This window comes from Orcinus orca, chromosome 16 (genome assembly GCF_937001465.1).
Source record: "Orcinus orca chromosome 16, mOrcOrc1.1, whole genome shotgun sequence".
Taxonomy (NCBI): domain Eukaryota; kingdom Metazoa; phylum Chordata; class Mammalia; order Artiodactyla; family Delphinidae; genus Orcinus; species Orcinus orca.
Genome location: NC_064574.1, coordinates 87891906 through 87960766, shown reverse-complemented (window position 1 = coordinate 87960766; position 68861 = coordinate 87891906). Strand labels below are relative to the sequence as shown.

At 58.4% G+C, this 68861-nt stretch overlaps 2 protein-coding genes across 2 annotated transcripts; both read left to right on the top strand.

The window, feature by feature from the left end:
• The first annotated feature begins 12903 nt into the window (after positions 1-12903).
• Positions 12904-49994, top strand: FAM20C (FAM20C golgi associated secretory pathway kinase). The gene is made up of 10 exons (XM_004268994.4): positions 12904-14719; positions 16473-16648; positions 21805-21883; positions 40959-41051; positions 41461-41576; positions 46828-47008; positions 47547-47656; positions 47815-47896; positions 48492-48551; positions 49117-49994. The coding sequence occupies exons 1-10, from the start codon at positions 14097-14099 to the stop codon at positions 49364-49366; spliced, it is 1770 nt and encodes a 589-aa protein (XP_004269042.1). The 5' UTR covers positions 12904-14096; the 3' UTR covers positions 49367-49994.
• A 7890-nt stretch (positions 49995-57884) lies between these two features.
• Positions 57885-59300, top strand: FOXL3 (forkhead box L3). Its single transcript, XM_004269060.2, has 3 exons — positions 57885-57991; positions 58315-58483; positions 58738-59300. Exons 1-3 carry the CDS (start codon positions 57885-57887, stop codon positions 59146-59148), a joined length of 687 nt encoding a protein of 228 aa, XP_004269108.1. The 3' UTR covers positions 59149-59300.
• Positions 59301-68861: the final 9561 nt, after the last annotated feature.

Here is a 68861-nt window from a genome sequence, read left to right as displayed (position 1 = left end):
TCTTCCTCAGAGATCAGGGAATAAGGACTCTGACCTCTCTCTCTCTCTCTCTCTCTCTCTCTCTCTCTCTCTCTCTCTCTCCCTCTCTCTCTCTCTCTCTCCCTCTCCCTCTAGAAAGACTGCTGCCCTGCTGTGAGCAGCCAATGAAGAGGCAGAGGAGCCCACGTGACATGGACTGGGGGCACCCATGGCACCCCTAACCCACCCCCTGACAGCCCTCAAGGCTGAAGACACAGCCAGGCCACCAGATCCCCTGACCACAGAAAACATGAGAAGCGAAATGCTGTCATATTATGGTGCTGGGTCCTGGGCAATTTGGTAAGTAGCACCGGCTTTGGACCACTTTATGGTGCAGTGCCTTTCCCTTTGTCAGGGGTCCACACAGCCATCTCCCCCGTCAGCCTGCCCTGCATCCACCCCTTGCTCTGCAAGGCCGTGTTGGCCCAGGGCTGTCTGCATACCAACTCCCCAGGGCTCTGGTGTGGGAAGCAGCCTTTGTCCTGCAGGCAGGTCATGAGGCCTTTGGGAAAGCGACCCTGGGGCTCCCCCTCACCCCCAGGGAAGGTGTGCGATGCCGCTGGTCCCTGGCGATGAGCGGGAGCCCCGCCCCTCCTACTCTTCGCCCTGGACGCACCACGCGCGAGGGCTGAGGGCAGAGCCTGGCTCCCTGTGGGCACTTTGGGATGTGTGTTCAGTTAACGAAGGGGTGAGTAGATCAGAAGGTTAAACAAGGCCTCTGTGTAAGGGCAGGTCCCCGGTCAGCCCCAGAGGGTCCTTTCCAAGGAGCCCCAGCCTGCCAACGTGGCTCCGAGTTGGTGGGTCGGGGGCCTTCGGGGGGCTGGCAGGAGGACAGAGCAGACGGCTGTCCTGCTGCTGCTTCTCTGTTCTCTTTCCAGGGCCACCTGTCTGGCTCCAGGCCTGGAGCCAGGTGCTGCATTCTAGATGGAGACAGAAGAGGAGAGGTGGAGTGTGGCCCCGGAGCGTCAACTGAGGGTGACCCTTTCCAGACTCGCAGGGCCCAGCGGACTTGGACCTGCTCTGGTGATTCTAACGTCAGGTACAGCAGGACGCGCTGCCCTGGGTTTACTCACCTCCGCGCAGCTGCTCCCAGATGGGGGCCGATGCCTAGCCTTCTGGGTGGGGAAGAGTGGGGGCTTCCTGGCCTTTGCAGGAATCCCTGCTCCTCCAGGCCTGGAAGGGGGCTGTGCCACGCACACGCATACTAACACGCACGCGAACACACAAACACACATGTACATGCATCGCACACGTGTGTGTCCACACACATCCACACGCGAATACATGTACACATGTGCACGCTCACCCGCGTCTGTGTGCGCACACGTGTATGTCCCTTGTCCCTCAGCTCTTCCCAAAGGGGCACATCCTAATTTCCTTGTGATGGGACTGAACGTCCAGCATCTAAGCTCTCAGGCACCGCTTGGGAAGGCCCTCCCCTATGGGCAGAGCAGAGAGGTTGGGGCCCCACAGGGGCGCAGCCGTGCTCTCGCTGCTCCCCTGCCATCAGGACCCCAGAACCTGGGCCTTCTGGCCGCCTGGGCCAGCGTTTCAGAGGGACCAGTACCCATGGCTCCAGGGCCTTACTCCTGGACTGACCCTGGTGTGTGCCTGCCCTGGGGGACCTCAGTTTACTCACTTGTGCAGCCAGCAGGGGGACCACCAACCCTGGTGGTGGACGACTTGATGCCACTTGCCCAGATCCTGGCCGGTTTTTCCTGCATCCCTGCGGTTTTCTGACAAAGGGGGGCATGTTAGCGCCTGACATGTCCTCACCTCTTGCTATTTTTGCAAGAGGCCTGAGCACAGTTTTTAAAAATAGAAATAATGAGGGAAAGCAGAAGCTCTGACCTTGAGTCCTGAGGCCAGGACAGGATTCCCAGTACCCTCTCTGGCTCAAGATGATAAATGATCATTGTGCTGTGTTTGCCCTCGGCTAATTTATCCTTGGCCTAGAGAGAAAGTTTCTGCCTCTTTTTCTCTTTGTGGGGGGAGGCTGGAAAAGTGCTTCAGGCCTAACCTCTGTGTCCGGTCTTTTGTGGCGGTTCTCTGCCTGGAAACGTTGTGCAGAGCCCGCCCCAGGGGATCGGGGGTCTCACCCCTCCTATGCTGGCCAGAAGCCAGCGTGTCCCTACCACATATCTGGGGGTATTCGGGGAACGACCCCCCACTTCCCTGCCCCCAAGCTGCACCCATCCCCCTGCGCAGGGACCGAGAAGGCCGGGGACCCTCCAGCACCCATGGGAGGCCGTGTGTCAGTGGGGCGCTCAGGCATGGTCGTCATACCTACCGTCCTCCCAGCCTTGCTTTGGTGCCCATTTGAAATTTGCGGGGACACACTGACCCTTCCCCACGCTCCCGAGGCCCCACTGGGCTCCTGAATCAGACGGAAGTCTGCAAGGACCCGGGGCCAAGGCCTGGGACTGTCTTCTGGTCCCCACACCTGCGTATGGCTGTGTACCGGCCCCCAGCCCAGGCCCTGTGCTTCTGAGGTGTATGCACACCTCTATATACAAGGTCCAGAGCGAGCAGAGGCTGACCCGGAAAACCGAGGTTTCTGAACCTCACTTGGAGCCTGGGCAACCGCTGGCCTCCCTCAGCTGGTGGACGCCCCCTTGGCCTCGGGGGTTGCTGCGAGGTTCCAGGCATCCTGGGTCCTTCGGATGGAACGAGCTGCGGGAGGGTGGATGCGGGGGGGTGCCCTGCCCCATGTATACGTGTGAGCCGGGGACTGCGTGGTCTCAGGAGCTGCCTCCCCAAGGCTCCTGGGACGGGCTGCCTGGGGCGGGGCCTCAGGCCCAGAAGTCTAGGACAGAATCTACGAATTCCAAACCAAGTGGCAATTGTGGTCCTAGAGTAACATTTTAAAAAAATGTGTATACATGGAAACTTTATAAAATATTCTGTATTTAAAATATGGAAACGAAAGGGTCTCTTTCAAAGGGTCTCTTTAAAAAGAACCATCTAAGGCCAGGGCAGAAGACTGCAGATCTGAGGCCCTGTTCAGCCTCCATCTTCACTTACCAGCAAACTGAAATGATTTTTGTATTTTTAAGTGGTTGGGGAAAAATATAAAGAAGAATATTTCTTGACGTGCAAATTATATGAAATTTAAATTTCAGTGTCCATAATAAAGTGGTATTGGGCCCAGCCTCCCACCAGCTACACCCGCAGAGGCTAAAATGTTCCGTGTCACAGACTGCGCCCTCTTCCGCTCCAGACACCCCGACTTCCTGTGTTGGGCTTGCATGGAGGGCTGGGGCAGAGCCCGACGAGGCTAGGAAGCCAAGCGTCCTTGGTTCTTCAGGTCCTCCTGGCAGAAGAGAGGTGATGGATCCCAGGCACTGGGAATAATTCGCCCAGGAGCCGCTGCATCATGGCTGCAGCAGACACTGCTTTGAGCACCGAGGCCTGGCGGCCAGCTGGATGGCCCCCACGTGGATGAAGAAATGGCCAGGGGGTTGCAGATGGTGTGAGCATGAGTGCAGTGGCTGTGCTCTCCTTGGGCCGGGCCGGGCATGCAGGGTGGGGGCAGAGGGTGGAGGTCGGGCCTCAGGTGGACAGGGGCTGGGCCAATAGCTGGGCTGGCAGGGGTCCTCCGGGGTCTCTCAGGGTCTCTCTGCTGGGAGAGGACCTTGCTGGCTGTCCCCTCCCCTCCAGCCTCCCCTCCCAGCTCTTCCCAAGCCCTGTGCTGCCCACCGGGCGCTCCTTTGTGTTCCAGGCACCTCCCACCCTGTTCTGCTGTTCACAGGGAGGGTGGACGGGCGGGTGGCTGGTCCAGGCAGGGGTCGGTTCCCCTTCTGTTCTGCCAGTGGATTTGGACTCTGGGATGAGATGAGACCCAGGCAGGTCCTGCACCACTTCTGCTGTAGACTGAACATTTGGGTCCCTGCCAAAATTCATGTATTGAAACCTGATGCCCAACGTGACTATTGCAGGAGGTGGGCCTTTGGGGGGTGATGAGGTCCCGGGGGGTGGAGCAAGGATACAGTGAGAAGGCAGCTGGCTAGTGACCAGAAAGTGAGGCGTCACCAGATGCCAAATATGCTGGCGCCTTGATCTCGACGTCCAGCCTCCTGACTGAGAAATAGATGTTACTTAAGCTGCCCCGGCTGTGGTGTTTCTGATAAAGTCGCCTGACCACCCTGAGACCTGTGTGGACGGAGGGAGCTGAAGGGAGGTGGACACAGGCCCCCAGCCCACCCCACCCCTCCCGCCCCCGCGCGACCATGAGGGAGGCGGAGCCGGGCGCCCTGGTGGGAAGGGAAGGAAAACTCTGCTCTGAGCTCAGTGCTTTCAGAAAACGGTTTTGTTTTTAGATCAGTGGGTTCCATAGGTATTTAAAGTAACATTAGCCACACCCCAGATGGTCACTTTGTTCTTGGTCCTAAGACACTGGATTGGGTTCACAGCGGAACGTGGCTCCAGGCCCCCAGGCCTCCAAGGGCGGCGTCAGCCCTTCGGGAGCCTAGTGACTGTCCAGGAGGTCACTTCCCGGGGACTCGGGATTGAGCAACGTCCCCCCAGTCACACCTGGCCCCCTGCTGCCTGGTAGTGCTGGCCTTGTGCCCGGAGTCCGGGGGAGCAATTCCAGATTCCTGTGTTCCGGGGAGGCCACACCCCACTGGAGGCAATGCGGGGCCTTGGGAGGCTCCTGGGGGAACCCCAATCCTGGGGGCTGCCCCAACCATTCTGCAGAGTGAAGGATATGGATTGGGTAGGGGATGTCAGCACTGGGGCCGAAGGCTCCAGGACTGCAGGGTGGGATTTCTGGGAAGTCACCGTCACTTCGCATCATTGTGGGCGCGAGTGTTTGTCCCGCTTTCGGCACCTGCTTCTACACTTCTCATTAACCCTATTTTTAGTCCAAACTGCTGAGGCGTCTGAAAACATCGTTCAGGTCTCCTCCACACCTGCCTTCTGAAGTGAGAGGCCAGGCTGAGAGTCAGACATGATGGGGGAACACAGACCATTGCAGAGGCTGAGTCCCAGGGAGGGGTCCCATCCCCTCCAAGTCCCCTGAGGCCTAGGGCCAGTGGGGGGGCGGGTTTCTAAAGAGAACTCAGCGTCCCCACAGCCTCTCAGGGGCCCCTCCCTGGCTCCTCTGAGAAAATAAAGACCACTCTGCGTGGCACCAGCATGGACCACGGTCAGATCCTGTCTGACCGCAGCAGCCGGTAGTGAGCTCTGCTCAGAGGGACAGGGGTGGGGTGGGGAGTGTGTCCTGGGAGGCACAGGGTCCCTGCTGTGCTTACTCAGATCACAGCTTGGCGCCCGCTTCTCCTCCCTCCTGTGAGCCGGAGACATGGGCTTGGGCTGTTGGGATCCTTTAGAGAAGGTTCTGGACCCCCTACTCACATCTCTGCCGCCTCAGTCCCTCTGCCCCTGGCTTTGGCCCACTCTTCACCCGGGGCTCCGCCCTGCCTCACCTGCCCTGGCCGATGCTTCTGAGCCTTCCTCTGACTCCTCATTCTGGAGGCCCAGCTGGGGTCCTGGGTGCTGGGCCCCCTCTGGTGGGCCCAAGTTTTCCTTTAATCTCTGGAGAGAGTGGAGACGAGCCAAAGCTTTGAGGGGAAGTTGAAGCTGTTGTCCCTTTGGATCAAACGCAGTGATTTCCCTGGAGTGAACTCAGTCCTTCTTTCCAAATTCTGTTGCAGCGCTTGGGAGGCTGGGGCAGGTCAAGCTTACGGAGCCCTTGGGAGGCAGGCGTCCGTCGCCCTCGCGCCCGGCGGGAGCGAGCAGAGGGGAGTGAGACTTTGGCCTTTCCCCCTCGAGGAGGGCCTGGACTGGAGGGGCGCCGATGAAGAAGAAGAGCTGCTTTTGTTGTCTCCTGACAAAGAGAACGGGGTTTGGCCAAGGAAGGTTGTGCAGGTGACTGCAGAGCAAAGCGGGGGTAAAGGAGGCCAGAGGCCTCCGTGGGCCCTGGAGTGGACGCCATCCCTGAGGGGGTGGGGCAGGGGGCACGGGTGCTGTCCTTGCTGCCGGGAAGCTACAGAGAGGAACGCACTTGGTCAGGCCTCGTCCAGGGGCCCCTGCTCAAGGCCCGACCTGCAGAGCCGGCCCGCGTGCAGCCATGCGGTACCCCGTCCCAGGGCAGCGCACAGCCCTGTCACCAAGGCGATGATGCAGAGCTGTGATAAAAGCCATCTGCCACTCGTAAAACATGACATCACTTTCCTGCAAAGCCAGAAGCCAGCCTGGGGCTCAGGCAAGCAATGGCCTATAAAATCCTGAATATTCATCTCAAAGCATACTTTCCAATGCAAAGAACATTCCAGGCAGCTGTTCCCAGATTATTTATGTGAAACCATTTTACACCCCTGAACTTTTACCGTGTTCACTGTCTGACCCTTCCTAAACTCTCCCCTGTGGTCCTGCAAGCAGTCTCGGGAGCACAGGCCACTGTCCCTCTGAGTGACAAGTGGCAGAGCTGTGCTCCTGTGCCCTTTGCCCCCAGACGCATTGGCAGGCAGGGCCAGAAATCCCAGCAATCTCCCATTTGCCAGGAGGACGAGCTGAGCTCTGTCCTGTGTCTGTTTCTATGGTACCATAAAGAACAGCGGGTTTTGTCTGGGTTGGACGTGAAACCCTAACTCGGGGGGTCCTCCCTGGCCAGGGCTGTGAGGCGACCCCTCTGGCCATGCCCCTCCAAGGGCAGAGCCTGGGGCTTGCCCCGCGACACCAGAGGAGACGTGGAATCTTCATGGGTTGGCAGAGGAGATGGAGTTCTCAGAAAGGGCTGATTACTGGAAGCCATCACTGTGGCAACAGGGCTGTTGGATGGGGCCACCAGGGTGGACCTGAAGCTGGGGCGCGGTCAATGGACCCCACAGCAGGCTGTTCCCCCGGGGAGAACCTGACATCCCACCATGGGGCTTGTCAGCATGAGGTTTTTGCTCCAGATCCAGAAATTTGGTAGCTCTGAATAAGAATTTTTGCTGTAATTTAGTCTCTCACTTGAATCTTGCATTTGCCTTTAAATATCAAATCTTATTTGTCTGATATCTGCATTTTCATCTCTAATCATTAAACCTGTAAATTACATCCATGCATAATGTTTGGTGAATGCCTTTTAATTTTACAAAATGCCTCCTTCTAAAATTATTCCCCTACACCCCAGAAAAGACAAAATGGTGTCACTGGTAACTTGGAGACAAAAATATTTAGTAAGTCTTATCAGTTTTGGCTTTTGCTGTTCAGGTTAGCAGTGGACATCTATTATCCCTCAATTACTGAAAGGAAAGAGACAACTAAATTAATAACGTCTCTAATTACTGTGTCCTCATCCTGCCCAGACCCTCCCATCCTGGGGGCCATGGCCCTGGATGATTCAGGCGGTCTCAAAGCAGCACCCCAAATACTCCTGCATGCCTTTCCATTTGGATCTGAAGGCGCCTGCGTTGTGATATTTGTGTGTTCAGAGGACAGAGTGCACTATGGTGCCAGCTGGACACCACAGCTGGGCCAATACAGCAAACAGTGCCCAGCCAGCACCCAGACCCCCAAGACCTGCACCAGGACGCCCTCACGAGGTCCATTTCTGCCCCAGGCGCTCTGGACGCTCTGCCCAGTAACTGTCCCCTTCTTCTCAATCTGCCAGACCCCCCACCCTACGGGGCCCTCGTGGAGCTCCCCCGCCCCACCCCACCATGCTCCCTGGGCAGGGAGATCTTACACCACCAGATTCTTACCACTCCGCCTTCTCCCCTGCTTTTCCTGAGGCCAGAGATTTGCAGGACCAGAACTCACTCCTCTAGCCACACCGCCCCTTAGCTTAGAGGCCTCTTTCTCTTCTCTTTTCTCTCCATCAGATTTCACAGCATTTTGACTCTTCCACTGGTCTTTTCAAGGAAATGCCTTCTTGTTTTGTTTGCCGTCTCCACGGTTGTTTGTTTTCTATGGAATTTGTTTTTGGTTTCTTCTGTAGGAATCCATTCCTTCTTTATTTGGGCTTATTTTACTGTTCTTTTCCTAGTTTCTCTAACTGAAAGCTTAGTTCGCTTACTTTTAGTCATTATCATTTTTTAACAAATGCGGTTATCACTCCAAGTTTCCTCTGAGTACCCCTTTGGTGGCATCCTACAGGTTTTAATAGGTGCCGTTCTCATTTGTGTTCTTTTTTTTTTCTTTTTTTGCGGTACACGGGCCTCTCACTGTTGTGGCCTGTCTCGTTGTAGAGCAGAGGCTCAGCGGCCATGGATCACGCTTCCCGGACCGGGGCACGAACCCGCGTCCCCTGCATTGGCAGGCGGACTCTCAACCACTGCGCCACCAGGGAAGCCCTGTGTTCATTTTTAAATGGTCTAATTTGCCTTTTGGTTTCCTTCATAACCCCCAAATTATATAGAGCAGTGCTTTTATTTGTGGTATTAATTTCCAGGTAGAAATATTTTTAAAGCTTAGCTCTTTTTTATTAAACTGCACTGTGCTCAGTGAACAGACTGTAGATGATGTATGCATAAGTATCTGTATATATGCATATGGTATATATACGTACATACTCCATGAACCAACTGTAGATTATATATGCTGATGTATCCGTATGTACATGTGTCTGTGCGCATACACACAAGACACACACACATACTCAGTGAACAGACTGTAGATTTTCTTCCTTTGGAATTTCTTGACAATTTTCCTTGTAGTCAGTGGATGGTCAGTTTTTGGTGGCTATTCCATATATGATAGAAAATAACATATTATGTATTTGAGTGATACAAAATGTGCAAAATAAAGTCAAGCTTTTTTATTGTTTAATTTGCTCATTTTTTTGGCATCTTGATCTGTCATTTTTAATTAGAACAAAGGGGCTCTATTTTCCAAAGACCCCTCAGGCTGTGTCTGTGAGGAAGAGGACAGGAGAATGAATGGGCCACAGCCTCAGCAAGAGGCACTCAGTGGGCTGGCTGGCGGGGCCAGTGGGGCCGGGTTCGTCCACAGGATGCTAACCCCACTGCGCCGCCCCTCAGAGTCCCCCCCAAGCCCAGCACAGATAACACTGGTCTTATTGTCCCGCTCTCCTACAGAGGCGTCCCGCCTGCTAGTGGTCAGTGTAAATCCCTCTCTCCAGGCCCATTACCCCAACGGCCCCAAGTCCCAGGCAGGCGGGGGAGGGCAAGAATCTTTCCATGTTTTCTAGTTCCCCCTGACAAGGGTTAAAACCCCAAACCCCGTGACACCTGAGCACGCGGGTGGATGCCCGCACCACCACCCCACCCCCCCACCCCCCCACCCCCGCCCACTGCCCAGAGACAAACCTCCTCCACCAGCCCAGCTAGCCCAACCCCCAGCTCCCAGAATAGCCTGCGGCCAGGGCTGGCCTGTGGTAAACAGCCCAGGAGCCTCCCTGGTGGGTCTGGGATGAGTCATCCTTAGGAAAACACAGGGGTGGGACTGGGACCTGAGCTGGTGGGCGGGTCCCTCCAGGTCTCCTTCCTCCACTCCAGGCTGGACACAGGCCGGCCCGGTACAGAGGGGCTGCAGTGGGGAAGGCAGGCTTGGTGTCCCAGAAGGAGGAGGTATGGCAGCTTGCAGGCTATGCTGCTCCCCTTTCTACCCCCCCAACTCAGGAAGGAGGGTCCTGGGCCCTCCTGGAATGTTGCCCAGCCCTGCAGGACAACTGTCACCCTGCAGCTGTCGGCCCACAGGTCCTGGGACGGTCGTCCCCCTCCCGCCCCAACGCACGCTCGAACTTCACGGCACAAGTCTCTTCCCAGCCTGTCCCAGGTTTCCAGGTGCCACTTCACAGGTGACACTGGATTAGGCTCCAGTGTGGTCCCGCACCCCTCCCATGACACCCACAAGCGAGTGTGTGCACTTCTCCCCTTCTGCACAAAGGCAGCCACTGCCCTGTTCTCCTGTCTCCAGTTGCCACAGGCAGCCCTTTCTGCTTGAAAAGACTAACAGAGCCCCCTGAGCCAGGCCCACTGGCGGCTCCCCACACCCTGGGGAGATTGTGGGTGGAAGGAGCCCCTGGCACGTGGGAGAACCAGGGGCCCTAGACGGGGAAGAGGCAGGTGGCGTGTCCCCTGTGTCTGTCCCCAGGGACCTCACCTCTCTCTGCCTGGAACACTCCTCACTGGGAACCCCCATTTGTCCTCTGGCCCAGTCCCAGCACCTCCTGTGAGGTGCACCCACCCCTGCAGCCCCAGTATCCTCCTCCTGTCCTTGCAGGGCAGCTGCTGAGCCTCGAGCCGGGGCCTCACATCGGATTTCCTTGGATAAGCCCAGGTGAGGTCACACAGTGGAGAAAGTGGCTCCTGTCCAGGATCCTCAACAAACACCAGGCTCGGCATCCAGGTGACCCCACTCAGGACCAGGGCCGGTCCTGCCGAGGACTCCAGCCCCACAGGCCTCCAAGTTGCTTGTTCCCTCCCATGCAGCTTTCTCGTCAAATGTCCTTTTCGCAGGGGCCGTCCCGTGTAAGTAGCAGTCCCCTCACCCAGAACATGCATTATTCCCTCTCTGTGGTACCAACTTTATTTTTCTACGTAATTCCTGGCAGCACCTGGCATATTTAACACTGGTTTACTGGAGCGCCAGCCTTTGGGAGGAAAAAGCTCCCACTGCTGCTACTCCTCAGCCTCGGATAAGGCCGCATCTAACCTCCTGGTGCCCTTCCGGGAGTAACCCACCTGTCCTGGCCTCTGCCCAGGGACAGTACAGCAGAGGCCTAAGGGAGCCTCGGACCCTGTGCATTTACGGGCATGTGTGTGTACCTGTGTGTGTGTCTCTGAGTGTGTGTGTGTATTTGTCTGTGGCTGTGCCTCTGTGTGTGCATGTGTGTGTCTGTGCACGTCTGTGTGTGTGTGTGTATTTCCTTGGATGAGTCCATTAGGCCAAATCAAATTACTTCTCAGAGCAAAATACAAGGAACCGTTAGGCAGAAAGACCTGGCCAAGAGTTTTCCATACTCTGACCTCCTGTGGTGAGTGCTCTGTTTTCAAAGGCTTTTTCACGTCACCTTCGCCTGTTGACACCTGACCCCAAGTTGGATGGTGGCTTGTGGTCCCTTCTTTGACACACGCCCCACATCTGAGCAGGGCACGGGTGTGAACAAGGCACTGATCTTTGTGGAGCATGTGCATTTTAGGGGATACGAACCGTAAATGAGAACAGAAGACAGTACAGTATCTTCACACGGTGATGGCGTTGCCGGGAAAATAATTAGAGTGGCGGGATGAGAGGAAGTGGGGTGAGGCTAGTGAGACAATGATTTTCCAAGGTGATAGTTGAGATAAAGCAAGAGCTGTGCACTGGAGCCATCTAGGGGTGGGTCCAAATAATATATGTCCCAAGAGAGTGATGGGGTGCACAGGGGGCCCCAGTGAAGCCCCACTCTTAATGTCCACGGTCCATGGGATCCGCCCACCCCACGGGCGCTGAACATGGGAGGCCTGGGTGGGTGGGTGGGGCGCTGGAGCCTATAGAACCCCCAGGCCGAGGCAGACGCCGTGGTGACCACAGACCTAAGCTCCTTCCTGCCGGGTTCCCCCTCCCCCAGATGGGGGTTGGTGCTTCTCAACCTCCATCTCAGTTTGCACAGCATCTCCTTGGCCTCTCTGAGTAAACCTTGTCCAAAGTTACCTCTTCTGCACACAAATGGTGCTGTCAGTGTGAGAGGGAGGGAGGGAGGAGCTCCATCTCCAGGGGGTGAAAATGCCCCCAAATGCTCCATTTCCAGTCAAGTCCACCTTCACTCTCTCGTCCCCACCCACCCCCAGCCCTGGCCCCAACACATCCTCCAGATCCAGTTCCAGGAGGGCCCAGCCCTTCACTTACTTCAGATGGCCTCAGAAACATCTATTTCACTGACTTGCTGGGCTGGGACTCCCCTCCTTCACCCCAAGTATCTAATGGGCGCCTTCTGAATGTCAGGCACTGGGCCAGGCACTGAGATTCAATGGTGAGTCTCAGGGAAAATGGACCCTGAATCCATGCAAGAGAAAACTGCAGTCCTGAGAAGGCAGTACAGTGAGTCAATGGGAGACTAGGGTTCCCACCCCAGGGCTCCCACCAGAGACTGGCTCCCCTCAGTCCTGCCAGAGAGGCTTCGTCCTTGGAAACTTCAGCCCCTGAAGGGCAGGGGGCAGTGAGCCTGGTGGTAGGTGTGTTTGTGACGTCTCCTTTGGCCAGGTTCACTTACCTTCCCAACTATGACTTTAGGCCGAAATGCACATTAGTATTCCCTACTGGGGGGCTTCCCTGGTGGCACAGTGGTTAAGAATCCGCCTGCCAATGCAGGGGACACGGGTTCCAGCCCTGGTCCGCGAAGACTTCACATGCCACGGAGCAACTAAGCCCGTGAGCCACAACTCCTGAAGCACGTGCGCCTAGAGCCCGAACTCGGCAACAAAAGAAGCCACCGCAATGAGAAGCCCGCGCACCACAACAAAGAGTAGCCCCCGCTCTCCGTAACTGGAGAAAGCCCGCGCGCAGCAACAAAGACCTAACGCAGTCAAAAATAAATAAATAAAATTAATTAATTAAAAAAAAAATTCCCTATTGCGGGCTGGGGGTCCAGAAGCTGTGTGGGCACAGAAGTACCACGCCCCTGGCTGTAGGTGGCCAATTCTGCGCATCTGGCGAGGCCAATTGATACACACACACACACACACACACACACACACACACACACACGTCCCGCCCAAAGCGAGGGAGGTGCCGCCTCCCGCACACACCGGGCACCTCTCTGTGCCAAGCGAATTCTAACTGGGGCACCGGCACCGCCATAGTTAAGGCGCAGGCGTGGTCCCCTCGAGGTGGGATGGGGCCCCAGCGTGCAGGAGCCTCGCCCCGGTGCGGGCCTCCCCTCCGGATTTGGGCCAACGCTCCGCTCCACTCATCGTCTCCCGCGGTGGCGACCCCAACGCCCCCTCCTCCTCCCCTTCGCCGGCAGCCTGGGGCGCGGCACCCGCCCAAGGCGGGGGCGTGGGGCATAAGGTCGCCGCCCAGAGGGAGCTCATCCGGCGGCGCAGACGCCCAGCGCCTCCGGGGAGGGACTTGGCCTGGGTTCTGGTCCTCGGCTTATCGGGGAGGAGCCGAGAGGCTGCAGCTGGCGGCGGCCTGCCCCGAGTGGGCCGAGGTCCTGGGCGCGGCAGCCAGGCCGGGGAGCCCTTCTCGGCAGAACCCGCAGCGCGGGATCAGCGCCGTCTGCTTTCCTCTCTGTCTTCTCTGGGCAAACCGCGGGAAGAAAGCGCCCTCTCTTTAGCGGGCCGGGAGCTGCAGAGCATCGCGGGGCGCGGCCGAGGGGAGGAGAAAACAGAGGGAGCAGCGTAGGCCCGGGCTCGCGGGGCTGCGGCTCCGCCAATCTGCGGGCGCTGACGCGGGGGGCGGCTCCGCGGCGCTCGGATATCTGACCGCCCGGGGAGAGGCTCGGCTGTGCGGGGGCTGCGCTCCGGAGACGGCCGGTGCACCTGCCCGGGGACTTCGCCGGACGCTCCGTGCGCCACCCCCCCGCTCCCGCCCCCTCCTCGGTCCCCGCGGCCCTGCGCCCTCATTCCCCTCCAGGTCCCCGCCTGCGGGCCGCAGCGTGAGAGAACCGAGCCCTGCCCGAAGGAGCCGCCCCTTCTCCGCCCGGCCGGCTCGGCGCCTAGCGCGGCCCACGGAGCAGCGCAAGAGACTTCGCCGAGCCTCGGATCGGATTGCGCCGCGCGGTCGCCTCCACCCCCCACCCCAGGCCGCCGCGCCTTGGCCGAGATGGGCCTAAGTGTCCGGCCCCTGCGCGCCTGATGAGCGCGGCCGCGGCCCCGGAGACCCAAGCGGGCCGCTACGTGCGCGGGGCCTCCCCGAGCTGCGCCCCCAGCTTCGCGGACGAGGGCCGCTGGGCCCGGGCGGCTGAGGGCGCGGCCGCTCCGGAGAGGCGAGAGGGAGCGGCCCCGAAATGGCCCGGCGAGCGGGCGCTTTGGCGGTGGGCGCCCTACGCGTGGGACAGCCCCGGGACGAGTAGCTGGCCGACGCCAGATGGACCTTGATCCGCGCCGCGGCACCGCGTTCGTGCCAAGCCAAGACTAGAAGGGCACGGGCGGAGCGCGCTCTGGGGGCGCCCGGAGTTCCAGGCCCCGCTCGCCCGCCGGGCCATGAAGATGATCCTGGTGCGCAGATTCCGCGTGCTCATCCTGATGGCGTTCCTGGTGGCCTGCGCGCTGCACATCGTGCTGGATCTGCTGCCCAAGCTGGAGCGGAGCGGAGCGCAGCCCTCGGGGGAACCCGGCTGCTCCTGCGCGCAGCCCGCGGCCGAGGCGGCGGCACCCGGCTGGGCCCAGGCGCGCGGACGCCCGGGGGAGCCCCCGGCAGCAGCCTCCGCCGCCGGCGACGCGGGCTGGCCCAACAAGCACACACTGCGCATCCTGCAGGACTTCAGCTCCGACCCTTCCTCCAACCTCACGTCCCACTCGCTTGAGAAACTGCCACCCGCAGCCGAACCGGTCGAGGGCGCCTTGCCGGGGCAGGATCCCGGCGCCCTGCGACCCTTAGACCCCGGTCACCGGCCGCTGCTCAGAGGCCACGGGACGCGTGGACCTGTGCCGCCCCCCGGCCCGAGCGCGGACGGCTCCCTCCTGGCCAGGCTGTTCCAGCACCCACTGTACCAGGCAGCCATTCCGCCGCTAACGGAGGACGATGTCCTCTTCAACGTGAACAGCGACATCAGGTTCAACCCCAAGGCGGCGGCGGCGGCGGCGGCGGCGGAGAACCCAGACTGGTGAGTGGGGCTGCAGCTGCTGAGGTGGGTGCTGGCAGGCCCGACACCCAAGGCAGCCAAGCGCTCCTTGAGAATAAAGATCCTTGCACATCCAAGGCGCTGTGTAAAGAGGCTCAGGGTCAGAGACTCGCAGAGGGCGTGGACCCCAAGGCAGAGGCCCCAGGAAGGGGAGCTTTGTGGGGCGGGCAGCGTGCAGGCTCTGGGCACTGCCTTTGTCTCCAGAATGACTGCCTCCCTGAGAAGGGCTGCTGGGTGCTTTGGGAGCTGTTTCCTGTGGCCACTGACCTGGAAGGCAGACATGGCAGGCAGGAGCCGGGAAGAGTGAGTTCTGCATTTACAGGAAAGCAGTGCTGGCCTGCAAGGCCCTGGTCACTGGCTCACAAAGGGACTCAGGCAGTGAGTGAAGGCGCTTCCTTGGGAAGCCGCTGCCTGCAGGTGCTTTTGGCAGCACCGCTCTGCTGGACGTGTCGGGGAGGTCTGGAGAGGCCTCATGAGTCCCTCAAGTCCTCAGGGACTTGTAAACCAGTCCCTGGGAAAACATTAGCAGAGGGGCATGCTGGCGCCCATGAGGCATAACCAAGGGGTTCTCCCCCTGCCCAGGCTGCAAGGGGGTGACAGCTTCCTAAAAGGCGAGTAGCATCCCCCAGGAGCATCTCTTTAAACTGTCCTGCTTTAACCCCTCCCCCCCAGGCCCTCCTCAGCCACACAGATCAAAATAAGCAGATGCTGCTGCCCTGGGTGGTGAAATATTAACCAACAGCAAGGTCACGATAAATAAGTACCTGCAAAGGTTACACAGGCAACAGAGGGGAAAGGCCAGGTTTCCAAAACATCTCATAAAATCCTTTCTCCTTTGCAGTTGGACCAGACCCAGTGTTTTCTGTCTAAACACACCAAGGTGTTTAGTGGCCTCTGAGCTTTGTCTGCTGGCCAGGTTCACGGAAACGCTCAGAAATTTGAGAGGCAGAGCAGTGTGCTAGGCCTGGGCCTCTTTGTAGGAGAGACAGAGCCCAGAGCCAGTGGTCAGTGATGGGGCCCTTGGGCAGCTTCTCGTAACCCATCGTGTCCATTGTGGGGCAGAACTTGGGGCTGAAAAGGCCTCACTCGCCGGTGAATTCGCGCTTAGACAAGTTCCGCTTTTCCCTCCAGCGGCAAACAGGGCCTGTCCTCCCCCAGACTGGCCCTTTGGCTCAAGAGACAAGGATGGGCCACGTTGGCAGCAGGTCCTCGATTTGGGCCTCGGCTGGAGTGAGTGCCACTTTCCTCTCTCCCCACCCACGGCTGCTTCCTGAAAATCAAATTTAGCCTCTTGAATCACTGCTGTCCCAAGGCAGAGCACCCAGCGAAGGCTTCCGCCAGACTGGGCTCATCTGCCCCCAGGAAGCCGGCAGCCCCTCGGACCCCAGGCTGACATCATGCTTGTCAGGTGTTTCAGTGACCCTGGGCCAGACGCGGCGGGGCTTCGCGCTGACGGTCTGGGTTTGGTCTGCTTTAGTTAGAGCTGTCTGTGGCGTCTCCCAAGGGTAAGTGAGAATTACAGGCCTTCAAATATATTATTAGCTGGTGGAACAAAGGCCACAGAGAAAGTGCGGACGTCGCAGGGCCCTGTTTGAGTAGAGGCACCTCTGAGTAAATCCATGTTTGCTTGGCTCCAAAGTGAAAACCTTGGCATCGATGCCAACTCCCCCATCCATCTCGAGACCTTGCTGTTCTGTTCTTTCCCTGTTGACCTGGGTCACCTTCATTTGTGCAGGCCACACGAAGGTCCTGAGGATGAATTCCTACCCACAGGGGACACGGCCGTGGACTCCTATCCCAACTGGCTCAAATTCCACATCGGCATCAACCGCTATGAGTTGTACTCTCGACACAACCCAGCTGTGGAGGCCCTGCTGCGTGACCTCGGCGCCCAGAAGATCACCAGTGTTGGTAGGTGACCTCCCTGCCCGGCCAGCTCTCCTTGCTGGAGCCTCACCTCGCGGGCGAGTTATACTGGCAGCCTTCCCAGAGGAGGCGCCTGCAGGCCTTCGATGCTCTCAGTATTTGGGGGCAGCAGGAGGCCGTCTTCTGCTGTTGCAAGATGAGCATGGCGGGGCAATACGCCGCCCCCAGTCCTGTTGTTCTGCTGCAGGGGGTGCCCCACGGGTCCCCCCCGCGGGTTAAGAAGAGGCCCCCCTGGCAGCTGCAGGGAGACGCCTTGGAGAGCTCGGCATCTTCTGGTTGTCTGGGGAGGCTCTGCCTCAGAGCCCACCTGGTGCTCCTGGGGTTCGTGTGGGCGGGGAGTGACTAGGGCTCAGCTCTACCCAGGGCAGAGCCCCACACGCGGAGTAGTTTGGAGGAGACGCCTCTGAGTTCTTTGGGATCTGCTGAATCAGAAGTTTCAGGGCATCCAGTTACTGGTTCCAGGAAGGTGTGCCGGCAGTGGTTTCTGAGCGTGGAGGTTTGACGCCATTGTTCTCGGGCCTGTAGGCAACTGTTTGTGAAGGTCCCGATGAGTCACTAATAGCTCCAAGGGCAGAGCGGGTGGGCAGAGGCCCTGGGTGGGAGGGCCAGTCCCAGGAGGCGCGAAGGGTGGAGGGAGGCCCCAGGAGCACGCGTGCTGGGGGCAGGGGGTTCCAGGCACTGTCTTACTGGCGTCTGGGCCATCCTGAGGCTGAAGGGGCTCTGCCAACCTGGGCTGATGCCGGGGAGCCGGGAGTTGCCTGTGAGGCTGGCGCCCGGGTCTCCAGAGCGCTTTAGACGCTGTGCTGGGTGCTCCGCCCGGTGCTGAGCTGCTAGGCAGCACCCTTCTCCCTGGCATATGGTTGTTCACCCTGAGAGAGAACTCGCCGGGACACGACGGTGGTCTCCCCTCCTTCTTGCTGCCCAGGAGGAATCTGAGTGCCTCCCGGCCCCCAGCCCCACCCAGCCCTCCTCCTGTGCTGGAAGGCAATCCGTGCAGATGAAGAGGACTGCAAGGGAGAGGCCACAGCCGGGGTGTCCCCTTCTCTCCTGAGTAGACGAGGTTGTTCGAGAAACATCCAATGCGATGACCGTTTGTCATCTGTTCAGTGGATTCTCTTGAGCACCTCCTGCATCCCAGGGCCCCTTTCTGGGCCGTGGGAGTTGGGGGTGAATCCAGCCTCAACAAGCTTCTGCTGCGTCCTGACCTGCACATGCCGATGGACAGATAAAGTCGAGAGTGATTACGAGGCGGCGACCTCCACCTGGGAAGACCAGGTCTTGAATGGGGCGAAGGCTTCCATGATGGAAGGCGGCAGGGAGCGTGGGCCTTTCGGAAAAATGACAACAGCATTTTAAAGTTGGGGTTTAGGGAAGTGCAGCATTCATGCTTGCAGGCTGCTGTCCGCCCCAGTCTCCCATCTGTCAAGTGGGCTCGGGCACGTTGCATCTTATTTCAAGAAGATGGACAGTGCACCCAGGCTTGTACAGTATTAACTCAGGCTTTGTGCAGGGTCTTGGTTAGAGGCAGGGCTGCAAGGATCCCACATGCCAGCCAGGCTCGCCATACCCCTCAGGGGACAGACAGCCTCCCAGCTCTCACTGGACGTTGCCCTGTGCAGAGAGCAGAGCCCAGGAGCCCAGGAGCCCAGGGAGCCGCCGGAGGCCGAGGACAGCCCTCGGGGGCTCACAGGCAGCTTTGCCCGCCCTGGGCACCCTCCTCCCCCATTCTCCCGGGGGCCTGGCCTTGGGGCACCCCCACCCCCTTTGGCTTGCTCTGCGCCTGGCAGGGTGACCTGGGGTGAGTGCCTGCCCATCTGTGTCCTGTGGGCTGTTTGAGCTGATCTCACCCACTGGACTACCCTGGCCTAGGTGGTCCTAACCCAGCATGTTCCTTGGGGCCGTGGGCCGGTCAGAGCCCAGGCTGGCATTCACAGGTGCCTGACGAGTATGGGAAGGTTGACTTGGTGGGACCCTGGGTATCATCACCCACAGCGAACAGCAGGCCTGGTGTGTCCCGGCTCCCCCAGTCACGAGTCAGCGTGACTCTGGGCAGATGGGTTAACTTCTGTGGGCCTCCCCACGTCTCCTGTGGATCACAGACGTGGTCATATCCTCGACCCTGTAATCTCCAGCTTGCAAATCTGAAATCATAACCCATTTGACAGCAAAACCCGACCCAACATGAACGGACATGGAGGCAAAGCCTAAAATGAGAGACTGTTAAACCCTTGTTTTTCTCACTTGGAGTGAATGTTCCCATGGAGTGCATTTAATTCCGGGGTTCTCCCCCGACCCGCTCAGGGCTACAGGATCTGTGGGACGGATACACCACCTGCAACTCTTGTCATCTGAAATTTTCAAAACCCCTGAACACTTCTGCCCCAGAGATTTTGAAGACGAGCGTGGACCCATGAAACCTGCCTCCCAGGGCTGTTGAGAGGTGTTGGTGAGGAAGAGATGGGAGCAGAGGCTAGGCAGCGTCCCCGCTCGTTACCTGTGCGTGGGGCGGCCAGCACTGGGCAAGCTGGAGCCTGCTGAAGGCCTCCGCCGGACGCTCAGCCCCACTGTGTGCGGCTTTGTGCCTGGAGGTGCTCCCAGCAAGTTCACACTTGAGAGGAGGCCCCTCTTCCTGAGGAAGCAGGACATCTTCTCACCTGGAGCCCAGTGGAGCCCCCGGGAGCATGGCTGCAAGTGTCCAGGCCCAGGCTCCTGCTGGGCGGGGAGCCGGGGAGGGCTGGCCCGGCCAGGCTGCAGGCGTCCCCGGGGGTGTCTGCCCCCACATCCAGCTGGTCGTTTTTGTTGGACACCCAGCTGCTGAGACAGCAGCCTCTGACTGGGCCCTTAGCTTAGCAGAGCCACTGGGTGGGTCTGCAGACCGGGGTCCCTGGACAAGAGCTGTCTGCTGCTGGAGGCCCTGCCCCTGGCACTGCTGTGGCCTGGGGGGGTGCAGCCCTCGGAGACCCCATGGGAGCCGGGAACCTGCCTTGGGAGTCAGGGTTCAACAGCGCCGTCCGTCCTTTTGAGCTTAAAGTGGAAGAAGAGCTAGAAATCCAGCCCGTCTCCTGACCCCACCCTGCAAATCGGGGGGCAGGCCTCCGGGAGGGCAGCCTTGCCCATGGTCAGCACATCTCCGCCCCCAGCTCTGGGCTGTGTCTGGACCCAGATGGTCACTTCAGTCTTGGAACGTGAGCCCAGAAGTGGTGTGGCGATGAGAACAGGTCCTGCGAGGCCCCCGATGCTTTCCCTCAGAACAGCTCCGTCAAGGCGCCCCGTTCAGAACCCCTTGATCCACTCACAAAACTCATGTGGCCAGCGGAGATTTCTTTAGAGCTGGCCTCCCGGCTGCTTAGCAATGGCTATTAGCTGCCTTTAAAGAGGCTCAGGACCCTGAAGCCAGGCCTGCAGAGGCTTTGGCTGGGCCAGTGATAGTGTTGATAATTAAAATCACTGTTGTGCACAATCATGGATGCAAAGAATAAATGACACAATTAACTACTCTGTACTTGGAGTTACTTAAAAAGAAGTCACTCAGCAGGAGAGGATTCGGGCAGCCTCTGGCCTGAAGCACAGACCCCACAGTTGCTCATCCAGATCAGGGCAAAGCCCTGGGTGGTGCCGAGCAGTGGAGACGCGGCTCCACGGGACAGAAGTCCTGGGCGCTCACTCACCTGCTAGGACAGCAGCCCAGGGGGCCGGAGGGCCGCCCTGCCTAATGAGCGGGCTGCTCAGGAAGGTGGCTCTGGGCCCAGAAGGGCTACAGTCCCCCTCCTTCCCCGGGGAAACCACCGCATCGTGCTCCGCGTCAGTCCCCGGAGCCTGGCTCCACTGACCCGGAGGAAGGGAACTGAAAATGCCCAGTAAGCTGGACGCCCATGCCCAGGGCCGGAGGGGCCTTCAGTCATCCTGGAGGAGGGACAAAGGCCGCCCCAGGGGACCCGGAGAAGGCGGTGAATAGCTGAGGTCCTCCTTGTGTCTCTCCGCTGTCGGGTTGAAGGTCAAAAACAAAACCTGTGCGTTGCTGGCCCAGCTGCACCCCCGGCGCTTGCCTTCTCCATTTTGGACCGTTGGCAGCCACGGCCCCGGAATCCAGCAGGCGTGTGTTCCGACTGGGTTCCGTCTAAGTCCAGGGCGGGAGCTGGTTTCCACCTGGGGCAGTGCTGTGGTTTCCCTCGCAAGTAAGCAGAACTGCCCCATAAGGGTGAGCTGGAGGGTAGCAAATCACGGCGTCAGGCGTAGTCCAGGCCGGAAGCTGTTGCTTCTCGAACATCCTGGGGCCTGTGTCATGGCCTGAAGTCTGGGCTGCACCCCCAAGTTGGGCCGAGGACCCAGGCCAGGGCACAGGCTTACGTGGGGCAGGTGCCCACGGGGCTGGCCCCTCAGTGCCTGTAAATGGACGCGCTCTCGCCTTTCTCCGTGGCGATGGGGTGGGCGGGGAGAACAGAGAACCCAGCGGCTCCTGGTGTCACATTTTCCAAACTTGAGCCGTCCTTGGGCCAGGCCTCACTTCTTCTGACCCTTAAATCAAGGCAGGGGCTGTGAAAACAGCTGGACCAGCATCCTGACCGTGACCCTTAAGGACAGACGTTGGTCCTACTTCACAGATGAACTGGCCGAGGCCGAGGGCACAACGTCAGTGGCCCTGCTGGCGTCCCCGTGCTCACCTGAGTCCCCTGAGGCACCGACGAGTGGGTCTCAGCCCTGCCCCCAGCCCCATGGCGGAGGCTGGGTGGGTGTGGTGAGCCCCCTTCAACAGAGGGGGCCGAGGTCGGGGCAAGCGGAGACACCGTCTAGGGCGCCAGCTGGGGCCACCGCACACCCAACCCTCCAGTGTGGCAACCTCCCGCCACCTCTGCCGTCGGCCCATTTTCCCAGGCCCCGTCCACCCTCCTCAGCACGGCTCCTCCAGCCCCTGGTTGGCGCTTCCTGACCCTGAAACATCTGCCTGCCCCGGGCCTTGGTCCCAGACCCTCCCCACTCCACCGCCACGACCCTCACATTTGCACCCATACCCTGACCTAACCCCACAGCCTCAGGCCACCGCTACCCGGGGGTCCCCCCAGAGCCTGGAGCAGTGCATCATCAAGCTCACGGGCCTGCCCCAAGGCAGCAGGTGACCCTGTATTCTTTCCCTCCTGTTGCAGCCATGAAGTCGGGGGGCACACAACTCAAGCTCATCATGACCTTCCAGAACTACGGGCAAGCACTGTTCAAACCCATGAAGTAAGTGCCGGGCCGGTGGGGGTCAGGCGCGAGGGGCTGTGGTCGGGAGTGCGCAGGTCGTGTGATCTGTGTCTCAGCCTCTCAGCTCTGCTCTCCTCGCCCGAGAGCAGCCAGACTCTATGTCTGTGAATGGGCACAGCCGTGCCCGTAAAACTCTGTTTCTAAAACTAGTGGGTCAGCTGATTTGACCCCGATCCCTATTCTAGATGAAACAGAAACTGCTACCAAAATCAAAACGAACCCCTCAGTGGCCCCTGAAAACTGTGGGGCTGGTGGAGAAGGGACTACCCCGGAAATGAGCAGCTGTGGTCTGTGATGTCCACTCTGATGGTCCTGGGGCTTGCTTGTCCCGCATGGGCCCAGTTGTTTGCCATCTTTGGTTAGTTTCAAACAGGGCCTTTTTTTTTTTTTTTTTAACATCTTTATTGGGGTATAATTGCTTTACAATGGTGTGTTAGTTTCTGCTTTATAACAAAGTGAATCAGTTATACATATACATATGTTCCCATATCTCTTCTCTCTTGCGTCTCCCTCCCTCCCACCCTCCCTATCCCACCCCTGCAGGCGATCACAAAGCACCGAGCTGATATCCCTGTGCCATGCGGCTGCTTCCCACTAGCTATCTACCTTACCAAACAGGGCCTTTTTTGCACTGTTGAGACGGTTCATTGTTTTTAAAGCATGGGTTGCACCCCCAAAAGCCCATGAGGCCATTCAGGTCATGTGGGGCTGCTGGGCTGGGTGGGGACTGCGGCAAAGCTCCAGGGCATGGGCCCCCCCAGAAGGAGCAGCTATCCGTGACCAGGGCGGACGGCCAGCCTGGTTCACACAGGACAGAACCCCAACGTTCATGAGGGGTGATGTGGGCGAGGTGAGGCCTAGGCTGCAGTGGGCTCCTTGGGGAAGGTTCTGGAGGGGAGGGGGCTCCTCATAGAACTTTCTGGCCACCGTGGGCTCCTCTGTGCCCTCTCAGATTGGAGCTTGAGTAGAGGGGCCCCTTCCAGGCCTCTTGATGTCGCAACAGTGAGTATGGAACTGTGTGGGGAGGAGGGTGTGCCAGGCGGGGTCGAGCTCAGATGTTGCATTGACGGCCAGGTGACAGGTGGGCCTGGACCCCTCCCTGGCAGGAAGCCAGGACGATAGCTGAAAACCACAATGTCTTTGTCGCCCCGTCGGCCACACAGGCCCCCCCGTCTCGGTGGTGTATTGTCCACAGTCCAGTAAGTCGTCTCCAGATGCGCCCAGAGCTATGTAAGTTGAAGATTCTGAATTAATTAGGTGGTAGTATTTTTCCTCTGAGATCTTGAAGGATGTATGCTGAGAGGGTCTAGAGAGGAACAGCCCTGAGGTGGAGGTAGAGCCTGGGGGGCCCGCAAAGTGTAATTTACGTGGTTTGTGCACGACCATTTAAAGTTGTTTTTTTTTAAATTTATTTATTTTATTTATTTTTATTTTTGGCTGCGTTGGGTCTTCGTTGCTGTGCGCGGGCTCTAGGCGCGTGCGGGCTTCAGTAGTTGGGGCTCACGGGCTCTAGGGTGCGGGCTTCGGTAGTTGTGGTGCGCGGGCCTAGTTGTTCCGCGGCATGTGGGATCTTCCCGGGCCAGGGTTCGAACCTGTGTCCCCTGCATTGGCAGGCGGATTCTTAACCAGGGAAGCCCCACCATTTAAAGTTTAATGGGTATATATTTTTAATAGACATTGAAAAATATTTCAATAGGGCATTAGCCCATGAGTTGCTGAGTAATCTTGCTTTAGTGTTAAAGTAAGATTTTTTAGCACCTTTATCAAGATTTAATTTACATATTTCATAATTCAGCCACTTAAAGTCTACAGTTCAGTAGCTTTCAGTGTATTCACGGAACCGTGCATCCATCACCACAATTTTAGAGCCTTTTCGTTGCTCCAGAAAAAGCCTGTCCGATGCTGCCCTCCCTCCAGGCCTGGACAGCCGCTGGGCTACTCTCTGCCTCCGTGGACTTGGCCAGCTTGGAGTTTCATGTAAACAGAATCACACACTATCTGATTCTTTGTGTCTGCGTCTCTCACTGAGCATCATGTGTTCAGGGTTCATCCACGTTGTGGCCGGTGTCAGAGCTTCCTTCCTTTCTGTGGCCGAACCACGCTCCCCAGTGTGGATGGGCCACATTTTACTTGTACTTTCATCCGTTAATGGGCGTTGGAGTTATTTCCACTTATTGGCTGTATGAATAACGCTGTATGAACATTCATGTGCAGGTTTTGGGGTGGACATGTTTTCATTTCTCCCGGCTGTATGCCTGGGAGTGGAATTGCTGGGTCACATAATAACTAAGTGTGACTGTTTGAAGAGCTGCAGACGCTTTTCCTCGGCGGCTACGTATCGTGTGGTCGCACCAGCCACTTCCACGTGCTGCTCGTCAGTACTTGTCTTTATCCGCCTTTTCGGTCCTCGCCATCTTGGTGGGTGTGTGACGTGGTGTCTCCTTGAGGTTCTGATTCATAGTTGTCTACTGACGAGTGGTGTCGAGTGTCTTTTCATGTCCTTGTTGGTCATTTAGATCTTCTTTGGAGAAATGTCTGTTCACATCTTTTGCTGTTGTTTAGTTCATTGTCTTTCCATTAGTAAATTGTAAGAATTCTTTATATATTTTGGATATAAGACCCTTATCACATACATGGTGTCCTTTGAGGCACAAGTTTCTCATTCTGAGGATGTTGGATTTAACTATTATGTTGTTGTAGCTCGTGCTTTTGGTGTAGTATTTAAATTGTAATATCGAAAAATGTACATGCTAGGTAATAGTGGTGCAGGTGATTGTGTGTGGCTGAAGTTCAGAAGCATTGGTGTATCCACAGAGACAACAGGCCTGGCAAGGCCATTGTTGTGTGACCTCCAGTAAATTCACCCCCTTACTGGGACTCAGTTTATCCATCTGTCAACAAAGGCATTGTAGGAAGAGGTTTGAGGTCTAAACTCTGTTGGATTGGCTTAGGAGACAGGGCACCAAGTTTATAGAAGGAAGCCAGGAGGAGCTGGTATTTGGCAAGATGGGGTGGGGCTGGGCAGATGCACCAGAGTGTACGGGCTTTGCAACAGGATTCAACCTGCTTCTTGGAAAGAAAGCGTCCAGGTGTGCCCGTAACACTAGCTGTGACCACCTGCTGGCAGAGGTACGCGTTCAGTCACCCCACGAGCACTGAGCCCGGCCTGGCCTCCTGCCAGGTGCAGGGAATGCGGGCGTGACTCAGGCCCGGCACTGCTGCTGCTTAGGGTGGGATGGAGAGCGGTGTGTCTGCTCCACTGCGCAGGGCCTGGTCCTCGGTGGGTGCCACACGTACGTCTGCAGAACGAACAAGAGAACGAGCCACTGACGGCAGACGGGAGACTGAGGGCTGGTGAGCACTTGGGAGGCAGCTGGAAGTTTCTCAGAAGTGACCTCCAGCTAAGGCCTGAGCACAAGTGTGACGCTCAGGAGGACAGCCTGGAGGAGGCAGCACAGTCCAGGACCGGGTGGCTTCTACAGTCTGGAGGACCAGTGCTGTTGTGCAGAGTACATCACGGGGCTGTTTATACTGAGGTTCATTTAAGTGAGATGAAGTTACAACCTAGTCTCTCGGCACACCAGCCACACCTGAGGCGTCAGGGGCTGCACATAACTGGTGGTGCCGTGTTGGACACGCCCAGCATCACAGGAAGTTCTGTGGGACAGTTCTGTGTTTGAGCACAGAACTCGAGGGGAGACGGGTCCAGGCAGCTGGAGAGGGGCAGCGGTCAGACTCTGCAGGGCATCTGGGCCTGGATGTTGGGATTTTTTCCAGGAGTGTCAGTCAGCCACGTTATACGGGGAGGGTGGGAGGGCTAATCGGGTGTCGGATGGGAGGTGCTGGCGTCTGCGCCTGAGGAGGCGTGAGGATGGGGGATGAGCGTGGCTCTTAGAGACACTTGGGAGAGGAAGACCCCCTGGGCACAGTGACGGACGTGGTCGGGGCTGAGAGAGTGAAGCCTTCCAACCTAGGTGCCAGTGGCCTGCGGGGCCGTGCGGGGGGCGGGGGGGCGGGTCCAGGCAGGGAGCAGGTGCACGTGGAGGCACCTAGAAGGTGAGGCCTAGCCGTAGAGAGTATCCTTGCTGTGTGACCTTGCAACACTCCCTCCCCTCTCTGGGCCTTGGTTGCCTTGCGCTGCATGAGGCTGGATTACAGGAGGCTTCGGGCCCCTGCCCTATGGGACCTCTGTATCTCCAGTAAGGAAGACGGTAAACTCAGCACCGGTGGGGCTCCCGGAGCCACTGCGGTCCCCTCCCCGAGTCAGCCCTTGCTCTTGATTGGCTGGTGTGCTGGAGTTTGCAGTTGTGACTTGCAGACATTCGAGGGATGATGACTATTTGGTGCGCTTGAGCAGTGGCTATTTAGGGCACAGCAGCTGAATGCAGGCTGGAAACGGAGCTGCAGCCGCGCTTCTGCTCAGGTCACTTGCCAGCAGGCGACCCGTCGCTCCCCGCGGCCTGGCGAGGCTGCTTTAACGGTCCGTTTTCACCAAAACAGCCGGGCCGCCTCCTGAGCGTTTGGAATCCGGAGCTACAGTGCCCTCTGTGCCGTGTGTGTTTTGGGATCCAAAGCGTGTTCAGACGCAGGGAGGGAAGGAAAGCACACCTGCCCCCGTGGTAGCTTTGAGGGGAAAATAGCTCCAACAGCAAGACGACACCTCCAGTACAGACGAGCCGGTCGCTGGTGTTCCACAGACCCGGCATCACTTGCAAAGCAGAAGAAGAGAAAAACCCCACGGGCCAGGCTCAGTGAGTCTGAAATGGGTCGAGTCTGGCTCACTGAGCACTTGTCAGGCAGGGCTGAGGAGCTGGGGCGACAGTGGAAGGCGCCCCCAAAGAAGGCACCACCCCCACAGCCTGGAGGCAGATGGGACCGAGGTCGTGGGTGCAGGAAAGGGCGCCACGCCAGACACAGTGCCTCACGGACCCAGACAGGGAGGCCACTGTTACCCCACAGACCTTGTGGACAAGGAGACTGAGGCTCAGAGTGCCCGAGGGCACCCAAGGGCACTGGCCAGCAGTAGATGTGGCTGGAGTGACCACTGCACTGTCCCTACTCAGATCTCAGCGCAGTGGTCATCATCGTCTTTGATGTCGTTAACGTGTGGGTTCGTTTCTGGTTCCTTAATTTATAACAACAGCTGAGCTCTAACCCTGTGCGTCCACACCGTGTGAGTGTCCCAGGCTGCCGTCGGGCAGCATCACGACCCGGGCAGCTTAGAGAGTCAGGAAGCTCTTCTTCCTCCGTTCCGGAGGCCAGAGGCAGAAACCACAGTGTCGCAGGACCGCCTCCCCGAAGGCTTCTGGAGGGTCCTTCCTGCCTCTTCCGGCTTCTGGGCGTGGCTGTCGATCCTTGGCGTTCTGTGGCTTGTGGCCAGGTCACTCCCTTTTCTGCCTCTGTTGTCGCATGGCCTCTCCTGCGGGTCTGTGTCCAAATTCCCTCTTCTTATAAGGACACCAGTCACTGGACTCAGGGCCAGCCTGATCCACTATGACCTTTTCTTAATGAACCCCACCTGCCAAGTCCCTATTTCCACATAAGGCCACAGTCACAGGTCCCCTGGGTTAGGACTTAAACATCCCATTTTGGGGAACACAATTCAACCCTTTCCAACATCCAGGTAAGACTATATTCCATGTATACCCGCACCTCTTCCCAGTGCCTGGGTGACGAAAGGTAGGAAAGAGTTTTCATCCTCACGGCTGATGGATTCACCCGCCGCCCCGCCTGCCTGGGCCTCCTCTGTGTGTTGTATGAGGAGGGTCAGTTAGATCAAGGGCAAATATTATCAGTGCTGGTAAAATCCAATACCATTTTAGCTTTACCGACACTTGTAATTCCCCACTTTCCCGCCTTCTTAAAATGCACGTTTCTGTTGAGTTGGAACGTTCATATGGAAATGCACACAGATGGTAAGCGGGTGTTTACAACACGCGCCAGTAACCAGGTGACCAGGTAACCAGCAAACCAGCACCAGGTCAGGACCAACTGACAGCGCCCAGACCCCTGTGGCCGCTGCAGTTTCCTCCTCCCAGGGTGGCTCCTGCCCCCCGGTTCCCAGCGAGTGAATCCCCGCCCCCCTGCCCCCACCCATGCTGCCCGCGCGTCTGAGAGATGCCTCTCCCGTGGCTCGTTCTCGTGGCCAAGTCACGTTCCATTGTGTGAAAACCTCCGGTTTCTTCATCCCTCTCCTGTTGACGGACTTGTGGGCGGTTTCAGTTAAAGAATGTTGTTAGTGGAGCTGCCCTGACGGCTCTCGTACTTCTGAGGGCTCGTCTGGGGGCAGGGCTGTGCCGGGAGCACAGTGCTGGGTGGCAGGGTCGGGCTCTGTTCAGCTTGGCTTCAGTAGAGCCGCTGTCCAGGGCAGCCATCCTGTGGTCTACACTCCAGCAGCTCATTCCAGGGCAGGGTGTGGCACCCAGGCTTGATGCCAGTGTCTGTGATGGCCGTACACGGAGCCTGGACAGGTCGCAGGCCGTGAATGCCCTGTCCCTCTGGACCAGGCCAGGCCTAACCCCACTTCTGGCCCCTGGGGCCTCACTCCCTTTGTTTGCGGGCAGCAGCTCCCACCTGTCCTGCTCTGGGAGCCTTGGTCTGGAGGGACAGCCGCGTGTGTGGCTTTGCGGGCAGAGGGGCCTGGGTCTGCACGTCCGTCCGGGGGCTGCTGCCCGCCCTGCAGGGACACATGGCTGCCTGTGCCCACCACGCGCTCCTTGTTCGTGCCACGGCTGGTCTCCCTGAGGCTACCACGCTCGGCCACGCTGTCCACGCCAGTGAGACCCGTTCCCTCACCTTCTCAGGTCTGTTAGGGTTTGACAGCCTCCACTCTGGCCGGCGAAGCCAGTGCCCCTGTAGCTGACACGTCATGTTTTAATTTTACCACCAGCCCTCCTTCAAGGAGGAGGAAATTGAGGCTCAGGGGGTTTAAACGTGAATCGGGCGTGGGAGGCCGGCCAGGGCTTGGTTCCAGTGTCTTGGACGTCAGGTCCCAGGCCTCTCAGGCACCGTCAGGCCGAGGCTCGGCCGTCCGGGGACCCTGGACCCGGGGTCTCTGCTGGGGAGGCGCCCATGCTGCCCACTCCTCCCAGAGGCATCGCATGTGAAGAGGCTCTAAGTACCTGCATTACTTTTGCAAAGAACAGGGGTGTGTGTGTGTGTGTGTGTGTGTGTGTGTGTGTGTGTGCCTGCGCGCATCTCCCGGAGAAACCAAACCATCCCTGAGCAGCTCTTTGAGGCCCAGGAGCTCCTTGTAGCTGAGGTGCACGCACAGAGGCAGCTGCAGAAACCCCTTCTGGCCAGCCAGCCCTTCTCACCGCAGAAACGCGAGCCGCCCCCCACCCCCAGCCTGGCCCACCGGGGGCAGCGCGGGCCTGAGAACAGGAAGTGCTGGAGGGCAGGGCCTCCCCTGGTGACTTGCACCTCAGCCTGCTGAGCCCTGCTCAGGCCCGCGCTGGGGCCCAGGGGCGCGAGCGGGCAGCCTCACTGAACCGCCTGCCCTCCAGGCCCCACCAGGGCCTCCCGATGACCAGTGCGTCCAGCGGGGTGCGACGCTCAGACGGGCGCCCTCTCGGCTGTCTTCCCAGTGCTTGCACTGCCTCTGGGTTAGTGACACGGTGGTCCAGACCCACCGCCTGGCCCTGAGCAGGCCCTGCCCCTCGCTGGGGCGCCTCCTCACTAGGACCGCATCCAGCTGTCGTGAGCACAGGCCCGGGGGAGCCCACTTGCTACAACCTCGTGGGGCGAGCTTCTCTGGGGCAACACAGGGCAGGAGTCGCAAGGGGCTTGACTCTGTGAGGTTATCTGTCCCTGGAACAGTTATGTGGGAGGCGACTGGAGGGGCTGGCTCTCCCCTGACACCTCCTCCCTCCCCCCTCCCTCCAGGGCTGGCAGGCAGAGGGTCTACGGTGGCGTTCTCCGTGGTCCCCACGTGGCCACCGCGTCCGTGGACCTGGGGCTCGGTGCCTCGTTATCAAAGCATGAAACCATTGCACGCTATTTGCACTCATCACTTTTACGAGGAGAGGATTTAAAGAGGCTCCTGGCTGCCAGAGCGGGAGCCATGGCCACGTTGTTACTGCAGCACAGGTGCCGCTACGGCCTTGCATGCTGAGCGGCTATCCCAGATTAACGTGTAAAATGCAGTTTTGTTGTCCATGACCCTGTACTGCGTGTTGGTCTCCAGGACCGATTTATATATGAGTCAGACAGCGCCTCTCCTATATTTAATCTCTTGATGCTCCCGTCAGACATGCCGTATGGATCCTGTACAGCGGGGGCTGGGCTGTGAGCCACAGAGCTGCCTCCTTTGCTGAGAGAGGCAGGTGCCACCTCCTGTGGGCCCTGAGCTCCCCTGGGCCTCGGCGTCCTTGCCGGTGACAGGGGCCACACTAGGAACACAGCAGGGCAGCCGGGCTGGCCGTTCCCTCTCTGAGCCACTGTGGGATTTAAGTACAGATGGGGTCGCCGGGTCGTTCTGGAGCTCTGCACCCCGCTGGCCTGGTCTCATCACCTCAGCTGGTTGCTGGCGCCCAGAGTCCCCTTCCTGCACTTACCTTGGGGGAGGGCCCCACCTGCGCTCCATATCCGGGGCTGCCCAGTGCCCTGCAGTTTGTCCACAACCTCAGTTGACTCCCACTGAGCCCTGGGTGTGACCATCTATGTCTCCAATACGCACAGGGCCTAGTGGACTCAGGGGAGCTTCGGGCGCCAAACTCCTGCAGTTAACGTGTACAGCCCGGCAGGGACCCTGTGCGGGGCTCCCGCGGGCTCAGAGCAGCACCTGGTGTCCCCACGTGGCCCCTGCAGGAAGGAGCGGGACCTCTGAGGGCCATCCTGGCCTCTGCGGGTGGTGCAAACAGAAAACGTCCAGAGCTGCAGAGCCCAGTGCACCAGGCCCAGGGGGGCCTCCTCGGCCAGCACAGGCCCTGTGACGGGGGTGGGTGGACGGGTCCTGCGGTTGGCCTGTGAGGGTCTGAGCGTGCAGGGGGCTCTCCAGCAGCTATTCCAGGTCCAGTCCTTGGTCTTTGGTGCGTCTCCACGGTGCCCTCCCCGTGCCACTGGGAGTGATGAACAGACACCATGTCTCACGTGGTTGATCGCCTTACAGGCCCCCAGTTGTAGGACACTTAGGTTGTCTCCAATTTCATGGGTTATTTTTATAGTCAGAAAGCCGTGGACTTTATTAATTGAAAAACGAGTAACAACCCATTACAGGCTTTTGAGAGACTCTCCCAAGCTTGTCAGCAGCAGAGCAGAGCTGTTGGCCCAGTGGAGGCTCGGGGCAGAGCAGCCAGGACCCCAGCTGAGCCTGCACGGCCACCCTGGGCTCTCTGCCCGACAGCACACTGGGGAGTCTCAGCTGTCCACCTTCGAGATCCACCATCACTGAGAGTGAGTGTCTTGAGGAAACGAGAGGGCAGGAGAAGACTCTGGGGGACAGAGGGGCTCACCTGAGACGTGGGGGGTTGTTGCCTGAGGAGCATGGTGCCGGGCCTCGGGGAAGGGTCTCTGGAGAAGGGGCTTCTCCCGCTCCAATCTTTGCTTCGCTTCCAGGGTCCACTGCAAGCCTTCTCCCCGGGGTCCAAGCGTCCCCGTGTCCCCATGTGGAGGACATGGTTGCCCCGACCAGCTGAGCTCCTAGGCCCCCAGGAAGGGCTGGCCTGATGCTGCCCAGTCAGAGGCTCCCAAGGGTCCGAGGCAGCGCAGCACCACCGCCTGCCACGTGCCCTGGGCGCTGGCATGCTTGAGCGCCGGGAGGATTCATTGAGCTGGTCCCCACTGCAGCCCCGGGGGCTCGTCATCCTAACCCGTTCAGACAGGACCCAGAGGCCCAGGGAGGGAACGGCTGCCCGCAGAGCTGCGAGGCCAGCGTCGTGGCCAAGGGGACCGCCCGCCCCAGGTTCCCGGGTGGCTCCCTGTGGCTGGCCTGGCCGTTATGCTGGGCCGCCACTGTGCGTGGGCTCGAGTGGCCAGGGCCCGGCCACTGAGGCTCCCCAAACACCCTGCTGTTTCACCAGCGGCCACAGCTCCCTGACTCGGGCGACCACGGCTGTTCCTGCAGCTGGGATTCCTTTGCTTGACGAAAGAAAAGAAAAAGGAAACTACTGGAGGCAGGCAGGGAAGTGGGTAAAGGTAAGAAGTTAGTACAACCTGCAGAGGGCGCAGTTCTGGCTGCTGTCGAGCAGGTGGGGAGCTGTGCCATCTCCCAGTCCCCCCAGCCTCGTCAGGACGCCCGCCCCAGCTGACCATGACAAATGTTTCCCTGGAAGCTTCTGGAAAAGATTATCCCCTTTGCTCAAATCAATGCAAGCAAGTCATTTTTTCCGAAAACATCCTCCTGAGCGGCAGCGTGGAGATTCTCCCTGGTGTTAGGGTCTCTGGGGGCCGTCACTGGGCTATCGTGAAAGGGGCAGAAGGTGAGAAGAAGGAAAGAAACTCTGGTCTTCATTCCCACATGCCAGAGAAGAAACCGAGTCGGGCATCTCAAGAGCAGTTTGGTCAGCTGGTTGTGTTTTACACCGTAAAAGGAAATTTTGCAGACCTGACATCTCCTTAAAAAGCCTCGAAAATAAGCTGGAATCGACCCTACGCTCGGGATTGACTTTGTTTTTCCTTCAGCAGGAAAAACAACATCACAGCAGTAGCCTTGGTGCTAAATATTTAATACACGGTTTAGTAGATTTGAGCATCTTTTTTTACCTTGAATAAAAAGATGAGCAACGGAGGCTTAAGTACGGAAAGAAGAACTAGGGGGCCTGTGTTCATGGTTGCCAGGGACAGAGCATTCATTTGCACTCTAATGTCATTCCTTAGTCACGTCCCCAAATTCCAGATGAGCAGAGAGAAAAGTATTTAAAACACAATAGATCTTAAACTTTCAAGCAAATCTCTCCCCCCCGCCACCCCCCACCCCGCCCCGACCCTTTGCTTTGGAACGCAAGTCTGAGTCACTGCAATTATTTTTAAATGGAAACGACTTCAGACTTTCTTTGCAGTTACAGATCTTTGAATTGTTTTTTAATTGGTTTTCATGAAATTGACCATAAGAGGTTTGAGTCTCTTCTGAGTTAATTTTTCCACCCAACCATAAATGAGCAACTTGTCCCCTGTGTCCTACTTTGAAGAGCTGTCGCCATGTCTCTTGGAGACCCAAGGGGAGGGGGTCAGCGGGTGTGAAGGCCCCTCGTGATCACCTGATGGCGGCAAATCGCTGATTGGTCCTGATGCTCTGGCTGTGGCTCACGGCGTGGCCGGTCGAGGCATGGGCAGGTCTGTGGGCGAGTAACAAGATGCTGGGGGAACCCGTCCCTGGGTGTGGTCATTATGAGGCCCATAGCCTTCAGGGAAATCCTCCCCCCAAAGAAAATAGGTTGGTAGGAGTGGACAACAGGTGCTGGAGGTTCTCAATAGGAAGAGCGTGTTTTTACCAAACAGATCCCCACCCCCGCAGGGGCCAGGACAAGCGTTGCCACAACTGGCAGGAGATACTGACAGAAAGGTCTCGCCGAGGTAACTGCCAGGGAGCGGCCTCCTCTCCCTTCCAGAATGTCTACCAGCCGAAAACCTGATACTAAACAGCTTAGTATATCTCCTTAATGACAAGGTGCTCGCTTGCTGTCGTGTGAGTGATGGGAAGATTGTCCGAGAAAGAAAGGCTGATTTCTGCCTCCTCGCCTGCGCCGGGTGAGTCCGGATCCACTGCGCATTTTGGAGGAACGAGCAAGCGTCTGTCTCGTTGGGTGTTTTGCCCCCGAGGTTGGCCCGGGGACGGGAGCCAGAGCCTCGTCCCTGCGGTGGCCTCTGCCCCCAGGACATCAGGCCACCTGGTTAGGACAAGGGTCTTTGCAGAAGTGATGGAGTCAGGATCTTGGGGCGAGGTGGTCACCTTGGACCCCTGGATGGGCCCGAAATGCAGTCACGTGTGTCCTTGCTTTGGACCCAGAGAAACCAGAGGAGGGATATGGTGATGGAGGCAGAGCTGGGGCCGAGGAAGCTGGAAGAGGCTGGAGGGACCCGCCACCCCCGGAGCCCCTGGGGGGAGTGCGACCCGCCCACGCCCTGATTTTGGACCCCGGTCCTCAGAACCGTGAGGGGTGAACTCCTGTTGTGTGAAGCACGTCTGTGGGCATCTGTTACAGCAGCTGCAGGACACCCATCCACGCGCCTCCTGGGCCCCCAGCTCCTGGAACTAGGAGGAGGCGGTGGGGATACAGACGCCGCCAGGATCTCCGGTCCACGTGCCTCGCCCGGCTTTGCCGCTTCCCAGCACGTGACCCGGCTACAGTGCCTCACCTGTGAGGTGGGTCTAGTCACACTGCCTGCCTCCCAGAGTCCTGACCTGCGTGCGTCAGTGTGAGTGGAGCGTTGACAGCAGAGCCAGGTGCTAGAAAGTTCTACAGGAGGGTTTGCTGTCATCAGTAGCTTACTGAATAATGGATAGAAGAGGGTCAGAGGAGGCTGGGTGCACGGGGACCCAGGGGAGGACCCCCGGGAGCACCGCCGTCCGTCTGTGAGCATCTCCGGGGCCGAGCGGGTACCTGCAGACACCTGAAGGGGTGCCTTTCGCGATTCTCACGTGGCCTTGGAGACGCTCTCGTTCGTTCTGCCTCTCTTGCTGGGCCTGGGATGCCGGTCCTTCTGCACGACACACAAGAGGTGTATGTGTGGCCCACCTCTCTCTGGGCCTCAGTTTCCCATCTGGGCTCAGGGATCTCGGGGGCCCTTAGCTCTGACAAGGACACGGAAAAGCCTTGTGACGGCTGTGTGTGCCCTGGGCAAATTGCACCGTTGCCCTTTTTCCAAAGTTTCACCCAACGGTTTGCCGTTCTCTCTCCTGGCTCCCGCATCCCCGTTCAACTGGCCTTGGCTCGCCGTGTGCAACTCGGCACGGGTTGGTGGGGCAGCCAGCAGCAGGGGCACGGCGGGGCTCTGCTCCCCCTGGCGGCGTCACCCCTGAGCCGTCTTACCTGCCCCACTTCACAGAGGCACCAAGGGCGCACCTGCTCCGTCAGCCTGGAGAGGGTGGCAGCCCGGGCAGGCCTGTGTGAGCAGACCCTTCCCCACCAGTTGTCCTCCCCAAGTGTCCAGTGAAGAGAATATGGTCCAGCCCACTCCCCACCCCAGTCCCCCCATCTCAATCCGGGGGTCCCCTTGGACTAACGCAGGGCATTGGACCTCAGCGCTGGGCCCTGTATCGGGACCTCTCTGTTGGTGAGCTGAAACCTCTCACTGGCTGTGTCCTTGTCTGTAGGACGGGGACACTTCACAGGGGTCGTGAGGACGCAGAGAGTGAACGCGCGGAAAGCACTTAGCAGGGCGCTCAGCTCAGAGTAAGAGCTGGATAAATGTTGGCTTTTATCCCTTCGTGGGTTTGGTCATAAGCTGCCAACTTACTCTGCTTTCAATCAGAGCAAAAGTTTTCTGTTTTCCCACAAGTGAAAGAATGCTGAGATGTTGGCAGTAGCAGTGAGGTCAGCAGGGGGGCTGTTGGTCTGTGGGAGGGACAAGGGGTCTGACAGCTGTTAAGAGGGGTGCAGCGGTGCAGACCTGCTGGGAGCTGGGCCAAGCGTCTGGCAGGAACTGGACGCACTGGTGGGCCCTTCCTCCCACCAGGAACCAGGACCTTTCTTGGGGACATGGGGACGGTTCTTGCAGCCGAACCTCTGGGGCTGCAGCCCCTTGTCCCCTGTGAGCCTAGGCACCTGACCTGGCGGCTGGCAGCCAGCGTCTTCCGGCCTCGCTGTGCCCAGAGGCGGTTCTGATCCCAGAGGAAACGCAGGCTTTCGAGACCCACACCCGGAGCCATGTCTGACTTTGGGGCCTAAAGAAAGAGCCTAGGACTGGGTCAGACACCCGGGTCCTGACCCAGGGCCGGCCATTTCCAGCCATGTGACTCTGCAGACGTCACTCGCCCTTTCCCAACCTCAGACGTCTGTGTCATTAAAACAGGGGCAAAGATCAGAGCCTTGAGGGGCGCCCCAAGCACAAATCGTGCAGCCCAGGGAGGGCCCACGATGCGCGTCGGATTCTGCCCCCTCAGCTTATGTGAAAACAGAGGTGCTTCTCTCAAAACGTCTGCGTCACTTCTTAAAAGTGTAATGCATTTCAGCATGACCAGATCTGGAGGAAACAGACGGAATTTCACAACCTCTCCAAGGTTGCTAAATCACTGTGTCCTTTGTCCTGCTTTCGTGTTGCCAAAGATTCCATACGCCTTCCCTGTTCCTGTGGTAAAAAATTACCACAAATTTAGTGGCTTAAAGCAACACAAGCTTGGTCTCTTACGGTCCTGGAGGTCCGAAATCTAAAATGGATCTGTGGGCTGTGGGCTTCTGGAGGCTCTGGAGTTGGCTTTCTGCCGAGGAATGCAGGCGCCTCTAGAAGCTAGAGAAGGAAACAGATTCCCCCCCACCCCAAGCCTCCATCTTCAGGGCCGCCAGTGTAGCCTCTTCTGGCTTCAGATCTCCCTGTGCTTCCCTCTAATAAGGACCCTTTTGATGACATAGGGCCCATGCAGATAATCCAGGATCATCTCCTCCTCTCAAGATCCTTAACTAAATCACATCTGCAAAGTTCCTCTTGCCATTTAAGGTAGCCGTATTCACAGATTCTGGGGATTCAGAGCACAGATTTCCTGGGAGAGGTCAACATAGCAGTCATTCTCACTTTAGTATGAATAACCACTATCACGTAGTATTGTGCTTCCTTCCGAGCTAAGGGAAGTCCCTCTAAAGGAAGGGGGTTTGGGTGTGGTCAGCTCTGGAGAGGAAGGGGAGAGGGACATGCAGGAGGCCCCGAGAACTGGTCCCAAGCAGCCTCTCACTAGGGTTTAGCGGGTCTGGGCTTTGAGGGTATCAGGGACCGCCCTCCAGGGCCTGCTTTCTGGTGGCCTTGGGGCTCCATCTGACTGTCTGAGCCAGGTGGAGTGTGAAGTTCCAGGGCCTTCCTGACAGGAGGAGCGGACCCGAACCTACCTCGGACCCTGGCCCTTCCCACTTCCACCAGTTTCTACCTTTCTTCCCTTTTCAACCCCAGTCGCCGTTGCCAAGGCCATCTTTCACTTCAACAGACACTAAATCCGTGGTTTGCCTCATTCCTCAGCTGCTGTTTGACCAGGAAGTCATCAGCCTTAACACCTTTTCATTTCCCTGCCTTGCAGTCCCGAGGCCAGGGTGGGGGAGGGCCGTGACTCCTGGGCTGCAGGTGCCCTTCCAGGAAATGCTGGTCCCTGGCCCCTGGGCTCTCCGCCCCTCGTCAGGGCAAGCCCTGGGTGCTCAGCCAGCTCCAGAGGGTCCGATAGCGTCTCCTTTTCACATCTCCATGCCCCCCTCCCAGGAAGAAGCCTGGGGCGGGCCGCACCCCACACCTGCCCTCCTGCACCTGAGCACACCTTCCGCCGGGACACCTGGAGGAAGGAGAGGCTGCCAGGTGACCCGGCTCAGCCAAGTCCAGTCTCCTGCCTGGTGCTTTGGGTTCAGTAGTTTTCCAAAGTACCTGCTGTTTCCCAGTGCAGCCCAGGAAGTGGCAGGAAGGTGGCCGGCCCCCCATGGAGGGGACCATGGTCCACCTGCTCCCTACTCAGTGCAAGGAAAGAAATCCCAGTCTCTACAGTGGGACCGGTGCCGCTGGCCCCTGGCATCCCACAGACGCTCCCAGGTTATCCCTTGCTCAGCACCTGCGCCCTGAGATGGGCCAGCATCCTCCCCACAGCAGATAAATGGAAACTCCAAGACTCCCTGAGTTCTCCCAGCCGTGAACTGGCTGGTAAGGACGCCAGGAGGTGAGCAGAGCTGCCTTCCTGTGAATGGCCCGGGGACAGAGGTCACCGGAAAACCCCAAGGCGGGAGATGGGAAGGTACCAGGAACTGTTCCGGAGCCCGGTCACAGTGCCTTCAGGAAGTGGCTGGGCTTTTCCCAGAGCAGCAGGGCTCAGAGCCACCTGCATTCCACGTGTGTGACCTGCTCAGAGGGGTGGGTCAGGGTGAGGGAGAGGGAACAAAGGCTGAAGCACTGGTGATGGTGATGATGGCCTGGCCGAGAAAGTGGAAGAAGGAAGGTCCACTGGGGGGGCAGACAGAGAGCCCTGTTGGGTCAGGGGAGCCATGAGCTGAGTGGAGAGGCAGAGCCTGGGAGACAGAGGGCAGAGGAGGACCCAGGCGTGAGGGTATACGGGCAGAGGGACAGTCGGAGGGAGCAGAGAGGCCTCAGAAAGGCCGTCCTCTAGATCTGCACTGTCCAGGACAGTAGCCACCAGCCACATGTGCCTGTTTATGTGTAAGTTAATTAAAATAAAATGTGAAAGTCGGGTCCTGTGTCCAACATCTGGGTGTGCCTGTGAGGTGTAGAGCATGTCCATCACCGAGGAGAGTCCTGCTGGGCTGGGGAGGGCAGTGCAGGCCACGCTGAGAAGCAGAGTCGGTGACCCGGAGCCCCTGGGTGGGGCGAGAATGGCCGATCCTCCGGCAGCACAGGCGAGAGCTGTGCTGCCAGCCCCGGGCATGGCCCCGGGGACTCTGAGGGCCCACAGCTTCATACACTTTTGTAGGGCTCTCTTTGAGGGACTCTGCCCCAGGAGCTGGTGGTGAGTTCTGATGTATTTTACAACGAAAATAATTCTTAATTCCACGACAGACTGAAAAAATAAAAGGCCGGGGATGTATCGGGTGGGGTTTGCAGGCTGTGCAATTGGGAGACGCTGCCTTGCGGGGAGGGCTGTTCTGGGGTCTGCAGGGAAGAAATCTGACTTAAATCTGCACCAGCTCTTTTCCAGTTTAAACGTCAAAGTCCGTAGAACCAGTGTTGTGTAGACAGTGCTAGGCTCAGCCAGGGATTCTCAGTTAAGTCAGCCACCACCTTCAGTCTCAGAAATGCCCAGTCCTCCAGCCACTGCAGACCAGGGCATGGGTGGCTTCCAGTGAGGGAGGCGCACATATTTAATTCGACCCACAGTGTTTTTTAAAAAAGGAAATTTACTTGCCAGCATTTAAAAGTCAGGAGATCCCACCAGGAAGCCTGAACTTGGTTTCCTTATGTCTCAGGAGCCCTGGCCAGCGTGGCCTTCCCTTCTCCCAGGTGCCGAGCAGTCCCCGCCCTGGTGCCAGCCCCCTGCAGGGTCTGTGACTGGGAAATGCACGCCAGCCACCTCCAGCTCCGCCGGGTGACTAGGTGGCCTGTGCCTTGGTCACCAGCAGCCGTCTGCAGGGTATCCCTAAGTGGCTCACGAAGGGACTGGTGCAAGGCCAGGGTGGTCCCCAGTCAGAGTCCTGCCCAGGCCAGAGTTACACCAGCTGGAATCGTGAGCACTGGTCTGTTCCCAGAGTCACAGGCTGGTTCTGGAAAGGCTGATTCAGGTGACATTTGGGGAAGCACGGGGAAAGGGGCGAGTCCCGTCAGGAGCTCTGAGAGCACAGGGGGCGAGGGAACCTCCAGTGGATGTGCAGCCCACTGGACTGAGGCCTGGGTCTGGTCCTCCCTGCGTGGCCTCAGTTTCCTGAGGGTGGCTCTCCAGTACTCAATACCTGTGCGTGTGCCTGTGTGCTTAGCAGTGATGTCGGCTGGCGGTTGGGTCCAGATGCTCGGGGTCAGGCGGTCTCTGGCCAACTCGAGCTGCATTTTGGGGAGTGAGGACTCAGGGAAGCCAGGCTGGGAGAGTTACCTGGGGAAATGTGGTGAGTCTCCTGTCGCTGGCGCATTCACGCCTGTACTGGACAGCCTCCGCCTTGAGTGGGCGGTGTGGGCCAGACCATGGGAGGCCCTTGACTCTCACCCGACCTGTTTCCCAGCTCAGAGAAGATCGCTGGCATTTGGTAAATTCTTATTAGGCTGAAGGTTGGGTTTCCTCCCTGGGTGCCGCCAGGTGGCCTCCTGGGGAAATTGTCCCCAGCGGTGGAGGCAGGGCACGGAACGGACCTGGATCTCATGCAGGGAGTGTGTTTGCTCCCACATGACTTTGGACAGTGGGCAAATGCCCCAAAATGTGAGGTCAAAGCCTGGCCCTCACCGTGTTTGCCCCCAGCCGCCTGCTAAGCACTGATGTCTGCAGGGTGACGTCCACCCTTCAGCAGAGTCCTGCACGTGGCCTCCTGCACACCCCCGGGGAGCCCTCTGTGCAGGCAGCGGCCGGGCAGCGACAGCAGGCTGGGGTCAGTTTGCACAACCTGACCCGGGCCCCGGCTCACACCCGGGGAAGTCGCTTGCTCAGGACGGGTCCTCTGCTGCCTGGCCATCCTCACCAGCAGCCTCTCACGAGAATCTGCATATGGTGGGCGGTGGTGGGGGGTGTTGCTCATCATTTAATAACCAGCCCCTGTGGTTATTAAAGCCTGATGGGCAGAGTCTGCCGATTTCCGCAGTGCAGACACTTCCAGGCTGCAGGCTCCCAGCACGAGGTCGCAGAGGTGGGCTGGGAACAGGTGTCCCAGCACGGGTTTCCACCTGCAGACAAGAGGAGCAGCCTCAGCTCAGGAAATAGCTGGGACATCGTGAGATCTAAGTGGTTGTTTTATTTATTTATTTTTTTGCGGTACGCGGGCCTCTCACTGCTGCGGCCTCTCCCGTTGCGGAGCACAGGCTCCGGACGCGCAGGCTCAGCGGCCATGGCTCACGGGCCCAGCCGCTCCGCGGCACGTGGGATCTTCCCGGACCGGGGCACGAACCTGCGTCCCCTGCATCGGCAGGCGGACTCTCAACCACTGCGCCACCAGGGAAGCCCTAAGTGATTATTCTTAAATGCAACTTATTTAGCTGTAGGTTTATATAATTTTTTTTATTTTTTATTTTTTTTTGGCTGTGCCACACACCTTGTGGGATCTTACTTCCCCAGCCAGAGATTGAACCCGCACCCTCGGCAGTGAAAGCTTGGAGTCCTGACCATTGGACCACCGGGGAATTCCCTATATAATTTAATTTTTAACAATGACTACATTTAACGACTTGTTCCCAGAATCCTTGGGAATTCGACAGTCAGCTCCCCGGAGTTGGTACGAGCCACACGCCCCCTTCCACTGGGACGACTTCTCTTTGATAAACTTCTGTTTTGTTCCATTTTCTCCAGGCAAATGAGGGAGCAGGAGACACCCCCTGACTTCTTCTATTTCTCCGATTACGAGAGGCACAATGCAGAGATCGCTGCCTTCCACCTGGACAGGTGAGCCCTCCCGCCGGCACCCTCGTGGCATTGTCACCCCATGGCCGTGCCCTGCTGTGTGCCTGGCCGACAGGAGTTGCCCAGGTGACCCGGGGTAGAGAGCCGGCCGTCGGGAATAAAGGGGAGAAAAGAGGACACTCACAGGGCATCAGCCTCTCTGGCAAGACCAAAGGTCATGAGTCTCGCAAAACTGGGCCCCTTCCCTCCGTGATCACCTGTTTCAGGGCAGCTCTGCCAGCAGAATGCAAATTCTTTGTGGCCTCACAGGCCCCTTGCTGCTGGGGAGGAGGGTGGGCAGCCGACGTGAGGGGTCTGGGCCTAACGGAGGAGAGTGAGGTGTCCACTCAGCTCCGGTGGGAGCGGCTGGAGGGTATGGAGGTGAGGACTCCTTTCCCTGTCCTTCTGCCAGGATCCTGGACTTCCGCCGGGTCCCTCCCGTGGCTGGTAGGATGGTCAACATGACCAAGGAGATCCGGGACGTCACGCGGGACAAGAAGCTGTGGAGAACCTTCTTCATTTCCCCAGGTAACCTCATTCCCCAGGTAACCTGCCCCTGCACCGCGTGCCACACACCCTGTCTAAAAGTCTTGATCGTTCCTGACTCCGCCCCCCGGGCTGGCATAGATGTTGTTTCTACCAAAGGCAAAAGGAAATTCGTCACCTCTTCGGGGTTCTCCTCCAGGTGGTCCGGCCAGAGGGGAACTCCGTCCTTTGGACTCCCCCAGATTTAAAACACCCCAGCAAGACCCTCCCGTGGTGGCAGGGGCAGGTTACCACCAAGTGCCGGCGGGGAGCAGCGACTTCACCTGGTCCCCTGGAAGGTTGACCCTGGTTCCCCTTGCACTCGGGTACCCTGCACGCTCCATGTACCAGGAGGTGCTGACATTTATGAAAACGTTCAAGACTTCATATTATAAACCTTAAGGGCACACATAAACGTAAGTCACGCTCTGCTGAGTTACCTGCCCCAGCCTGTTTCAGTTGTGGTACTTGGGCCTCCACGATCCGCCCATCCCTTTCCCAAGCACTTCCTTTGTGCCAGGCCCTGCGCTGAGCTGTTCCAGGCGCCCACGCTCACTAGGCTTGAGCCATGGAGAACTCTCTTGTATTTCATCTTGGAACATTTTGAGTTGTCCCAGTGATGCTGGCAAAGCAGAGTGGAGTGACCCAGCTGGGACACCGAGATCCACAGAGAGTGGACCTCGCCCCCAGCTCCCCTGCAGGAATGCCTCCGCCATGCCTGGCACCCACCCCAGTTAGTTCATGCCAACAGAAGCCACATAAGCCCTGGATTGTCTGTGTCTGAAGACCTGCTGGCGAATAAAAGCCCAGCCTAGAAACTCCTTTCTTGCAGACTGACGTTCAGATTGACATACTCGGCACGCTTCTCAGCTGCATTCACAAATTCATCAGAACTGAGGCCACACGTCCTTAATTTCATGAAGCTCCATGTTTGTCATCCGTTGCTCACCGAGAGCCTCGTCTGGCTCCTCCTCTCAGAGCCCGTAAAGAGAGGAAAGTAGGGCAGAAACCCACCCACCCGCCCAAGGCAGGAGGCTTCTCATTCCCTTTTGTGTCACTGTCTCACCCATGTGACCAGAAACCAAAGGGCAAAGTGAGAGCCTGTGCGTCGGGAGGGGTCTTTGAGGGCTTTCCGGGGTCGCCTTGCCTGTGCCCGAGCCGCGTGGATGGGTGGGACAGGCCCGTCCGGGGGCGTGTGCCCCTGCCTCTGTCATGGCACAGGTGGGAAGGTTCAGGTGACGCAGCCACAGCGGCAGGCGCCCCAGCCTCGCCGAGCACCTGCGTGGGATTCCTCGCTCAGGCCCTGGGGTGGCCCATCGTTTCCACATCCCCATTTTTAAATGGTTTAACTGACGTTTGGAGTCTGAACTATCCCCACGGTCAAGATGGTGACCGTGTCCGTCCCCCAGAGTCCCCTCCCGCCCCTGCGTCCCCCCAGACGGCCTGGGGCCACCTTCCATCTGTGCATTGGGTTGCTTCTGACAGTGGAGGCTGGGCGGCCTTGGGCCTGTTCTTTGTCTTTCCCTCGACGTGGTTATTTTGAGAGTCACCCACACTGTTGCCTGTCCCCGCATTTTCTCTTTCATTTCTGAGCTCTGCCCCGACAGTTGAGGGCCCTGAGCGGAAGGGATGATGTAACCTGCCACAAGGAAAGGGAGGGATTGAAGTTTGAAATCTTGAGAAAGGGACACAAATCAAGGGGTTTCTGCACTGGATTCCACTTCCTCTGGGGCAGAGGGGCCTCCGAGTTGATGCCCGCTCCGTGTTCTCCTGGGGAAAGGCAGCCTTAGCCTGGGCTTTGAGTGGGGAGTCCTTTCTACAACCAGAAGATGGAGTCAGCTGTTAGCCTAAGCAGATGAGCTGAGATGCTGGCGTCCCACCCTGTCCTCCACACGAATCATGACTGTCGGTCTCCCTGGTTGTCCCCAAGTACACAGCCTCATGCCGACACCCGTCCTCACCCTGAGCAGAGCCGTCACTCTGACTGGTCGGTTCCGACAGCTGGACCCACTCGGGTTCCCAGCTCCCAGCTGCTCTCCCAGGCCCCGCGGGTTTCTCCGAGAATCCTGCTTGGCGCCCGAGCTCCCCACCTGGGTCGCACTCCTGAACGCTGTCCTCGGAGCAGCTGGCCGCAGGCTCAGCTTGGTCTGCCGCTCCTGACACCCACCTCTCTGACCAGACTGTCTGTGTCCCCACCGCCCTGCTCTGCCAGCCAGACCTCTTCCTGAAAGCCCTGGGGGAGGTTTGCTTTTCTCTTAAGCAGCCAGCTTTGACCTCGTCTTGGAAAATGAAATCTGTCGGGATTCATTTGGACCACTCTGGCTCTGCTTGCACTTCTGCACCCATCGGAGGCCAAACTCACCATAGATGCCGAGCTTCCCTGTAGACTTTAATCCACACCAGCTCCCTTCCGCCTCCAGGGGCCTGAGTGGGGGCAGGGAGCCCGCGGGGTGAGAGGTGGAGGCGGCCCTCCTGCCGGCAGGCCCGGGGCAGCAGTGTGCGGCCGGAGGTGCAGGGCTACGTTGGACTGTGGGACAGCCGAGTGCCTGCCACCGTGGGGCTGCGCGGAGGCCAGCGGCTGGAGCCCACGTCTTCTACGGAACACGTTCCTCGTGCTTTCCTGGCAGATTCCTATGGACGTGCCTCATATCCTGAGATCAGCCCGCGTCCTCCTGCGCAAATTCTGTGGGCTTCTACAGGGACCCCGTGTGAACCCCCCAGGAGCCTCTCCTGCCCCCTCCCAGCCACTCAGCCCCACTTTTAAATCGGCTCTTTTCCTGCCATGCCGGTTGCGGTCTGGCTGGGTGGTCACTGGGCCTCTGTCCACACACTGTGGTCAGTGCCCACTCAGAGTCCCACTGAGGGCCAGAGGGGTTCCCAGAACTGCACCCGGGCATCCTCAGCGCCCCCCCCCACCAGAAGCCCTGCCCCACGTGACATCTTGGCAGCCTCCAGCCGGCAAACCCCTGAAACATGCAGAGAACGGCGCACCTGGACCGTCCGGGACCCTCAGGCTGGCGGGTGTTGGTCCTCTGATCGACACTGATCCTCGCAGAGACGAGGCTCCCTGCACAGGCAGTGCATCTCATCCAAGTCCTCTGGGGCTGGAGCAGGCAGGCCCTCCTGGCTATCTGGCCCCGGCCACCCCCAGCTGTCTGTCTGGAGTGTCATTATAAGATGAGCCAGGACTGCCTCCTCCAGCGCCCTCCTCTCCACACGCAGGGCACTGCCATGACCGGCCCCTCACTCCTCCCTCGGGTCACAAGTTTAACACTCAGCCTCAAAACTGCTGCAGCCCCCGTTCAGGGGAGACCGAGGCACAGAGAGGTGAAGGGCCTCCCCCGAGGCTGCACAGCTGAGAAGCTACAGGCTACGGGCTATCGGAGCCCCACCCTGGACGTCCCTTTAGAGACTGGATTTGGGTCTCTGATGAAGAAGAGGCCGTGGGCCCAAGGGACTGCCTGTCTTTTCACATGAGTCCATCTAAAGCCAGTCTAGGCTGTTAGAGGGACCGATTCCAGGGCTCAGAAAAGTATTTTCCTCCTGACAATGGGCTGAGATTGAACTGTGTCTCCACAGACGAGATCTCAGGCTGATCTTTCTTTGATCGCCTGACAGTCATGACTCAGCAGCAGCTGCGAGATCCTGAGGGGGGGGAAGCAGGGGGTGTGAGGGAGCTGTCTCCCATCCCCGTGTCCCGACCTGCCTGGGACTCTGCGTGTTCAGAGGAGCCGCCGAGCCTGCGCTTCCATTCCAGGGGGTGTGACTGCTGTCTGTAGCCAGAGAAGGTCACAAGTGTCACTCGGGCAGGCTGTGCAGCAGAAGGGGGGACCCCTGGCCCTGGAGGGAAGGGGGCCTGCAGTGGTGCCTGGGGCCCTGGCCCTGTGTTTCTGCACACCCCAGGCTCGGGGTTTGTTTCCCCAGCAAAGGAAGGAAGTGGTTGACCCTGAGGACATGGTTCGGTTGGTAACTGCACGGACAGACCCACCGTGCCCAGCACTGAGGAGTGGCTGCAGCCTGCTCCCCGCCCAATGCTTCTCAAATCACTCTTCTCTGTGGGGGTATAATCCACACGTCGTCAAGCCAACATTTGAAGTGTGCCGCTCAGTGGTTTTTAGTACATTCTCAGTGCTATGCAAGTCACTACTATCTGATTCCAGGACATTTGCTCACCCCGCAGAAACCCCGTCCCTATTCAAAGTCACCCCCGCTCTGCCCGACAGCTGCCATTGTCTCCCCGTGGGTTTGCCTGTTCCCGGCGTTTCACGTGAGCGGTGTCTGGCTTCATCCACTGGGCGTAATGCTCACGGTTCATCCACGTGGTAGCAGGTGTTACACTTCATTCCTTCTGTGGTTTAATACTGTTCCACTTCATGAATGAACCGCACTGCGTTTATCCGCCCATCCCTTGACGAGCACGTGGGTTGGTTCCGCTCTGACTGCCGGAGTGGCCTGCTGTGAACGTCTGTGTGCAAGTGTGTGTGTGGATGTGTCTTCATTCCTCTCGGGCGTGTGCCTGGGAGTGGGATGGCCGGGTCATGCGGTAGTTCTGGGTCCAACTTTCTGACTGTGTTTCGCAGCAGCTGCACCATTTGACATTCCCACCAGCACTGTGTTAGGGACCCAAATTTTCCACACCCTCAACACACTAGTTATTATCTGTTCTTTTGATCAAAACTATCCTCCTGGTTGAGAAACTGTGGACTTGGTTTGCATTTCCCTGGTGACTAACGCTGTCGAGCATCTTTCCGTGTCCTTGTTGGCCATTTCTATATTTTCTTTGGAGAAATACCCTTCGAACTCCTTTGCCCATTTGTTGATGGGGCTGTTCATCTTCTCATTACTGAGACGTAAGAACTCTTCTGTGTGCAAATACTGGATGCTTACTAGCTTACGGTTTGCAGGCCTCTCCCCGCCGGCTGAGTCTCACTTTTTTTTCTTGGTATGAGGGCCTTTTTCAAGCCACTGGACAGAATCCCCACAGACTCCAGACTTAGTTTCGAGGGTAACGAGGAAGAGCTCGGGTTCAGGTCCGAGCTCTGAGTCCCGAGCTGTGTGGCCCCAGGGTCTGTGATGCGGGGTTGGAGCAGGCGGCTGAGGTCAGGCGTGAGAGTGTGGGTGAGCCGTGCCCAGGGGAGGGACGAGTCGGATGTGGCGCAGACACGCTGGCCCAGGGTGGGGTGGATGTCCGGGAGGGGCCGGCATGGGGACGCTGCCCGAGTGGCCCCACTGCCTGCGTGTCCCCCACCCACAGCCAACAACATCTGCTTCTACGGGGAGTGCTCTTACTACTGCTCCACGGAGCACGCCCTGTGCGGGCGGCCAGACCAGATCGAGGGCTCGCTGGCCGCCTTTCTGCCTGACCTGGCCCTGGCCAAGAGGAAGACCTGGCGGAACCCCTGGCGACGCTCATACCACAAGCGCAAGAAGGCAGAGTGAGTTGGGCGCACGTTGGGCGGGGACTCCAGGATCCTGACTCCCCGGGGTCTCCAGAGGGCTGGCTTCTGCCCGACCTGCAGCAGGGAACAAGCTCGGTGTGAGGAATGGCAGGGCCAAGTGTGTGGGAGCAGATGATCAGAAAGGGCCCCTCACTTGGGAACTGGGTGCTCACTGGCCTCTGGGATCTGTCCGTGTTAAGACGAGGCTTCAGACCTCTGCTCTTCTTGCAAGAGAGACACAGTCCCTACAGCCACGGAGACGTCCTTGCAAGTGTGCTGTCCAGGCCCCCCCAATACGTGGCATCCGCGTGCTATAGCTCCATCACCTCCCAGCCCCATGCTCCTGTTAATGCAGCCTTAGCCCGCCGCTGGTCGGTATCATCTGCCCACACTCTGTTCTGCGGTGACACCTTTTCTCACCCGGTGCCTGTTGCTGCCCCGTGAACCCAGTGTACTGAGCTGGGCAGCCCCAGAGGTTGGTTGGGTCCTCCTGTCTACAGGGGAGCCCGCCCTTCTCATGCCGGCTCCCCTGCAGGTGGGAAGTAGACCCTGACTACTGCGAGGAGGTGAAGCAGACGCCCCCCTACGACAGCAGCCACCGCATCCTGGACGTCATGGACATGACCATCTTCGACTTCCTCATGGGTATGTCCGGGGCCACCGGCCTGCCCTGGGAACGCCTGACACAGATCCAGCCACCGTGGTCCTGCTTGTACTCGGTTCTGCCAGCTTGGAGGCCAGACGGGGGAGGGAGGGGACGCCTCTGAGCTGCACACAGGCTCCCAGCAGGCTTGTCCCTACAGGAAACATGGACCGCCATCACTACGAGACCTTCGAGAAGTTTGGGAACAAAACGTTTATCATCCACTTGGACAATGGGAGAGGGTGAGTCCTTCCAGACGCAGCGAAGGGCTGGCCGTGTCCCCACCCAGACCTGGGGGAGCAGGCGCTCTGTGGGGAGGGACGGCCCAGCCCCCAAAGGCCTCCCTATGTGACACAGGGTTCTGGCCAGGACTCCTGTGAGCCTGTGAGCTGGGGAGACTGAGGCCTGCAGTGGGTGTGTGTGCAGGGGACAGACCACTCCAGCGGTCAGAGCTGCAAGTTCTCAGACGCCTCAGGGAATCAGCTCTGGGCACCTGGGCAGTTACGTCTGTGGGTCACGCGTTCCCAGCTGTAGAAGACGCCCCTGCAGCTAGACTCCCGGCTGACCCGCCCTCGAGCCTTCTCCGCTCATTCTGCCCGGACTCACCCCTTCGAACCTCTGCTCAGTCCAGTGGCCAGAAGGTCAGGCCGCTTTCAGGCACCTGCCTCGTCCCAGGCCCTGCACCCAGGGCTGGACAGCAGGGGCCAGGCCCCCGCAACACCAGGCAGGGCCCACGCGGGCACCGCCTGCTCTGATGCTCCCGTCCCAGTGCCTGGGCTCTGCGCACGGTGTCCCCCTGCGAGTGGCCTCTCCACAGCTCTGTTCTTCTTCCCGCAGGTTTGGAAAATACTCCCACGACGAGCTTTCCATCCTGGTGCCTTTACAGCAGTGCTGCAGGTGCGGCTCTGCCCCTCCCCGAGGGCCCCACCCCTGGGCTGGCCCTGTCACTGCACAGGAGGCCGGATGCTGCCGCAGCCGCGGCCGCAGATCAGGCCGAGCCTTCCTGTCCCCACCCCGGCAGTTCCCAGAGCTCCTCCCGGGACCCAGCTCCGTGTCACCGTAATAGCCCACCTTGCAGCGGAAGACACCGAAGCCCCGGGCTCCCACTCTGCCACCTTTCTCGGGGCTCCCAGCCCGGCCCCTCCTTTAGCAGATGGGGAAACAGGCTGTGGGGCTAAACACCTGCTCGGCCCCGGGGCAGCTCTGTGTCGCCTGGCCCAGACAACGAGCAGGCCAAGCCGGGGCTGCCTCCCTCCCCGCTACTGTCTGCCGGGAGTAACGGGGCCCGTTGGACACCGCTGGGCCCACCCGGGCCCCTCCTGGAGGCAGGACCCTCACCACGTGCTTCTGAGAGGCCGGGGCTGGAGTGGGCCAGGGGCTGGGCAGGCACCGCGCTCGGGGCGGCTGCAGCGACGGCCAGGCTCTTCCTCCCGGTGCCGGCCTGACTTCATTCTCCCCGCAGGATCAGGAGGTCCACGTACCTGCGGCTGCAGCTCCTGGCTAAGGAGGAGTACAAGCTGAGTCTGCTGATGGCTGAGTCCCTGCGTAGGGACCGCGTGGCCCCCGTCCTGTACCGGCCGCACCTGGAGGCTCTGGACCGGCGGCTGCGCGTCGTGCTGCAGGCGGTCAGGGACTGCGTGGAGAAGAACGGGCTGCCCGGTGTCGTGGAGGACGACCTCAGCCCCGAGCACAGAGCCTCTGCTGGGAGGTAGTGACCGCGAGCCGTGGCCAGGCCAGCTGCCGGGGCACACGGGCCAACGCAGGAGCGGACGGGCTGCCCGGGGACGCGTGTCCTCACTTTCCAGACCAGGGCGGGCCGGCGGGAGCGCACTCCGCCCCCGTGGACAGAGGCGGCCTGGCGGCGGCCCACCACCCTTTTGTATGGAAAGGAAGCCTTTACTTACTATTTTGTATTTATACCTGGTGTAAATGTACATAAATAGAGACATCTATGCAGACCCCGACCACCCAGCAAGTCACACGGAGGGCCACCCGGCAGGGCCAAGTGCCCCTGCGAAGGGCTCCCCCTCTGGACCGAACGTACAGTAAAAACTCTCCTCCCTGCCTGGGGCTGAGGTGTCTGGGGCTGCAGGAGGCTCCTGAGGCTGTCACGGACTCCCGTCAACAGATGAACACCGTGTAGCTTTCGGGCGACGTGAAGGACCAGTCATTACCTGGCTGCCCAGGCTGCCTCGGGGCACCTTCTGACTTGCTTCGGAAGCCTGTGCACGTGTGTGACACAGTCATGTGGCCGGGCAGCTGGTTACTTTCACGGCATCTTCGTGGAAGAGTTTGCAATGTGGTAAAGGTGCAATAAAGATTCAGCAAGTGTGTGCTGGGGCCTCGCTGGGGTCTGGGTCCCTCACTCCGTGGTGCTTAGCTGCTTGCCCACCCGCCCTCCAAAAGAGTGAGTCCCAGAACCAGGCGTGGCCCGGCGTCCGGGCTGGAAGGAGGGGCTTGACGCAAGGCCTGAGGTGGGCCTTGGTGTGGCCTGTCCCGCTGTTGCTGCAGCTGCTCCCGGGGAGCTGAGTGGAGATCCCTGAAGGTGCGCCCCAGAGTCTCTACAGGCCTGGCATCACGTGGGCACCGTGTTTACCCAGCAGGAGCCAGGACAGTGGTGGCTGGACTGGCCACGGGGACGGCGAGGGAGGGGCTGAGCCAGGGGTGGCCTGGGAGAGCCAGCCCCCCAACGCCCTGCTGGAGGGAGGGGACACTGGTCTCCTGGCCCGGAGGCTGGGGCTTGTGGGCGGGGCCCAACCCTGGAGGACTCACGTGAGGACTCGCGTGAACCCCGGTTCATGAAGCAGAGAAATCACAGCCCCTGTGCCTTTTGCTGGGGGTTCCCTCAGCTGTCACCCCACAGATCTCCCTGTGCGCACAGGAGGGGAGACCACGTGCAGATGCAGGGAGGACATGGCCGTCTGCAAGCCGGGAGAGAGGCCTCACCAGATACAACCCCAGAACAGAGAGAAGAGTCTGTGTTTCAGCTGCGCCGTCTGTGGCGTCCTGGTGCGGCACCCAGGGCACGATCAGAAACACACATGTGGTCTTTGCCCCGCGTTGCTGACACAGAGCTTCTCAGTCCCTCAGAATTCCCTGAGCTAAAGACAAAAGAAGAAGGATGTGGGGGAAGCCAGTTATGGGGGTGACGAAGAAGAGCAGAAAGCGGGGTGTGGTGGTTACGTGGATTTCAATCTGGGCTTCTCCCCAGTAAGAGTCTCTCCTGATCCAGAGCCACCCCCGTTCAGGTACAGAGAGAGAGACACGTACAGGGGGAGATTTCCTTAACAGTGCGAACGTCCCTCCCAAAAGGGCAATTTCTGCTCTATTTTTTCTCAAAATAATCGTTACGCCAAAGAGGCACACGTTAGGTGACATCGGCTTCCCCTCAAAGGCCAAGCAGTGTCACAAAGGAGGTTCCGAGCTCTGCAGAGCTGCCCAAGAGGCCCAGAGCTGGACAGCAGTTAAAGCCATGGAGACAGGTTCGTTCAGCACCATTGCAATGGGGACCAAAAAAGGCCTCAGTACAGAACTGGCCGAATTCCCAATGCAGCCTGGAAGGTAGGGATTGACAGCCAAGGAGCAGGTGAGGTGGGGGATGGGAAATCACTGCATCGGGGTTCTGGCTAAACCAGGGTTCTCGGTGATGGCGGGCCAGGGGTCTCTCGTCCAACTGAGCTAACAGGATTCTTGCTAAAATTGGGTGATGCAAAGCCAGACACGGGAGTCGAGCCCTCGCTGGGAGGGGCTTCGGAGGAGCCTGACTGACACCTCTCGGGTAGCACAGGGTCTCGTCCCCCTAGCACACAGCAAGCAGTGCTCTCAGAGGCTCCAGAGCTGGGGCAGCGGCTGAGACACCAGTGGGAAGCCGGGAGGTGAGCCTGGGAGAGACAGACAGACATGAAGCAAACAGACTGTGCACGCACACCTCGAGGCCCCAAGGACGCTGCCGCGGGGTGTGGGACCAGGAATGAGTCCAGAAAAGGGAAAACGGGAGGCGGGGTGGGACCCCTGGCGTGATGATGAAAGTTGCCAAACGGCGCGGAGTACAGAGTCCCCAGGAAAACGGAAGCCAAGAGGAGCCGGTCCTTCTGTGGGGAAGGCCGTGGCCTCGTCAGGGTGAGGACAGGCCTAGAGCGGCAGCTGTGAGACAGGCTACCTCCGGGAGACAGTCACACAAGGAAGGAAGCGCAGTCCAGCACAGTCTGGCTCGGCTGGGATGAGGTTCACAGACATGGCCGTCAGCAGTCAGCATGTTTCCCCAAAGGAAAATGTGATGCAGCTGAATTGGGAGGGGCTGGTCCTCCCTCAGGTAGGAAGTTGGCAGGGATTTTGTAAAACTGGAAAAGCCTGTCATTTAGAAACATGGAGGTGATGCGCAAACGAGACAAGAGACAGCACAGCCAGGGAGACTTACAGAAGTGATTTCTCTGGGTCTTTGCTTCGGGAGCAGGGGTGAGGTGGGCAGGGGTCTGCGCTTGTCCATGATCTGACCTGTTGTTTGACTTTTAAAACTGTGTTTATCTATTACTTTGATACAAATTCAAACAGCAGGTAAAGGGGCTGGATGGGAGGAGAGATGGGGGCAGGGCCTGAGCTGTGAGCCCCGCGAGACCGCACGCCACCAGCCCAGGGCCCTCCTGCCTTGTCCCGTGTGCTACTCACGACAGCTGTGCCGTAAAATCCGAATTCCATTGTGCCCGTTTTCACCATCTAAACCGAGGCCCAGACAGGTAAAGGGACTTTCCTGAATGAACGCAGGAGCGTGTGGTGTTCGGGACCCAGATCTGCAGAGGGAGGGGCTGAGGGGGCGAGGGTGGTGGAGGAAGCCTGGAACAGGACGAAAGAAAAGGTTTTCGGTTAAATTCCTCCAGGTGAAAGGCTACTTCCCCACAAGAGTTAGGCAGCCTGCTTGGTCCACAGTAGGACAGCACCTGCCACAGGGCTGAGGAGAAAGGGTTAAGAATTCAAACATGATTAAAAAGACAAACTGGGGGGAAATCAAAACAAAAATCCTCCTTCAGTCGGCCTGGGGCCTGGTTGTGGAGAATCAAGAGGCAGGAGGCAACCCCTCTGAGGGCAGAGACCACTTCCTGAATTCAAACAAGTAAATGAACAAATAAATCACTATATAGATGGGGGCACGTGCACGACCCCTGCCCTGTGGGCCCGAGGGACGGAGTGTGTCAGTGGGGCTCTGGGGATTCAGGTGGTGGGCTCACCCTCACTCCGGGCCCCACCCACAAGCCTGAGACGGATGAAGGGCAGGGAGGCCCGAGGAGGGGGCTGGCAGAGGGCCCTGGCCCTCCCCGCCACCTCCCCACCTGGGAGCAAATCAAATGTGCACATTCCTGGGGCCAGTCCCCCAGACGCCATGCCCAGAGGTGCAGGCTCCCTAGGAGGCCGGACGCAGCGGCCCCCAGGCCACCCTCCGAGGTCCTGCTCAGCCCTCACAGGAAACTCTCCCTCAAGTCAATGTCCTCCCCACCCAGAGGGACCATGACAAAAGCAGGTGAGCAGAGACGCCTCAGGAGCCTTGGCCTGGGGGACCGGAGGCGGCTTGAAGGAACCTCACCTTCATCAGGAGAGCAGAGTTCCAAAGCCCCTGTGGGAGGGGTCCCCACCCGCACAGAGGGGTCTTTCTTACTCTTCTCGGAGCTGGCTTTCGGGAACCGGGGTGTGGGCTGGCCGGGGCCTGGGAACAGTGTCCATCCCGTCCCCAAGGGGAGGGGCAGCTCCTGGCCTCTCGGCTTTGATGGGATAAGCGGGGAGAGGACACCGGCTGGGGGGGCCTCGGGGCCGGCTGCAGTGCAGCGTCTGTGGGGTGCACACCAGGCCCAGGGCAGCCCCGCTAGGCTGCTGTGGCGGCTCCAGGCAGCCAGCCCTGCCCAAGGCCTGTGCTCGGTCCCGTCCCTGCTGTAGGTCGCAGCACCCCAGCTACACTCAGCTGCATGTATTCCTGTGGTCACTGCCGTCCTGGGGGCCCCTGGGAGGCCTGCGCTGGGGACACAGCCCATGTCTGGTCCCCTTGCACCATCTAGAGGAGAACCTGAGAAAAGCAAGACCAGCCTCCCCAGGGCAGAGATGACCAGAGTCTGGCCTCAGAAGCCCCCTAGGTCCTCAGGATCGGAGTCCAACACCTCAGAAGCAGAGGGGGTACGAAGACCCTCAGCTGCCTGGCAGATGGGTCCCTCAGCCAGCGAGAGCAGCAGCAAGGCCTGCCAGTGGCTACCCGGGCCCCAACCAGGCCAGCCTGTCCTTTCAGGGTCCAGGGGCTCAGGGTGGCCCCACCAGCCCCCCAGGCCAGGCTCGGAGCCCAGGTGAGGGGGCTGTTGACCTTGGTCCCCTGTTTTCCAGGACCTAGCACAGTGCCTGGGCCCCAAAATACCTATAGAGTCAGTGGGTCGTTCTTCAGTGAGTGCCGAATACAAGTTCTGTACACTGATACATACTTCCAACACCAGAGAAGAAGAAGAATATGGAATTCATGTGGAGGGTTGAAGTGCTCTGGCCTTCCGGAAGCTTCTAGAAGCACCATCTCCATGGTGTCCCTGGGTCTTGGCGCAGCCTTCCACCCTGGAGCTGTCTGCCCCCGCTCCACCCTTATTTCATTCATTCTTATTCCAAGTGCTGCAGAAACATCTCATCCTGGAAGGTTTCCTAGCCTTTAGCCTGGGTGACTGAAGTGCATTCTCCCATGGACGCCCCCCCCCCCATGTCAGATCATGTGTTTCTGAGGTCATCTGGCCAGTGTCCACTTCTCACTAGACTGGGAGCCACGTGAGGACAAAAAGGAGCACAGCTCCAGCACATACGGGCCGGCAGCTCTGCCTGGTTCGGCCCCCTCCGCCCTGGCCTGCTCCCCTGACACGGAAACGGTCAGCTTCCACAGAGGCACAGCCCTCCCGGCCCTGCATCCAGGCTGGCCCGGTCCATCGTTCCAGCCTTTCTGAACCTCTGCAGACCCCACGCAGTCCCGCCGTTGGGGTCGAGGGTTCCCAATTCCCCGTGTGTGGTAGCAGCCCCCAGGCAGGCCCCCAAGGGTCCACACCTCCTGCTATTCACGTCGGGTGAGCCCCCGCCGCCTGGTGCCCAAATTCTCTTTGAGGCCAATAGGATACGTGAGTGGTAGCCGGTCACGGCCAAACCTGGTCTACAGGACGCCCTGGGCTCCTGCCCCTCTCTCTGGACCTATTATGAAGGGGGAGAGCTGCCACGTGTGAGGATTTTTATTTTTTCACCTTTCTCTACTTTATAAACTTTCTGTAACAAACACAGCTTTTAACTACAAAACACAAAAGCGTGTGAGTTGGGAGGGAGGGAGACGCAAGAGGCAAGAGACATGGGAACATATGTATATGTATAACTGATTCACTTTGCTATAAAGCAGAAACTAACACACCATTGTAAAGCAATTATACCCCAATAAAGATGTAACCAAAAAAAAGCGTATGAGTAACTTATAAGACACTATAGCGATCACGTGAGTCCCGTCTTCCCCCACACCCTCCTCTTGTACCGTTTGTGATGTTTCTGCATCAGACATGCTGGGTGAGGGCTGCTGGGGTCCAGGACTGTCCCCAAAGAGGCTGCAGCCCCCTCTGGCTGGTCTCCCACGTTTGCGTATAGGCCTCCCAGTGGACAGGCGTGCAAGCTCCCGCAGGCCACCTCCCGAGCCCTGGAACTGCCGTCACATCCTTTCCTGAAGGGCCTGGGTTCAAATCCTGCTCTACCCCACACGAGTGCTGTGATTTCGGGTGAGCTGTTTGCCCTCTCCGTCCGGGTAAAGGGGACTAAACAAAAGGCCTGACTCACAGGATGGCCCTGAGAAGTGAGTGAGCATAAAAAGCGAAAAGAACCTTAGAACACTGCTGGCCTATGACTGCAGCTGGTGCCGCCAGTATTAGTGGTATTGGGAGGGAATTTTTGGCTTAAAGACCAGAGAAACCTTCCTTCTCACTGCCGGGCCCCAAATTAATGTTATTTTCAGAAGTAAGTCAAGCAGGCTTCAGAAGCCTGAGAAACCAAAACACGTTCGGAAGGTTTTCTAACCAACCAGACTTCATTTTCTATTCAATTAAACCAGTGAATAAATGGAGCTGTTTCCTCCACCATCCGCTCTTCAATGCTTCAGAGGCCCCTCCCTGTCTCAGGACCTGCAGCACCTCTGGGACAGGGCGGCAGCTGGCTGCCACCTTCCCTGGGCAGACTCTGTTTTGTTCCGGGAGGGAGCTGTGCGATTCCACACCCCCAGGCCTGGCCCGCAGGAGACCTTTCCAGACGGTCCCCTGCTCTCTCTCTTCCTCCCGTGCATCCAGTGAGATCCGCGAGAGAGCCGGTCCACGAGAGAGCAGAACGTGCTTCCACCTGTCCTGTCCAGGGCTCTGGGCTCTCCCGCCAGCACTCGCATGGCTTCAGCAACTCACCATCCTGTCCCCCCACCTGCTGCAGGTAAGTGGGCATTCAGACCCGCGCTCCTCTGCCGGGCCTGTTCCCCTGGGCTTGAGCCGGTTGCCCTGAAACCTTAGTTCTCTGACAGATTCAAGTAGAGTCATGATTGTGCAGAGCTCTGGTTTTACTGCTGTGAGGGTAGGAGTCCTGCTACTTTCACTGTGCAGACCTGCCTCTGTCAGAGCTTCACCCAGGTCTCAGCTGTATCAGCCGCTGGTCCCTTTGTGCTGCTGGTGGTGTCCGTGATGTGGCTGGACCGCAGCTTGTCCAATGCTTCCCTGTTGAAGGACATCTGGGCTGATTCCAGTTTGGGGAAAAGAGGAATAAAGCCACTATGAACACGTGTCACAAGTGCTTGTGTGAAGCTGAGTCTTCACTTGGGATAAACGCCCAAGAGTGCAACTGCTGGGTCACATGGTAGTTGCAAGTTTAGTTTTTAAAGAAACAACCAAAATGTTTTCCCAAAGGCTGTACCGGTTTACGTTCCCGCGTTCCAGCATTTTAAATTTTGACACCTGGCAGAGAGGAAGCTGGAGCCAATGAATGCATCTGAGCCCGAGTGCACCTCAGATCCCACCCGGACAGGAGCCAGAGCAGGAAGGGCGCTGGTGTAGCTGCCCCGGTGGCCCCAGGTCCTGGACACGCCCCACCCCAGCAGGCGACCACTCTTCTTCAGCAAGGTGGGCAGCAGCAGGCCCTCCTGGGCCAATGGGCTGGACTGAGCACAGGTCATTTCAGAGCTACAGGTGCAGCTTTGAAGGCGAAATCTTCTGGAAGACGATCCAGGTGTCCTGGCCTTGGGCAGACTCACAGTCTGGAGTCTCATAGCTGGAATTTTGCAGATTATTCACGGAAATGCCTTTGGGTGGACATCCAACTTGAAACAAAGGGGCCCCCTTAAGATCCCACCTCACTTCTTCCTAAAGCGTCCTCCCCGTCTTCTCTCCCACGTGCGCCCACCAGCGGCCCACTCCCCCCAGAAGGGGCCGGTGACGCAGCGGCTTGGCTGATGAGAAGAGCAAGCTCTTCACCCCAGGCCGCAGGTGTCGGGTACAGGGCAGGTGGTCACTGGGCTCAGAGCCCCGCACCGGGCCCCTGGAGGACGGGACAGTGAGAGACAGTGCGTCAGGGACACAGGGCGCTGGAGGATGTGTTGGACCCTGTGTCTCTGGCCTGGCTCTGATCCAGTGTCCAGGCAGGACACACCCTGGACCACTGCTGCTCTGGGGCTGCAGGCCGGAGGTGCAGAGCCTGGTGCGGAGGGGCGATAGCCCCCGCCCTCTCTGTGGCCTGGCTCCTGGCAGCGCAGGAGCCCACTATGGGGATCCAGGAGCCAGGGAAGAACCTACATGTCTCGGGGTGCGCCCAGGCTTGGGGGACCCAGCGAGCTCTGCCCTGAAGTCTGGGGCCGGCGCGGGAAGCGCGAGGTGCATCAGGCCAGAGTGGTGACGGTGGGCGCCCCGCCCGTCGGTCCACCCAGCGCGCGGCTCCCTCCTCCTGCCGCCGGTCAGAGGCCCACCGCGAGCCCGCTCCGCTCCCCTCGGACGCTCTACCGGTGACTGGGGCCTCCCCCGCTCCGGGATTGGATGCGAGAGGACGGGGTGGGGGCGGGCGGGGGGACCCCAGAAACCCGGGTTCCCAGCTCAGGAGGAGAGCAGCCGGCAGTTCAGACGCTGCTGCGCCGCGCCAGCGAGAACCTCCGCGCAGACCTGGAGCGCCGGCGGGCGGCGCGGAGGAGGCGGCAGCAGCGGCGGCCCCGCAGGCTTCCGGCGCACCACGATGTTTGACAGCTCGCAGTATCCCTACAATTGCTTCAATTACGACGCCGACGACTACCCCGCGGGCAGCTCGGACGAGGAGAAGCGGCTCACGAGGCCGGCGTACAGGTGACCGCGGAGCCGGGGCGGGGCCGCAGGGGACATCGGCCTTCCTCCGCGAGGGGGCCAAGACGCGCCTGGGATGAGGGAGGGGTCTCTTCTCGTCCGCACGTCTGGAGGTAGCCGAGAAGGTTCTCCACCCTCCCCGGGGAACCCCCAGGTGTGAGGCAGAGCTTCTGGGGTCTGCGCAGAGCGGCGCTGGGAGTTCTCAGCGCGCTGGGGGAAGGCAGAGCAGAGCGGGTCCGGCCGGGAAGGGCAGGCGGGGGAGGCTCCAGACTCGCTCCGGGGTCCCGCCTCCGGCGCCCGCCTGGCCTGAGCGCCCCTGTTTGCAGCTACATCGCGCTGATCGCCATGGCCATTCAGCAGAGCCCGACAGGCAAGGTGACCCTGTCGGGCATCTACGACTTCATCATGCGCAAGTTCCCCTATTACCGCGCCAACCAGCGCGCCTGGCAGAACTCCATCCGCCACAACCTGTCCCTCAACAGCTGCTTCGTCAAGGTGGGCCCCTTCCCTCCCCCGCCCCCGAGCGGCCCCTGAGGGTCCCAGGTCTTGCGACACCTGGACCAGGTCATCCCTGATTGGCGGGGGGAGCGGGGGTGTACCGGCTCACCGGGCGACACCCCCAAGCCCCAGGTCCGGGCGCGTCGTTCCAGGGCTGCCCAGGGCTCACCCTAAGCGGCCCTAAGTGAGCGCTCGCGGCGGGCGGGTCGCACCTGGGAGCCAGCCGGGCGCTGAGCCCCTCGCTCGCACAGGTGCCGCGGACCCACGGCCACGAGAAAGGCAAAGGCAACTACTGGACCTTCGCCGGCGGCTGCGAGTCGCTACTGGACCTTTTCGAGAACGGCAACTACAGGCGGAGGCGGCGGCGGCGCGGCCCCAAACTCGAGGAGGCGAGGGGGACGCGCGCGGCAGAAGCGGAAGCGCCCCGGGGTCCCCCTGAGCCGGCCACTGCGAGGGGGAACCCCGTCCCCCGCCGCGAGGCCCCAATCCCAGCCAGCCCCGCCGCCCTGGGGAGGGAGGCACACAGGGACATCAAGTTCAGCATCGACTACATCCTCTCCACCCCCGACCCCTTTCCCGGGCTCAGGTCGCCCTACGCGCAGGAGGGCAGATACCCCCGGCTGGAGGCCCAGCAAATGAATCTTCACCTTTGGACGATGTGAGAGGGGCTGAGGCTCCTCCGCCTTCCGGGGCTGGCAGCCAATCAGTCTGGGGTCTTCTGGGTGGTTTTGGCCCACCTCAAGTGGAGAAGTGAGGTTCTGCCACATCCCACAAACTTCCACAGACTCAGGCTCAACGCTGAAACCAGCCTAGGTTGGAGGGAAAGAAGGCGATCTGATGAAAGGCACTCATTTCCATATTGTGGCTTTATCCCTTCAGATGAAACCCATCGGGTTCCCGTTTGTCGACTTAAGGGTTTGCTCTAGACTCACCGGGTGATCCTGCTTGAGGACGAAGAACGTGGGTTCAGGGTCACATTCACTTAGAGTCAAGGTAACGCTGGAGCGTTTGCTTCATAGACGGATGCGCACGAAGCTGCCGATGAGCTAAGTGTCCAGTCAGTGAAGCTGGTGGGCATCTTCCTTTAGAGCCGAAAGCAATAATAATACAGTGCAGATGGTCGAGTGAGCTATTAATCAATCCCGTGAATGTTGCCCAAGGTTTTTGACTGTGTCCCTGTTATGGGTAATGTGACTGGAAGTGACAGTGCATCTCGTGTTGTGGGCGGAATATTTGATGATCGTTTTAGAACTTCTGTGTACTTTTCTATAAGCGAAAGCAGGAAGGAAGGAAGGGTGGGAGGGCGAGGGGGGGGGTCCAAGTCTGGGGCGGCAAGGGCGCGAGGCGCCCCTTCTTGACTCTTCTGAGCACGGGGTGAGCCCTGCTCTGGCATGTTCCATCCAGCTGGTTTCCCGAGAAAGCAGCCATTCCGAGGCAGGCGGCTGGTAAATTCCTGCTTCACTGTGAGGTGTATGGTTAGGGACTGCACAACTGCAAGCAACGGAGGTGGGTGCACCCATCTGAAATGGAAATGATTTAATTACCGTGTAGAGATGGGCATTTAAAAAACACAATTATGCGCAGTGAAACTATTTGACCAACCTTATCATTTTTCACCAGTCCTTTTTTGCAGAGCTAATTGCTTTCCATGACTTAATTTGAACATTAGTATGGATTACACCTAATCTGATTCACTAGGTGACAATGATTGGCTAATTTTGTAAACGGCAAAAACACACCCAAGGAGGCCGGCTGTCTCGACTGGGAACTATAGTCTTGCTTTATTGGACTCGGAGAAACTGGGGCTGGGGGTAGATGAAGGTAGGCGGCAGCTAGACAGGCCGAATCACGCAAAATACACGCTGATTCAGAGAAGGCTGGGCATTTCATTAAATCACAGAATTCCTTCCTTCACTGGCCCTGTGAATAGAAACCCCACGTGTTCCTTCTGGGTGGTTTTGAGAAGAGGGGGGTTACTCGTGTGAGGTGCCGAGCCCTGACTCCAGAGATGGGCACTGGCGGTGATGTGCTCCCTCGCTCCGCCAGCGTCCTCTCGGCCTGGCCAGGCCGCCAAAGGCAGCCTCTGTCAGTGGGAGAGGATCAGGGTCTGTAACGTGGAGATCACTGCGCCTTCGCAAACACCCACGGCCAGAACTCTTTGCTGGGGAAGCAGCCAGTGTCTGTGGGCTCTCAGGGCTGGCCAGGCACAGTGCTGAGCCCCCAGTGCCAACTGTCCACTGGCCAGCACCCCAGCCCTGTTCCCCTCATCCCATTTACAAATCGGGGACCTGCGGCACAGCAGGCCCAGGTCCAGGACGCAGGCGTGTGACTCCGGGGTCAGGCTGCTAACATACGGCTTCCTCCATGCCGTGGTCACATGCATGTGTGCATGCATGTGCCTCGTGGGCATGTGTTATGTCTGTCTCATTCCTCTTACTTATACCCCCTTGTCAGTTGTGCCGAAAGCATCATTTTAAATTATACCAGGTGTAATTCAGATGGTGACAGGATACAGGTGGTTCTATAAACAAGTATACGGCATATAGAGTATCTGAAGATATATTTTTCTGCTACCAACTGAGCAAATAACCTTTCACTTTATCTTTCGAGTTCTCTTCCTGAGTTTCGTTCTGGTGATCAAGCCTCACGGAGATGGAAAGACCCTTTGCCCTGAGCAGGACGCACCAGCCTTGGAGAGGAAGGAGGCCTTGGGTCGGCCTCCCTGCGCACGTTCCTGGGCAAAGGCCCACGGCGGCCGCAGCCACGGGGCGGCAGCGGGCCACGAGACCTGTGTACTGTGAGGTGTAGCATTTGTTTTGCAAAGGATATCAATCACGTTTTTAGAAGCAAAGGGACATTTTCAATTTGCCAGCGTGTGACACCTTGCGACTTCAGAAAGCCTCCCAGCCCTCAGAGTGAATGGCATTTAATCCCCAACAACACAGGGGGGCGAGGGCTGGCCTGACCTATTCAAATGTCGCCTCCACCAGCCACACCTGCCCAACGCAATTATAATTAAACACTTTATGCCTCTCTTGCAAATCCGCTGATTGACCACCGATACGTACATCACCAGCACATTACCCCAAGCAGATGTCTGCCACACGCGTCATGGATCACCAGGTTTCCATTAGCGAAGTCGGGGGCCCGCGTGTGGGCGACGCGTGCGAACTGCCACTGTGCAGAGTAGGTTCCCGGGCTGTGCGGCCTCCCGCCCACGGACCGTGGGGTGTCCCTGTTCAGAGCAGCCGGCCGAGCGAGCGGCCTCCACCCAAGCTGGGTGCTGCAGGGGTGAGGGGAGGACAGGGTAATGACAACCAAGGGGAGGGCGGATGCCCCCTCTGGCGGCATCCCCTCATCCCCACAGGGCCACCCCACAGGGGTGGCTCCCCTCTCCAGGGCCCTCGACTGCCAAGCCTACATGTAAACACGAGTGGCCTTGTCCTGCCAGCTCCAGCAGCCCTGTGAGCAGGGACAGGCAGACACACAGCTCTATTTCACAGATGGGGAAACTGAGGTTCAGGGGGGCAGGTCCTGGGCCCCCCCTCCCCACTCCAAGTGCCCAGGATGCCTGGCTGAGGAGGAGGTAACGCCCTCTGGCCAGGAGGTTAGAGGTAACCACACTCCGGGCCCCTCCAGCCACTCACTGCGTCCACTAGCGTTCGAGCCCTGAGCAAGTGCCAGGGACCCGAATCTGGGACTTCGAGGGCGTGGCCCCGAGCAGACCAACCTTCCGCCCCCTGCCAGGGGGCGCCAGCACTGCCCTCGCCCCCATCACGGGGCCAGCCTGGTGTGAGGCCCCCAGGCGTGGCTTCAGGAGGAACCCAGGAAGGACAAATTAACAGTCCATAAACATTTGCAAAACTGCTGTTTTCATCCCATTAAAAATACCAAGCGCATCTTATGTAAATGGGCCTTGCCTTTCTGGAGAAGCCGGTTCCCCAGAACCGAAGACACAGCTCGTCAGGCTGCCGCTGAGGACAAATTAACTGTCCTCACGTGCGGCTGTGCAATTACGTTTCCCCAGCTTTAGGTGACTTCAGGCCCAGAGTCCAAACAAGACGTGAGTTCACTCAGCTGAAACTCACAGTATTAGATTTATAATAAACTGAGAGAGGTTGCGCGGCTGTGCCGTTTTCAAAAAGCGGAAATGGGGTGGGAACTTGGGAGCTCCCCGTCCGACTTTGCTTGGCTCTGTGCGGGATGCGAGTGGGGAGGTGGGAGGACGGGCGCTCCGTTCCCGGGCTCCTGCCCGGCCCTCACCCTGTTGCCCATCAGGTGGTGGTTTTCCGTCCACACTTCTCACCCAGGAGCCCGCCGTCCACTGGGGCAGCCGATGTGTGCCCCCCGCCCTGCCAAGCCCCGGGCCCCACGATCCAGGAGACCACACTGTTCGTCCCTGAACTGGGGGCAAGAAGAGAGGGTTCAGACCAGCTTCTCTTCAGACGCCCACGAAAAGCACTGGGCTCCAGAGGGTGAGGGCATCCGTAACCACTCCTGCCGTTAATTGCTTCATACCCGTCTCCATCCCTTCCAATGTAGATGGGGAGCCACAGACCGCAAGTCCCGGGGCCTCTCGGTGTGGGAGACGTGGCGGGCACAGCAAAGCCCGAGGCGCGAGAGGCCAGGCTCCTGAGGGTGACACCGCCTGCCCCCGCCCCACCCACTTACGGGCATCCTGGATTACAGAGCCTCACTCAGGTGACGGGGACAGGAGGGTCTGCTCCCCGTGAGAAGCCTGAGGAGGCCACGCCACTGGTTCTGGGGCACTGGAGCCTGGACTCCATCCACACGCAGGGAGCCTGGCATTTCAGCCAGAGGAGGGACACGGGAGGAAGGCCTGGTGCAATTTGCGGGGGCAGGTCAGGGGCTCAGCACGTCGCCTCCCTCAGATAATGGTCCAGGCCAAGGGCACCGTCAGTGGGATCGCTGCGTCCACCAGGTATGATGGGAAGTCCTGTCTGCCCTGGGCCCTGGCCACTGGGAGCAGAGAGGGTTCCCCACCTGGGGTGCTCTGTGTGTATCTGAACGCTGGGCGTGCACGGGCCATGTGTGTGTGTTTCCCAGCTGTGCTTCTGTGAGCCCTGGTGGGTGTGCACGTGTGGGTGTGAATGAGTGTACATTGTGTGTGCACATGGTTGGGCAGAGCATACACCTGCGAGTGTGCTCAGATGGGTGTGCACACAAGAGTGTGTGCACATACCAGTGTACACTCGTGAGTGTGTGTCACATCAACATCTTTTCCGGTCCTTTTTGTGCCAAGAAACGTGCATGCAAAGCAAAGGTGCCTGGGAGCTCCCCAGGTCTTGCAGGACCAGCTCCTCTGTGGGGTGGCTGGTGGGGGTCCCGCTGGGGTCTCCGTGGTGAGCCCCATTTGCTGGAGCCGCTCGGCGGGGCGAGGTGAGGCGTGCTCTCAGAGGAGGGGCAGCCACAGCTGATGAGCATGATCAGAGCTGGTGGTTGTGAAGGTTAGCGAATAAATCAAAGGAAACGCCTTCTAACGCTGGTGGAGGCACAACTTGGAGCGGGACCGAGCACTGGGCACTTGCTCACGGAACCTCAGAAAAATCATGTCCGTAACATCCCCGGACTGATGGTCCCTCACTCCAGACGCAAGTCTCTGCTGCCTCCCAGGTGGGAGCGTGTGCCCAGCGCTCAGGCGCGGGTCTGCTGGTGCTGAGGACATCCAGGACGCGCCACAAACACGGGGTCAGGCCACGAGAACTTTCCAAATGGCCCGAGAGCACGTGCATCCTGGGATCGTCCCTGAGGAGCCTGACAGAAAGCTCAGCAGACGCCTTCCTCCGCAAGACCTCCCCACGCAGCCTGTTTCCTGCCCCGCTCGGTCGAGGCCCCAGTGCCTTCTGTCTGCCTGTGGCTGCCAGCCTCACGCAGGACGCTCCAAATGGGGCCAAGACCCTCCCCAGGGCCTCCAGGCAGCCTCTGACAGGCAGGATCGAGCGCAGGGCCTGAGCCGTGGCGGGATGTCGGGGCTCCAGGCCTTACATCTGCAAAGGGCTGCAGGTACACTTTCTATATTATCTCCAAATGAGATGATGCTTTGCAGTCGGTATTTAACATTGTTAAATGTAAGCATTAAAACTACTCTTAAAACTCACAGCCCTGTTTGGCCAGTTAATCCATTTAAAAAAAATAATTCTTCATTTTTTAGCATTTCTACAACTGCAGTAAATAAAAGAGGCCCCTTCCCCTCTCTCTGCCTCAAGAGACCATGACCGCGTCCTGCCCGCCCACCCAGAGCCGAGGGCCAGCTTCCGAGCTGAGTGCGCCTGGCTGCCCGGCTCTCCGCTCCCCGTGAAGGGCCAAACGTCAGGCCCTCCCCTTGGGCGCCTTCGCTCTCAGCCTTGCTAACTCATGCTTGTGCCCAGGCTGCCTCATCCAGGAACCTTCCCCACTGCCCATCCTGTAACCCCAGGTTATAAACGTCTTATATTATCTGGAAGCTCACAGTATTATACTTTACACATAGTTATAGGCTCCTTCTTGAATAAAGCTTTGGGTATGGCATCAGGAATGCGTTAAAGTTTATTTTCCCCATAGGGTCATTTCAGCACCATTAATTCCCTCTCCCTGTGGGATTATTTTGATGTCTCTGTTGGAAGTCAGTTGTCCGTGTATGGGTCTCTTTCTAAACTCTCGTTCTGTTCCATTGATCTGCTCGTCTATTCGGCACAAATACCACACTGTATCTATGGCTATAGCTTTAAAATACATATGGAAGGTGTGGAGTGTTAGTCTCACAACTTTGCTTTTCTTTTTCAAAGTTGGTTGGGCTATTCTAGAGCCTTTGAAATGCCAAATAAATTTTAGAATCAGTTTGTGAATTGCTACGAGAAACCTGCTGGGAGGGATTAGTATAGTGTTGAAGCCATAGATCAATTGCAGGAAAATCGACATCTTAAGTAGTTCATATTTTTGATACTACTATGAATTGTATTTTTAAATTTTAAAGGTCTGATTGCTTGTCGGTAGTCTACAGAAATACAATTAATTCTTGTATATTGATCTTGAATTCCAAAACCTTGCTAGACTCACTTACTAGCTTTTTGTAGTTTCCATGAGATTTTCCGCGTGGATGGCCATGTCTTTGGTGAATAAATTATGAGTTTTGTCTCGTGGCTTGCAATCTGGATGCGCCTTATTTCCTTGCTCTTTTGCACAGGGTAGAACCTCCAGTGCAACATTGAATGGAAGTGGCACGAGTGGGTATCCTTGAGGGGAAAGAATTCCACCTTCCACTGTGATGTGTGAACCCAGCTGTAAATTTATTTACATTTATTTTGTAAATAGATGTTGTTTATCAGGTTGAGAAGTTCCTTTTTTTTCCTAGTTTGCTGAAAGGTCTTACTGGGAATGGATATTGGATTTTGTCAAATTTATGTTGTTAATATGGTTGATTGCATTGACTGCAAATGTTAAATCTTCCCTGCATTCCTGGGATGAACTCCACTGGTCATTATATATTTTTCTTTTTATATGTATTGGATTCAATTTGATTTTTTTGTTTAGACTTTTAATCTCTATGTTCATAAGAGAAATTGGGCTGCACTTTTCCTCTAAGGACATGGTCTGGCTTTGGTTTCAAGGTAATGCTGATCTGATCTTGTAGGATGAGTTTGAAAATATTCCCACCTCCTCAATTTCATGGCGAATTGGTGTAGAATCTAAATTTTAGTACAATTCACCAGTGAAGCCACATGAGTTTTCTGTGAGGGAAGGGTTTTAGCTACTAACTTGATTTATTTAACAGATATAGGGCTATTCAGGTTCTCCATTCTTTAATAAGCTGTGGTGGTTTCCGATTTTTAAGGGATTTGTCCACTTCATATATGTTGTCTAATTTATAAAAATGGTTCCTAATATTCCTTTTTGTATCCTCTTAGTAATCATAGACTCTGCAAGGAGGTCGCCTCTCATTCCTGACATTGTTCCTTTTTTCCTGGTCAGTCTACTTAGAGGTAGCAGAGAAGCACCAACGCCCCCAGCCGACCTTGGACTCCAGGTGTGACTTCTCACCTGGAGGCGCATCCTTCTCTCAGCATCAAGGAGAAACCCAAAGGAACCCCAGTAACTTCCCACATATAACTAATTAAAGCCAAGGACTATTTGCCAAAACAGATCCACCAGTTGGGAAAACCCTGAACCCCCCGTCCAGACCCATCACTTCTAAAGCAGCGCCTCAGGCGTCCTACCCAGTGACCAAGCCGTGGTGGCCGGGCTCAGCTGGGGCTGCTGCCAGGAAGGACGGGAGGTGCCCTGAGCAGCTCACAGACTAGTGAGCTAGGGGCATGGGGGCCTGCTGGGTGTAACCCCACGCCCCACCACCCTGGGCGTCTCTATATGACTCCTCTTTTCATTGTAAACTATAACATGTTTGCTTAAACTACTTTGATGTAAAGTAAAAAGGGAGCCCCCTGCTCACTCTCCCCTTGTATCATCAGCTCCTGCCCTAATAAAGCTGAGAGAGCCACGCCGACACTCAGTAGCGGAGCAGTCAGCGCGGAGCGGAGCTGGACGTGCCAGCGGCTACGCGCCACAGCTGAACTGCGCGCGTGTCGCCCCACCCCCGGGCAGGCTGGGCTCAGGCTGCCATCTGCATTTTTTCTGGGGTTCAGACCGCCTGGAGGAAGCTCGTTCCGTGATGTGATGGCAGCAGAGGCACGAGAGGGCAGCCCAGCTGCAAGTCCTCTGCAGGCGCCAGGTCCGCAGACATCCCGTGTCCAAAGCAAGTCACGTGGCCAGACCCCAAGTCCAGGGCCAGGAAGGGCCCCTCCCACGGGAGAAGGGGGCGGGGCCTCCGGATAGGGTATCCACCTCACGCGCTTGGCCACAATCCCAAACCCCAGAGGCAGCCGCCCTGACACTTCATGTGCCGCGCCACACGCTGCTGCCTCTGCAGACACAGACCTATAATTGTACCCCACGTCTGCTGCACAAGTCGGCTCCTGCTCTGTGCACCCCAGGGAGCCATCGGCAGTATCGGCCGGGCTCCGCGAGATCGTGGCAGAGTCAGACACGCAGCCTTAGACCTCGCGTTCGCCTGTTTGTTTGTGTGGCCTGGCGTCCTCCAAAGAGGACTTGAGAACTTCGTGATGCAGGACCATCCATACTGAGTTCTCACTGTGTCCCAGTCCTGCTACTAGCCTGATCTCAGGGGCGCTTCACGCCAGCCTGGGCGTCAGCCCCCTGCTCCCTGCCCCAGGTGAGGGCTCACGGTCATGGGGCAGGTGAGAGGCTGTGCAGCTGCAGGGCCCTTGTCCCCAGCCTCTCCCGTGCGTGTCACGTGACGGGGGGCTGACGCCCTCCCTGATTCCAGGACATCTGAGGAGGAAGAGGAGTAGCTGTGAGCAGGGAAGCTCTGCGGGGAGAAGGCCGAGGCCTCAGAGGCCCCAGTTACAAAGGTCGGGGGAACCCAGCCAGCAGCTCACGTCACAGGTCCTGGGGGAGGGGATGATGGTGGGGCAGGACTGGGGGCCAGGGCCCGTGCTAAGGGTGCAGGAGTCAAAAGGGAAGGAGTGGGGGCTGTCAGCCACTGGCTCCCCCTGGTCCCCCTCACCCGGCTCTGAGGTGCCACCAGCTGCCACACTGCAGCCCAGACCACTCCACTCTGCTGGAGACCACCGTGTGCCGAGCAACCTGTAATTTTATGCAAGCCCAGCTAATTTCAACCAGGACGTAGAGGCAGTGGGATTTAAAACCTGATCTAGGATTAAACGATAAAAAGACAGATAATTCAATTCAAAAACAGGCCAAGGATCTGGACAGATATTTCTCCCAAGAAGATGTACAAATGGCCAAGAAGCTCATGAAAAGATGCTCAGCTCCTAGGAATACACCCAAAGTATGGAAAACAGGGACTCAAACAGATACCTGTACACAAATGCTCATGGCAGCTTGACTCACACGAGCCAAAAAGTGGAAATCACCCACATGTCCACCAGTGGATGAACTGGATGAACAAAATGTGCTCTATCCATACAATGGAATATTATTCAGCCATGAAAAGTGATGCTACAACATGAGTGAGCCTGGAACACACGCAAAGTTAAAGAAGCTGTCACAACAGGCTGTGTGTTGTGTGATTCCAGAACAGGCAGGTCCATGGACGCAGAGAGTGAATCGGTGGTTGCCATGGAAGGAGGGAGGGGGGATGTGGGGGCCATGGCTGGGGATGCGGCGTTTCTTTTCGAGGTGATGAAGATGTTCTGGAATTAGATAGTGGTGATGGTTGTCCCACATTGTGAATGCGCTAAAAACCACTGAACTGTACACTTTAAAACAGTGAATTTTGGGGCTTCCCTGGTGGCACAGTGGTTGAGAGTCCGCCTGCCGATGCAGGGGACGTGGGTTCGTG

What these genes read in the sequence shown, in the direction of transcription:
- FOXL3 (XM_004269060.2), top strand. Translation starts at nt 57,885, where the DNA reads ATGTTTGACAGCTCGCAGTATCCCTACAATTGCTTCAATTACGACGCC. An exon ending in CTCACGAGGCCGGCGTACAG is followed by an intron (nt 57,992 to 58,314) that starts GTGACCGCGGAG and finishes CCCTGTTTGCAG; the next exon opens with CTACATCGCGCTGATCGCCA. An exon ending in TCAACAGCTGCTTCGTCAAG is followed by an intron (nt 58,484 to 58,737) that starts GTGGGCCCCTTC and finishes TCGCTCGCACAG; the next exon opens with GTGCCGCGGACCCACGGCCA.
- FAM20C (XM_004268994.4), top strand. Translation starts at nt 14,097, where the DNA reads ATGAAGATGATCCTGGTGCGCAGATTCCGCGTGCTCATCCTGATGGCG. An exon ending in GCACTGTTCAAACCCATGAA is followed by an intron (nt 21,884 to 40,958) that starts GTAAGTGCCGGG and finishes CATTTTCTCCAG; the next exon opens with GCAAATGAGGGAGCAGGAGA. An exon ending in CACTTGGACAATGGGAGAGG is followed by an intron (nt 47,897 to 48,491) that starts GTGAGTCCTTCC and finishes TTCTTCCCGCAG; the next exon opens with GTTTGGAAAATACTCCCACG.